Source organism: Styela clava, chromosome 9 (genome assembly GCF_964204865.1).
Source record: "Styela clava chromosome 9, kaStyClav1.hap1.2, whole genome shotgun sequence".
Taxonomy (NCBI): Eukaryota; Metazoa; Chordata; class Ascidiacea; order Stolidobranchia; family Styelidae; genus Styela; species Styela clava.
Genome location: NC_135258.1, coordinates 1546449 through 1618537, shown reverse-complemented (window position 1 = coordinate 1618537; position 72089 = coordinate 1546449). Strand labels below are relative to the sequence as shown.

General features: G+C 37.5%; 3 protein-coding genes across 3 annotated transcripts in view; 1 reads left to right on the top strand and 2 right to left on the bottom strand.

Moving 5' to 3' along the window:
* LOC120339686 (uncharacterized) overlaps positions 1–28504 on the bottom strand; it is a 35045-nt gene extending 6541 nt beyond the window's left edge. Inside the window, exons 1-24 of the mRNA XM_039407862.2 lie at positions 28268–28504; positions 26618–26789; positions 25493–25689; positions 24488–24594; positions 21454–21680; positions 20945–21099; positions 19821–19912; positions 17715–17921; positions 15266–16805; positions 13710–13847; positions 12797–12888; positions 11938–12143; positions 11571–11716; positions 11015–11083; positions 10237–10350; positions 9772–9896; positions 8685–8821; positions 8107–8259; positions 6978–7153; positions 5924–5983; positions 4663–4806; positions 3349–3455; positions 2195–2299; positions 1112–1328 (exon numbers count right to left, since the gene is read on the bottom strand). Of these exons, the coding sequence (XP_039263796.2) occupies positions 1112–1328; positions 2195–2299; positions 3349–3455; positions 4663–4806; positions 5924–5983; positions 6978–7153; positions 8107–8259; positions 8685–8821; positions 9772–9896; positions 10237–10350; positions 11015–11083; positions 11571–11716; positions 11938–12143; positions 12797–12888; positions 13710–13847; positions 15266–16805; positions 17715–17921; positions 19821–19912; positions 20945–21099; positions 21454–21680; positions 24488–24594; positions 25493–25689; positions 26618–26789; positions 28268–28406 (4825 nt within the window). The 5' untranslated portion in view covers positions 28407–28504. The remainder of the gene's footprint in view (positions 1–1111; positions 1329–2194; positions 2300–3348; positions 3456–4662; positions 4807–5923; positions 5984–6977; positions 7154–8106; positions 8260–8684; positions 8822–9771; positions 9897–10236; positions 10351–11014; positions 11084–11570; positions 11717–11937; positions 12144–12796; positions 12889–13709; positions 13848–15265; positions 16806–17714; positions 17922–19820; positions 19913–20944; positions 21100–21453; positions 21681–24487; positions 24595–25492; positions 25690–26617; positions 26790–28267) is intronic.
* A 616-nt stretch (positions 28505–29120) lies between these two features.
* Positions 29121–37746, bottom strand: LOC120339879 (testis-expressed protein 264 homolog). The gene is made up of 4 exons (XM_039408110.2): positions 37583–37746; positions 36802–36982; positions 36279–36509; positions 29121–32449 (listed from the first exon to the last, which is right to left on the bottom strand). The coding sequence occupies exons 1-4, from the start codon at positions 37657–37659 to the stop codon at positions 32330–32332; spliced, it is 609 nt and encodes a 202-aa protein (XP_039264044.2). The 5' UTR covers positions 37660–37746; the 3' UTR covers positions 29121–32329.
* Positions 37747–45729: 7983 nt separating this feature from the next.
* LOC120339566 (WD repeat-containing protein 37-like) lies at positions 45730–71436 on the top strand. Its single transcript, XM_039407722.2, has 9 exons — positions 45730–46102; positions 47049–47242; positions 60567–60701; positions 65573–65673; positions 66048–66247; positions 67154–67355; positions 67932–68082; positions 68743–68892; positions 69846–71436. Exons 1-9 carry the CDS (start codon positions 45898–45900, stop codon positions 70050–70052), a joined length of 1545 nt encoding a protein of 514 aa, XP_039263656.2. The 5' UTR covers positions 45730–45897; the 3' UTR covers positions 70053–71436.
* The last annotated feature ends 653 nt before the right edge of the window (positions 71437–72089 follow it).

Genomic DNA, 72089 nt, shown 5'->3' with positions numbered 1-72089 from the left:
GAGATTCTGAAATTTCTAACTGCCAAGTTAGACCAGAACAGCAGGGATAACATTGATTTTCAAGTGTCTTGAGGTTCTAAAATGCATTTCCATTCAAAATGCTAAGTATAACACAGAATTTTTTTAATTTTTCTACATGTCAAATGGGGGGGTCCCGACCCTCAAACGCCCTGGAATAATTTTCGAATGTTTGTTTTTTTTGTCATAAATGTGAAGGTTGAAGAAAATTGAGCTGATATTTTCAAACAGTGGCCTCCAAGCACTTGAAAAGGGGCCAACGTGTTGGGCACAAATTCCTTGACAATGTAAATTCCCCGTTCTTCCTAGTTACTTATCGATTTTAATCGGTAAGTATCTTGATAGGTATTTGTCTGTATGTCTGTCTGTTAGATGTACGCGATATCTCACGAAAGCGAGATTGAATCTGCTCCAGATTTTGCATGTGCATTCATCTCATCTCGGACCAGAAGCCTATTGATTTTGGGCGAATTATGTCGTATAATTAGCGAGTTATCAATCAAATATTGATATAGTGATCTAGATTTCTGTAAAGCGAGAGAATTTTGAGACCCGCCGAGTGTGTGTGTGCAATGCGCAGTGCGCAAGTTACAAGAGCGGATGAATCGAAACTGCAGTTGCTGTTTTGGGGGATCCCCTAACTATCGATCGATAAGTCTTCGGTTTCCAACCGATATTCTCGTTTCATTGCTTGATAAGGTTATTTCACAGGGTGTTTTCATTTTGTTGAGCATGAATTGTTTGAACATAATAGGATTTGGAATATATATCAATCAAAATAACATTCTAAATACCACTGGAGTGATAAATAGGGGCCATGAGTTGTAGAAGTCTCCGGAAGGGGGCCATAAGCCCTAAAAGGTTGGGAACCACTGCTCTAAATTATGACACAAATATGAATACCTCTTTGGGATCATCAAAATTCTTGTTAAATATGCTAAGAAGAATAAATTAAATTTCAATGCTAGCAGAAAAAGTTGAAGCACTTTGGCAGAATTATCTCCTATCATTTATGTAAAGATTATTCCGAGCCGTTACACTCCATTGATTCTTTAATATCGTACACAATTATCAGAATATTTATACAAATCACCTCTTTCATCAAGATCTAACGCTCCCTCGTCACTAGAGGCACTAATGGGTCGAAGCCTTTTCCTAGGATCCGCAGTATTGAGAGTGCAAGTTTCCAGAAGCATATTGAGTCTGTCCTGAAGATATTTGCCACCTTTCAAAAATAGGACTTGGACACGTCTTGGTCCAGTAAGAGGTGTAGTTGGACGTCTGCCTGGTAATGTTTGGCCTTTCAGTCTCTGAATCATGAGAAATATAGAATGTCAAAATGTCATATTAACCGATATATAGGGTGTCATATCGTCTTGAAATTTTTTAAATTGCAAAGGGAATTCATAACAAAATATAAATTGTAAAGTCGATTTATGGACACCCTGTATATATATTTTACGCTGGTCATTTAGTTCAGCATAAGAGAGACACTGGATTATATTGGGAGCATGTTGTGTTGGGAGCTATGTTGACAGTATGAAGTCCATGCATCTGAAAAGAAATATCTGTCAAACTAATATTTTACCCGACATGAGTTGGAAATCAGATGAGAGGCCAAAGCTTGCCATATTATTAAGCCGTCTTATCGGCTTTTCTCTGCCCCAGAATAAATATGTAAATCTTATCCTATATCAGAAATACCCTCAGAAATGAATGAGAAACACAATATTTTGAGACATTTATATGAGGGATACTCTGGATGCTGAAATCAATGATAAACACATCAGCCAATATCTTGTTGTGTGACCTCTCCACTTCCATATTTGTTCGTAGTTGAGTGATTGCAACTTTGTTCAGACCAGTGGATCTGAAACCGCCGCCCTCGGGTCAATTACGAGGTAACGATTCAATATGGCCTGTCGAATTTGAGTGAGGTAGTTTAACACCAGATGCCGCCAATTGTTAAGTCATTATCACAGTTTGAGCATGTGTATATTTGTCACAATTCGATTATACTGGTATCCTAAATATACGTACTGGTATCGACCGCTTGCCAGTGGCGCTCCCTTCTTCCAGCCCACAAATATCCTTCTGCTTCTATTTTTGGCCCCTCGTCAATCAATTTTGGGAACAACTGGTTTAGACTAAACTTTCAAACAAATGTAGATTTTACCTTTTTGACAACTCTAACAACTTGTCCATCTTCATCTAAGAATTCTTCGACGTATTCTTCTTCATAACTTCTCTCAAGAAGTTGCTTCTCTCTCCTTTTCTTTTCCTGTGAGAATTGAAATATTATTTCAGAATTAAAAGGACTTTTCAAATAGGTGATTGTACCTGAGAAAGGCTCTAAACAAGCAGGCACAATTTTATATTTTTTGTGTATTGTTATATATATCTTATAATTCACAAGCATAGCTTATTGAAATGGGTGTGTGAGCCTAATGGTCAAAGTATCGGGCTTACCTATGTTAGCACCACAGGGTAAATATCAACTTGGCCATCATATCGCCCAGGGTACGATTGATTAGGTGGGGACAGGGGGATTATGAGTTGGAACCCCTCTTTTGAAACGTAAAAAAAAAAATTCCGCATCATACATAGCCATTTTCCATAGCTTGAATCGCTTTTTGGACCCTGAAGACTGTTAAAAATCATGTTTTTCGACGTCTGGAACCGCTAGCTGTTGTGGTCTTGTAAATATCTAATACTCCATAGTTATATGACATCCTGTATTTTTTTTTCAAACTTTGTTGTTCCTTTTTGTAATTGAGTCTAATTAAGTGAATGTTTAGGTAATTTTTCGTGGTCATTGTGGCATTAGCAGCTTAAAGGCATTCTTTTTGTTGTCCCTTTTATATATATGATTGTGTCGAATTTAGTGACTATTTATTATTGAGTTGTTCGGTTGCTATATTTGCTGCTTCAATGCAGCTACAAGGTGTCGCTGACTGGATGACTCTTTGAGTCTTTCGCGATCCCTCGTCTATTGCAACAAGCCGATATCCGTCTTCGTAATTTGTTATATGCCTTTTGTTTATTTTTGCATATCGTATATTGCTTTTGCATGACGAAAATAAAATCTGAATCTAACTATCCCCCTTGGTCCGAATTACAAAACCGAAAATATTATATATAGTCCTTCCAAAACATTGTAGCCTGTGAAAATGATGTATACTCAGCCGAGCCCCAGTGCCGCTTAACTCAGTGATTGACTCGACTTAGGGACTTGAGATTTGACCTGAGACTCGAATTACTTGTGACTGGAATTGACTCACACAAAGTCACAGTGGTGTGCATTACTTCATGAAAATATGTAACACATACCTTCTTCTGTTTGTGTTTTTCCAAGTCGAAAACTTCTTTACTTATTTTTCCATCCTTGATTCGGCGGCCATCTTTAGTTAGTCTGATTACTTCACCGTCCTTATCATCTGTGGAAAATAGTTTATAATTTGTTAAAGTTTATTGCAGTATGACGAAATTACGGACGACTAGGAATGGATAGGATTTACATTTTATCTCGAGGAAGAAGAACCGATAAAACAGCTTAATCGAATTGTAAACCACGGCCCCTTTTTCGATTACTAATTCGTGTTGGGTATGAGATTAGATATTTGTTTTCAGATGCATGGTTTGGGCGCTTCAGAAGTATGTGTACCAAAATGAAGGTAACTAATTTTGTTCACCTACTTTACATCAAGTTGTGTAAAGGGAATGAAACCTATGGGCAGGGGGTATTTTTACTTGGCTAACACAGACAGTCCCCGAACTCGCCATAGAACAACATTGAGGAAAATCGGAATAAAATTATGGCCTAACCCTAATCTGGTACACATTCTACGGGAGTAGCTGGACTTGATAGACGATTGGCAGGTTTTAGTACAAAGCAATACTATGCATGAGGTAAAAACGGTCAAACAAAATGTAGAGTGAACCAGACCAAAAAAAAAAGAATTTATTTATTATTTACGGTTGAATTCAATTTAATGTCTGATATTATGGCCTGAAATAATGTATCCATACATAGAGTAAGATAGTGGATGATTGCCACCAGGTAAACTCATGTTAATAATAAATGAAGCAACACTGGTTGTGCTTCATTTATTATCAACATGGAGTAAGATCTTATTTATCCCCGTAGTGTAGTCTGTCAGTTTATTATTTTATTACCAAAATGAAAATACACTTGATGCGAACAAAAGCTTGAAAAAAAAACATGAAAATGGCATTTCACGGTGAAGGATGACGCGAAAAAAACAAAGTTGTGGAGCAGCGACACCTGTGATAAAAGTAAGTACGACGATGTTTTAAATGTAGTAATTCAATGAGAATGCTAAATCATATTGTGAACCCTGACCTCTCGTATAGTTACCAGCCCATGCCAGGCATGAGAGCTGTTAACCAGATAATTGTTTATCAGTACGCTCCCCAGCTTTTTATTTCAGGGGAGGTGTTTCAAAATTTAGGGGGTGGAGATATTTTGTTATTAGTGATAAAACAATTTGTAACTTATAAAAATGTGTTATGTATTCAACTGATCATCTCCACTGGCATATGAGCCAATTTCTGGCTATTCAAATATAGGAAATCACTGGTTTCAGATGGTACATCGGATGATGAAAAGAATGTAATCCTTACATATTTGTCTGGCTATCATTCTATCTGCCTCAGCGCTATCAATGGAGTCGTATTCGGATTCCTGATCCAGTTCATCGTCATCGTAAATTTTCTCTTTCTTCTTCTTGGATTTTGGAACCCGGATCTTCTTTCTTTCAACAGTTCCTGGAAAATAGTTAAATCTGAATTATAAATAGGAAGATGGAGACATAATAAGAGAGAGAGTTTGTTTTTTGTCGAGCCGGAAAACACAATCCACATTTATATAAAAATAAAAGAATGAACAAAACATTTAGAATCATAAAGACAGAGTCAAAAACATGGCCCATGGTCTATCATATGCATGCACTACTTTATGTATTGTGCACATAACCCGGATATCCTTTCTTCCAACAGTTCCTGAGAGCATTTTGAATCAAAATTAATGATATAAAACGTGATAAAATATGTTGGTAATAAGAAGGGCATCTTGATTGAAATAGACTTTCAATGTTTGGTGATAAGAAAATTCAAACAATCATATCGTTTTTTATAAACTACTCAGGCAAAGGGTCGCAAGAAAATGAAAGCAAATTGCAAATATATACATATTCATGTCTTTGCCCGGAATGGACAGGATAATGACGAAATGATCATTTGGTCTACTTGTCAGTGGCAACCTTGCAATAGATGTATGAAAAAAACTCATGAACTCAAAGTTACCACAACACAACGCTTTTACGCAAGAACAGGATATCCTCGACAAGGTGCTGCAAGGCAAACCCGCCAAGGTTTTTTAAAATTAGGAATTTTCCCTTTTATATTATTTTGATGCAATGCTGTTCTGGCAGTTTCACCTAGACTTTCATGACTGAACCGAAATGAATGTTTGGTTTGCAATGTCTTACCCAGTAGACCAAATGGTTAATTACCCCTTTCATAAAAGACTGTAGTCATATCGTTATCAATGTTTCTTTGTTAAACATGGCAATCATACTTTAAGATGCTACGACAAGTATTGTTATCATGGTCCTATGAGCTGAATGACTAGGCTCATTGACTAAATGTAGTCAAAAGTAAGGAATTAAGGTAAACGTCTGAATTATCCCTAAAAATTGCTGAATTACCCCTCTAGGGGTATTTACCCCCAATTTGGGAACCACTTGTCTAAATGAAAAATTCTGGTTGTTTCGAAACCAGTAATAATTTAAATAACCGCGAATGCATATTTAGAATCCTGTTTATTCAGATTTCTTTCATGAAATAAAATGGCTATGATTTGCAATGTCAATCAACAACTCACCATCCTCATTGAAAACGTCTTCATAAATTGATTCAACTTCACTATCAGAAGAAAGATCACCTGTGAATAATACCGAGGATATTACAAAAGACACAACAAAATCGCAGCATGAAAGACACTTAGGACAGCTCCGATTCAAAATTATGAGTCTAATAAATACAATCCTAACTCTTAATTGAAAAAAACTTCGACTCCAAATCAAGGTTGAAGAAAATTCAGCTCCAACACTCGCTTCTTACTCAGAGAAAATCAAATTCTGTACTGAATTACCATTATACTGAAAACAGGGACAAGACATACAAATTGCAATAAATTATAAATAGGCCATATTTCAGGGTGAAGGAGACACGAAAAACCAGTACTGGTTATCAAGCAGCAGTACTCATAAATAAGTTTAACATGAATTTATAAAGAAAAAGAAGTCGAACTAAGTATATGTTAATATGCAATTCAAGAGTCCTGCTGCACACTAACACAAATATATTTCTGTAACGTTTCGTCTGACCAAAATCAGACTTCCTCAGACAAGCAAGTCTGAGGAAGTCTGATTTTGGTCAGACGAAACGTTACAGAAATATATTTGTGTTAGTGTGCAGCAGGACTCTTGAATTGCATATTATCGTATTTTATTCCTGCTACAGCATCCTTGCATTACATGCATACGGATCCACTAGCGCAAAGGCATAGAGAAAGGATTGGGAGTTAGTCTCGCGCAACCTCTACTGATCGTTAAGTATATGTTGATTAAAAAAAACACAAAATACCCTGAGGTGATCTGCTATAACTAGCAGTCAACCGCTTTAACTAAGGAAAAACTGACTCTGAACACCACAGACAATGAGACTTCATTTTCCAGAAATCTACCCATCTAAAGTGGATTTCATCAAAACGACAAGTTCTATCATAACCGTGTGTGTCGCTGCTCATGAACCAATCCTGGTTCTCCGCGACTTCCCTTCCCCAGTGGAAATGGGTGTTTAATTTTGTATTTTGTTAATTTTTTATGTTATTCTTACTGGATGGAAAAAATAAACTTGACTATTACTATGACTACCTCTCCCTTTTTTCTTAGTTTTATCCTTCTTCACTCTTCTTCCAGTGACTTCATCAAATTCTGACTCTGAGGAGGGAATATCATCGGAACTCCCCGCTCCGGTATCCCCCCTCCTTCCTTTGTCTTTCTTTTTCTTTTCATGCTTCCTTCTATCTTTCTTTTTCCAAGGATCATTACTGAATATGGAAAAAAACTATTTAGTGAAATAGATTAGGCACATATAAAAAGTACCCCCCGAAGTAAGTGAACCAAGAGGGCCGACACTGGAACGTAGTATGTGTACCAGGTTAGGGTTGGGCAATAATTTCAGGTACAAATAATACGAGACTCATTTGGCTAGTCCCTGAACTCGTAATAGAACTAAAACAAGTTGGAAAAATTTTGACGTAACCCTAGCCTGGTACACATACTACGTTACGGTGTCCGTCATTTTGGTTCACATACTTTGGGGTTACCCATTGATACAAGATACGCATTTTGTGTGATCATCTATCTGATGCATTCTAAAAATGACACTCCCTTAGCGTGTGTACCAGATTACGGTTAGGCCATAATTTTATTCCGATTTTCCTTATTAAGGTTCTATTACAAGTTCTAGAATGTTTGTGTTAGCCATGTGAATATACCCCCTGCCCATAGGTTTCAGTCCCTTCACACAACTTGATGTAAAATAGGCGAACAAAATTAGTTACCTCCATATTGGTACACACACTTCTGCAGCGCTCTAAGAACTAGCATGAAAAGAATGTTTCATTTGGAAAAGACAATCATAGACAAAAAGCAATTGTAAACAAAATGAAGTTGTGTAAAGGGACTGAAACATATGGCCATGGGTGATATTGGCTTGGCTAACACAAATAGTCCTTGAACTAGTAATGAAACTAAAATGAGGAAAATCGGAATAAAATTATGGCCTAACCTTAACCTGGTACACACACTACGGGAGTACCGTTTTTGGAGTGTGGTCATCGCAATTGAGAAGTAAGGTAAATCAAAAACACAGAATTAAAATTTTTCATTCAAATCTAGGGCATTGTAAAGCTGTTGTCCTTTCCGAAGGAGAACAAAAAATGTGAATTATGACTGCAAATTTCAGATAAATCAAACTAAAAAATATTTATCAACTCACGGATCATCGTATCCAATGTCTCTGAAGTCATCTGAATCTTTTCGGTCATGTCCTCTCCTCGCTCCTCGTCCATATTTTACAGCCGTTTTTCCATCCCCCCAATCACTCTCAGAAGACGTTGACACTGGTTCTCCACGCTCACGAGCTTTTCTCCTGAAATTTAAGAAAATATATATTTTGAAAAGCTGTTGCACACCGTCATTCCGTAAAAGTCTCCAGACAAACAGTGTAAGTGATTGGATAAAATAATGAATAAATTCCATAGGATAGAATAGGATTTTAATATTTATCCGAGGGGAGAAGAAAAGCCGATAACAAAGCTTGCGAACCACGGCGTCTCGTTTGGGTACCAGGAGGTCACCTGTTCATCCTGGAGAGAGATAAGCTGATGAAAAGTTCAATCATTTGGAAAACTGAGGCCTCTCAGTGTTAGATATGGGATTAGTTAGCCAGTTAGAATGAGGATAAATTCACATAGTTATTCTATTGGGAATCGTATTTGCAAACATGCACATTGCACAGGTAAATAGCTGCAAACATGGGCAACCTCTTGTTCAGACAAAAAAAGTCGAACTTACCGTTCTTTCTTCCTCTCTTTTTTCTCCTGATATCTCTCATATTCATCTCTCATTCTTTGCCTTTCTTCTTTTCTCTCGATTTTTTCTCTCCTGCGTCTCTCGTATTCTTTACGCTTCTCTTTAGTCATTCCCCGTAGCTATGAAATAGACAATAGGGACATGGAATTATTATGTATATTTTGGAAAAGGGGAAAGCTGATAAGACAGCTTAACAGTTCTGGGTTGAATTCATAATCAAGTCAAGGCAATCACTCAGTAAAGTCTCAACAATCCACTTAATTTGATGATACTTTTTAAGTAACTTTTCTCAGAGATGTGTCTCCTTTAAGTCTGAGTGAGTGCCCGTAACTTTGCTCAGAGACGAGTCTCCTTTACGTCTGAGTGAGTGCAAATAACTTTGCTCAGAGATGACTCTTGTATATTTCTCAGTGAGTGCGCATAACTTTGCTCAGAGATGAGTCTCCTTTACTTCTGAGTGAGTGCCCGTAACTTTGCTCAGAGATTTGTCCCCTTTACTTCTGAGTGAGTGCCCGTAACTTTGCTCAGAGATGAGTCTCCTTTACTTCTGAGTGAGTGCCCGTAACTTTGCTCAGAGATGAGTCTTGTATATTTCTGAGTGAGTGCGCATAACTTTGCTCATAGATGAGTCTTGTTTATGTCTGAGTGAGTGCGCATAACTTTGCTCAGAGATGAGTCTCCTTCACTTCTGAGTGAGTGGTCGTAACTTTGCTCGGTGATGAGTCTCCTTCACTTCTGAGTGAGTGCCTGTAACTTTGCTCAGAGATGAGTCTCCTTTACTTCTGAGTGTGAGCCCATAACTTTGATCAGAGATGAGTCAGTCTCCTTAGCTTCTGAGTAAGTGCTTAACTTTGGTCAGAGATGAGTCTCCTTTACTTCTGATTGAGTGCCCGTAACTTTGCTAAGAGGTGAGTCCTCTTTACTTGTGATTGAGTGCCCGTACCTTTGTTCAAAGATGAATCTCATTCACTTCTGAGTGAGTGCTTAACTTTGCTCAGAGATGAGCATGAGCCTGCTTTACTTCTGAGTAAGTGACGTTGCTTCGAACAAATAAATATAAATCTCCCACCTTGTTACTCGAAGCCTCGGAACTGAGGTCGCTCGATGATGTGCTTGGTGGTCTAGGCGGACGGCGTTTCTTCTTTTTGTGGCCTCGACTTCGATTGCTATCATCGCTGTCAGTTTCAGAAGAGTCTGAAAAACATGAAGCAGTTCTTAAAATATTATATTCAATGATGGCATTAGAGCTGTAAAGTGCTCTGTTAAGCTGGGTGCCCAGTTCGGCGGTACAGAAGTGTGTGTACCAATATGGAGGGAACTAATTTTGTTCGCCTACTTTACATCAAGTTGTGTAAAGGAATTGAAACCTGTGGGCAGGGGGCTAACACAGACAGTCCCCGAACTTGTAATAGAAGTAAAATAACCTGGTACACATAATACTCGAGTATCCCCAGTTCTGTTAGTGGATTATTGCAGCAAATTTCGGCTAAGCGCATTTATTAACTATGCATTTAACTGAGTTTACAGCACTGACCAGAATAATACTTCTTTCTTCTGTCCTTCTTTCTGTCTTTCCGTTTCGAATGTTTCTCGTCTCCAGCAGAACTTTCTTCTGTGCTGGTCGAGTAACGACGCCGATGTCGGCGATCTTTAAAAAAAAATGAATAAATTGAATAGAAAGTTTAACAAATAAAATGAATACTATGTTATTTATTTCTAGATTTTAAAAAATTTTTACACCTTGATTATAAACAAGGTTCTGGACCAGATGTTATACAACACGGACCACTTCTTTCATCTGAATTTTCCAAGTTGAATTCCGTACGCTATAAACCATACTTTGGGTTTTATTTGCTCTGCTGATTCTATTATCAGCTTTATTTATTTTGTTCAGCAATTATTTTAACGTCTGCTATGCTAATTATGGAATAGAAATAAACTTCTACCTATTAAACCTATTCGAGCTTGTCGAAAGCTTTTTCAGTGGGCCACAGGTTCCTAAAGTGCTCCACGCAGCGCTCAGGACTCTGTCAGAGAAACCTACGAGTCTCCGCAAATTATTCATTTACTTATTAAAATACTGAAATTTTTTTAAATACAAAACAGCAAATACATCTGAGTCATCAAATAGGGTCATTTTAGTTTACTCAGGAACATTAATCAGAAGGTAACAACATGTTTTTTTTCTCATAAATTTATCGCGGGAGCTCTGTAAATTGTAGTCTCACAGGCTCCATAACACCAAAATGTTGAGAACCCCTGCAGTAGACAAACACTTGTTTAATCAAAACTCAATCAAGATTTCCTCCCACCTTTTTTATCTTTTCTTCTCCTTCTGTCTCGTCTGCTGTCATCGCTACTTGAATCTGAATCGTCTGAATCTGAAAAAAAATTTAGAAAACTACTAAACCTCAATGATGAATATGAATGATCTTGTAAAACCAGTGATTCCCAACCAGAGTTTTAAAATTGAAGTTTGGTTGTTTTCAATAAATTCGGAGTCATATTTTCAAATTACGTCGTTCGCTTTCTGTTACGTAGTTGTCTACTTCTATTGCTACGTAAAAATAAAGATAGACACTACCTGCTGCCATTTCAGGATCTGCAATTCATTTATCTGCTGCTAAATCGAGTTTAGCAAACATGTGTGATTTTTCCAGCATTACAAAGAAAATCAGGCAAAGATGAGGAAGTAGAGATGATTTTTGCCTTTATTCTGAAGTATTTTTTAGCAGAATTTTTTTTTATGCGAGTGCGCCGAGAGTTTTTTACCCTGATAATTTGGTGCCGTCCAAACAAAAAGTTTGGGAACCACTGATATAGTGGATAAAAACAAATTAAAATATCATACAAGTAAAGCAAACTTACATTTTTTATGTCGTCTATGTCTCCTGTGTCTTCTTCTTGAATCATCCGAATCATCACTGTAAGAGCTTGTATCAGAATCGGAATATTTACCTCGGCGTCGATGTCGATCTTTCTTTCTTCTGCTTCGATGGCGGGAACGTGAAGAACTGAATCAATAAGAAACTAGTTGTGTGACATTATACTTGACATGTGGTATAACGTGTTACGTTAAAATTCTTTAACCTCGAGTTAAACCAAAAAAAGAGTAGTGTACCCTAATAGTTGGTTCTACGAAGAGAATTTTGTCTCAGAATATTAGGATTTTTTTGTGAAATTTGACAAAGAGTAAGCAAGCATTGAAGTAGAACCACCATTCCTTCATACCCACCTTGATCCTGTACTGTAAGATCTTCTTCTATGTCTTCTATGCCTTCGACGTCTCGATCTATCAGATTCCGAACCAGAACTGTCATCATCACCATGGCGACGATGACGTCTGTGTCTCCTATGACGACGGCTACGGTCTGATTCACTCCCAGAGTCCTCACTGCCATCACGATGTTTGTGTTTTCGTCGGCGACGGCGTCTACTTCTCTGAAAACAAAAATAGTTTGCATTTATTCACTGTAGTAGGAACTGCAGTAAAAGTACCAAGGTATTTCCTTAACAGTATTGCCTTGATACGCTACAAATACTTTATCCCAGTACTATTGGACGTTGTTGGTTTTAGAGAGCTGGCGATCACTTGCAGCCAGGGTCAAAGTCTTTGCATTTGGACAAATGGCTGGCTGATGATTCTCATTCCGACAATTTGCTCCCAAGCTTTTCCTTTTTAAGGGAGAGTTTCAAATTTCGAGGTGGGAGATATTCTGCTATTAGTGGTAAAACTATTTGTAACTTATAAAATTGCGTTATGTGTTAGACTGATTATCTGCAGTAGTATATAACACGACTTCTTGGATATTCAAATACAAATATAAGTTAGGAACTAAAGTGTGGTGTCACACCTTAAAACCAGGGAGGGTATTTGAAATTTTAGGTGGGGGATGTTCGCCCCCTATAGGGGTGTGTGAAGAAATAACTGCGTCCCGACATAGTCTCGTAACTGTATGAGAGGCTGTAGTTTGCCATATGATTAAGCCTTCTTATCGGCTTTCCTCTCATTCTGGATAAATATAAAATTCCTATTCTATAAGTAGACAGTCACATCAGTTTTCCTTTTCCAGAAAAAAGTATGAAAATCTTACATCAGAATCAGAGGAATAGTCTGACCCTCCAGATCCAGATCGATGCCGACGTCTTCTGCGTCTCCTTCGATGTCTGCTGTCATCGCTATCACCTAGATAAAAATAAGAGTAAAAGCTTCAAAATAAGGCGGGGACCAATGAAAGTAATGGGTTGAGTTTATGGACGAGTCAAACTTTTCTGCTGCTCGAGGCGAGTTTCTGATAATGATGCCCCTTATACCTAACTTCAAAATAATTCGGGAATAAACAAATTATAGATGTTGTTATACATGAGAATGAATAAATCAAAGGTATTTGTATTTTTATTATTTAAATCAGAATAAGAAACACTCTCACCCCTATAACGTGCTGCCCAGCGATGCTCTTATGGCCCCCCTTTAGACACGCTCCTGAAAGTAGGGGAGCAATAACCTTGTGAATAGGGATTTGTGCAACTATGTTGGCATAACAAAGTAAAAATCCGGGTTTCTGTGCCTAACTAAAGTATCTCGCCACTTATATTTGAGGTACTGCAACATTTAAAAGACCTATCATTGCCATAATCCTCCGCAAAAAGAAATTTAAAAGTTTTATGCAGTGAATAACTGGAACAAGTGGTTGAGAACCGACTTGTATTAGGATGCGGAAGTACGGCATGGAATGTCAAACAAATTAAAAATCAGTGACATTTGAAACATGGTTTTTAAAAATAATTTAAAGTACGCCTCTTTAAACTGGGAGTCCGCAAACTGGGAAGCGAAAAGGCTCAACGGAAGTCATGTTAAAACTTTTTACAACATCAACTCATGTAAAAACAAAATATTGATCAAATTTGGAAAATTTCAAACCTGTATTGCGATCCACCATCACCAAAATAGAAAAAACGTAGTAGCTTGTTACGAAACAGAGCTCTCGTTCATTTAAAGAATCTCACCTGATGATCCACCAGAATCATCTTCTCTTCTTTTTCTCCTGCGTCTCCTGCTTCTTCTTCTCGATCTATCGCTGTCATCTGTCTCGCTTCCACTACGATCTGAAGATCCGTGACGTCTATGTCTTCGTCTGCGGGATTCTGATGAGACAAGAATAAAATTATTAGAAAAGATTTCGACTAGATTTTGATATTTAAATTTTCAAAATTTATTTTGTAGTGAGAATTTTTTTGGAAAATCAATATTCAATAAGTTTTAATAAAAAGTTTAAATTGCCAAAACTTACTATCTGTTCAAAAAATGGATGTAAATATTTCATGATTTTGATAAATTTGATAATACCTTAACTATTTTTAAATTAATTTTTACAAAAAATTTTCACAATGACCACACACTTTGCTTTGGTTCACAAATTCCTGGAGGGAATTTTTTGGATAGACTTTTTATAGGGGAAATTTTTCATACACTACCAAAATTTGTTAGTAACACACGCATAGGATTAGTTTTCAACAAATGCCGCCGCTTGCTGATCCTACCGCAGATGCGCCGCCACTGACAAAGTTTACAATTTTTTGAAGCAAAATTAAATTTGTATCTAACGAATGAAAAAAGGTTTAATTCGGTATAAATCATTTAGAAGCAAAATTCAGATTTCAACCAGAAATAAGGGAAAATACTTCAGTTTCATGTTCTTATTAGACTTGGAATTTAAAACCAAACACAGACTGCACTGCGGGAAGAGCAGAGGCGGCGCATTTGCGATTTTAAAACTGGTATTCTATCAAGCCTGTACTCCCACCTTTTTCTTCTCTGACTACACTATTCCATTCGATTAACTCTCCATTATTTTTACTCAAAGATTTGACTAAATAGCTTTCCTTTTATAAAAAAAAATCAAAAGTCAAAGATGATAGTGCAGGATATGTTTTGGTGATTCATAAGTCAAACTGTCTGATGTGATAACATTATAAATACTTGTGAAAGTAATAAATTCAAAAATTGTACCAATTTTAACGTCTGGTCAGGTCTCAATTATTCATATTCTTGTTATAACATCTCTTCTATTTATAATATAAACAAAGTTAAAAATTTGATGCCAAATTTACCGGATTGGTTTCGGAATTAATTTTTAGTTTTGGAACTAAAGTGGAATTTTTTATTCGATCTTACTGTGCAATTGATGAATATTAACTTTATTTTAAAATTCCCCCAAGAATCATCATTAAGCATGGCTTAGCAGCATCAGTGAATTTGAATGGAATTAGTCATGATTCCATGGAGGCAAAAATTGGTAATGCATCGTAATAAAGAAGACCATTTAATAACAAGAATTCGGAGTTGACTTTCCAAAATTTAAAAAATCCTCTTATAAAGTTTTTTTTTGTTATTTCAGATGCCTAAACTTGCGTAGTAAATTTAAAAAAAAAAATTTTTGATATTTTCGTGTGGAAAATATTCCTTGAATTCTTTCCTCCATCTACTCTGACCCCTAACCTCAATCTAACCTTTGACCTCTGGATCAGCGGCAGTAGCATTTGTCTTATCCACAACAACTCACTGCGGTCACGATCATCGCTATAGTCGCTGTAATCATCATCCGATGAATGTCGATGTCTATGCTTCTTTTTACGACGGTGTCGACTTTTACGACGAGAACGACTGTCCCCACTTTCACTCCCCGATGGCGTTCGACTTGAATAATCTGAGTGAGCGCTCCCGCTACGTCTGCGATGACGAGATCGGTGTTTTTTGTGTTTTCTTCGACGTCCGCCCTCCTCGTCGCTGCCACTATCACCTTCGCTACCTGATGAACCATGACGTCCACGGTGTCGGTGGCGATGTTTCTTTTTTCCATGTCTACGAAGCCCCCCGCGTGAGTCGCCACTATCATACGAGCTTCCACCTGACCCATAATCAGAACCATCCTTTCTTCGTCTGTGCCGACTTCTACGCCTTCGTGATCTTGACCCTGATCTTGACCTTGAACCTGACCCTGAGTAGTCATCATCATCACCGTGGTGACGATGTCGACGACCTTTGCCTCTATGTCTTGACCTAGAATGCGACCTTGATCCTGACCTTGAATCAGATCCTGAATCACCATGACGACCACCCCGGCGTCTCCTACCACCACCACGACGTCTCCTACCACCACCACCGCTATCTGAACGACTTCCACTCCTAGAATCGTGTCTGTGGCCTCGACGTTTTCCATGTTTTTTTCTCCCTTTGCGATCACCGTCCTCCCCGGAGTAATCCGATCCAGATCCGCTTTCATCTCCTTTACGGCCACGTCGATTCTTCTTTTTTTTCTTGCCGTGACCTCCTTGAGAGTCATCACTAAATTCCTCGTCATCACCCCCTCCCCCTTTCTTTTTTCGGCCTTTTTTCTTCCCCCCACGTCGTCCCCCGTCACTTCCAGATTCATCATCATCGTCGTCATATTTGCCTTTCCCTTTTTTTCCTTTCTTTTTTCTCCCCCCACGACCCCCACCATCACTTTCGCTGCCTGAATCGTAATCCCCACCCCCTTTTTTCTTTCCTTTGCGTCCTTTTTTCTTCCCGTGTCCACCTCTGCTGTCATCAGTGTCATCTTCTGAATCACCGCCACGACCTTTGCCCTTTTTGCCTTTGCGACGTCGTCCATGTCCGTGATCTGATCCGCTGTCGTCGAAATCGCCGTCTCCGTGGTGACCACCTTTTTTCTTTCCTTTGCCTTTCCCCTTTGCTTGGGAATCCCCAGAGTACGCACTATCATCATCATCATGGCCCTTTTTGCGGCCCTTTTTACGTCCCCCTACTCCAGTTTCGTCGTCGCTTCCACTATCCCAATCTCCACCCCCTTTTTTCTTGTTTTTTCCCCTCCCACCTGGCCCTTCTTCGTCGCTCTCACTTTCCCACCCTGTTGCTCCTTTTTTTCTTATTCTCCTTGTTGCTCCTTCCTCCTCATCACTCTCACTCCCACTCTTACCATCTCTCCTCCTTCTCCTTTCTTTCTCTTCTTTCTCATCAAAAGCAAGCCCACTGTCTGCATGAGATTCTTCATCTTCACTGCCGAGTCGTCCTCGACGTTGTTTACGACGACGTTCTATCGCTTTCTGAAAATAAAAATTTGTTTAAATTTTGGACTGTCAGACTGAAGCAGCTAGTGAGTCCGGCAGAGGACCGGAAATTGTGGATTTGCGAGAGTCATGCGATCTAAAAAGAAGGGTCGTAGCCAGAAATTTTTAAAAGGGGAGGGGGGTTCTAAAATTTGTATTTGCCGAGTTATGCCATAACAGCAAGCAGGCTCGTCCGGTTTCTGGAAATCGTGTGTTTTCATGGTTCTTAAGGGTCTAAAAAACGATTCAATCTACAAAAAATCTTACGTATGATACAGAAAGATGCTTTTTTTATATTTCAAAAGAGAAGGCTTGGACAACGTGGTTATTGAGAGTCATGCGGGTGTGAAAAGCGTTTCAAGGTAAGAAAAACCGGCGGAAAAAAGTGATTGGAAACATCTAGCGCTCATCAACAGACTAAACCTAAATAAGACACAGAAAAATGCTTTTCTACATTTCAAATGGTGAGGAGGGGAATTACGAGATTTTGAAATATAAAAAATGAAAACCGATATCTATTTCTATTTTATAAACGTTTTTATTTTAAAACTGATAAGCATAGATTATTCAAAAATGACCAATCATTTTGAAACGTGTTCGAGAGATTTCTTGCTGTTGAGTGGGTCAAAAAATTCGCGTCATCACCTAGGTAGACTAGGCCTTATTTTAAGGGGAATGGCCTATATTAAAAATATTTTTAAAATTCAGGCTAGGGCTTATTTATGGGGTCACACGGCACATGTATACTTGTACAGAGCAAGAGTTGGAAAATAAATGATGCTCCTGAAGTATGTGCACCAAGATGGCACACAATCTGAAACCTAACCTGGTGCACATACTATGTTCAGGTTGTGCGCCATCTTGGTGCACATACTTTGGGAGTACAGTACCAAATAATTTACTCACTTGTACTTTTTCCTCATCAAAAACATCAATTGGTTCGCCAAACTCATCGACAAGAACGTTTCCTTCTTCGTCTAGCGCTAGCTCGTCGAGGCCGACATCATTGGGATCCCAGTCCGTGTCTAGTTGGTCTTGGTCAATACCTGCTGCGGCAAGTTTCTCTTGCAAACGTCGTTTCGCTGACTCTGAGCCACCTTCGCGAAGTTTCATCTGTCAGAAAATATGATTTAATGTGGAATACAGATTGTTTTGACAAGTGGGTAGGTTTGCAAGTTCTAGTCCAATACGGGGTTGAGTATGTACGAGAGGATTGCTCCCGGAGTTTCATCTGTCAGAAAAAATGTTGCGTCAATGTCTTGTGTCATTCTGTATTTGCCAAAACGTAGTGTACCACTATAATTTGATAGTTTCATAGAGCTTTCTCATTTCAATGGCCGCATATAACTTACAACTGCTCAATCAATCAATCAAATCGTTTTTTATTTGCTCTCTAGGCAAACGGGCACAACAAAAATAAAGCAAAATTGAAAATAGGTTAGGGTTTACATATTTATCCCGGGGGAGAGGAAAGCCGATAATACCGCTCAATCATATGGCGAACCACGGCCTCTCGTCCGGTTACCAGTCCAGGTCGGGTATTGGATTAGTTAGCCAGTTATTTGCTTTCGGAAGCATGGAATTGATGGTGGAGGAAGCCGTAACCGACCAGCGGTTACGTGAACCCCCCTACGGCAGCAAGGAGCCCAGCAATCCTCTTGCACATGATCATCCCCGCATGGTATTCGAACCTGCGATCTCATGAAGGGTAATCAGAGATGCGGTGGCGAGCGAATTCCTTATGCTAAGCACAATGCGCCACACCGCCGAGCAAATATACACATAATCATGCCTTTGCCCAGAATGGACAGGATAACCACGAAATGACCATTCGTCTACTTGTTAGCGATTACCTTTCAATTAATTAAAAGGTGCTCCCGAAGTATGCGAACCAAGATGGCGGACATCAGAACGTAACATGGGTAACAGGTTAGGGTTAGGCGATAATTTGTTTCCAAATTTCCTTATTTTAGTCCTATTATCAGTTCGAAGACTAGCCAAGAGCCTCCCGTAGTATTTATACCTAAAATTATGGCCTAACCCTAACCTAGTACACATATTACATTCCGATGTCCGCCATCTTGGTTCGCATACTTCGGGAGCCCCAATTAAAATTTATGAATCAAAGTTACCACAACACAATCAAAAGTTTTTATGTGAGATAAGACTACTTTAAGTAATCGCCTGTTGCTCTTCACTTTTCAGTGAGTTCAGCAGTTTGTAAATTTGCTCAGAGATGAGTGCCCTCGCCTAGCAATGGGCAGACTTTATTTGTCAGTCAGTATTTAAGATGAAAGTGGGTTGCAAACTTCATACATGCCCCACTCCGGGAGTAAGCAATTGGGCAAGCAAAGTGCCATATCTATCTAAATGGAGCCCAGCGCAAAGTTTGAAAATGTGCCCTTCTTGATAATCGGTTGACAATTTATAATGGCTGTTATTGCATTGAGATACTTGTACGTTATTATTTGAGAAAAAATTTGAGTTTCAATAATTTTCAATTTAATTTTATTTGATTGAACTATTTGTTCAATAAAACTTTTCAACATTTTTTCGCCCCAGTACAAATGCCGCGCCATGGCCATGGATGCCACACACTGCCGCTGGGTGATAGTCTGACAGTGAGAATCTTATAAGTTCTGACCAGTGGACCGAATTTGAACCCAAATTAAATGACTGGAATTATCCATGTTGGTAAATTTGGAGCCTCTTCATTATTATAATTCAACAATTCCAACCATGTCATCAAACACATCCTCTGCAACGTATTGGTACTTTACAATCTAAAACATAACACAATCCAATACGTTTAGTTTTTTGGGGGGGCGAATAGGGGGCGACGAGTGCAAAAAAGCGCTGGAAGGAGGCCACGAGACATAAAAGGTTGAGAACCATGCTCTAACTGACACACAAACTAGTCGCGCCAATTAAAAAGAGTGGAAATTATCAGCCATAGAAATTATTCAAATTTGTAAATATGAAGCCTCTTCATTCACAATTCAATAACCCTACCATGTCATCGAATACATCCTCTGCAACATATTGGTACTTTACAATCTTTCTTCCACTTGCGGTTCGGACAAATGTCTTGATTCGTCTTTCACCTGGAGAGAAAAGAAAAAGCATTTCAGTGCATGCTGGACTTAAGTATGATGAAATCACACACTAAAATCCTTGAGCCCACACCTTAATGTATTGGGTGAGCTAAGACCCCTAAAAGGGCCACATGACAGTTGAAGGGGGGCCGCCATGACAAGAACATGATTAATTTTACTTTTCACTTCACAAGAAAACATGTTTTTCCTAGTTTCATTGCTTAACAGAGTGTTTTCACTTTGTTGAGAATGAATTGTTTGAACATAATGGAATTTGGAATACACCATTTAAAATAACACTATAAATACAACTGGAACGATAAAAGGGGGGGGGGGCATGAGTGCTAAATGCTTCTAGAATGAAGCCATGATCCACAAAAGGTTGGTAACCACTGCCATAGTCTCCTATTAACTGCTTGTTTGAAACTTTTTTCTGTGCAACATTGCAAGAAAAAGCTTTAAAACAGATTTTAAACAATTTATTGTCTGTGTGGAATCAAAATCTCTTCTCCCTCCCACCAACACAAGTCTGAGTTTTAAATGGGGTAGAAAAATATTGATTTATCAGAACCATTGTGATGACACAATAGCATTTCATTATGTTAATTATGACAAGACAAAGACATTTAAATTCTGTTTGTTTGTTTACAATGTAACAAACACCAAACAAACAATGTAAAACACGAAACAAGACGCCAATACGTCACAGGAGAGCAGGACGGATTTATGGCTGGGGGTGGGTATTTTCTGATACCTGATTGATTTCAGAGTCAAATTTTTTTTTCGAATCGAATCTTGAATACTTGAAAGATATGCAATTGTATGTGATTTTTTTTACGGGTATGTGCGCTCCAGATACATAAATAAAGTCAAAACACATAATTGATCAGTTCACCGAGCGTTCACCCACAATAAACAACCTGTTTCATCAATACCTCACGACCTTCGGCGGACAAAAACAACAAGATGGAGGCAGTGAAAAACCGTCAAAAACCACTAGAAACCTTGCCACCTTGTTTCAGTCAAACCCAGCATACTTACGTTTTCCATCAGCGCCAATTCTCCACATCAACTTCTCTTGGAAGATCTTTCTTTGTTCTCCTCGTAGTACTGACAGTTTCTGCATCTCTTCGATACGAGCTCGCTCGATCATTTGACGGACGAACCAATAACTGTGACGGAATCCACCACCAATTCTGCAAAAGAAAGTGACTGAAATGAAAAAATTGCTCTCAAAATGTAATCTTCATTACGAAAGGCGAAATCCACCACTGATTCTAAAAAATACAACAAATCAGAGAAGAGAACAAATAGCAGTGGAAAGTAATCAGTGTTGAGTAGCAGTCAACCCCCGAGAAGCTTCATTTAGGTGGAATATAGGAAGGAGTAGCAAACAGTCATGATTTGTTGTAATATCAACCCAAACTTAAATTGGCCCAGTGATTTTCCTACACCCCCTCAAAAATACAAATTAGTAGAAGTAGACACTCGCACAAAACATAGTTTGAAGGACTAAAAAAAGAATGTGTGAAAAAAATTGGTTTACCCACCTTATATACTTTGTAGTTTCACATTTCGAATGTTCAAGATGTAGAGCGCATCGCCAGCACGGTGCCGGCGTGTCATCTGGCTTATTCACTGCAGAAGGACGTTTCAGAGGAATTGTGTTCAGTCGTAACGGACTCCCTTTTCTTGGCGCTGTCGTGGGCGGAGTCGCGGAAACCGGTGGAGCAGAAACAAAGCCTCTATATTCGACTCTCTTCTCTCCGCGAGAAGCCTGAAAATTACAATAAAGAGAATAAATTTCTGAAAAAAAAAATTGCATTCAACTTGTATCCCTGCCAATGAATGAGTCTCTGAAATTTCTAATTACCAAGTTAAAGCGCAACAGCTAGTGAGTCTGGCGGGAGACTACAAAACGTGGGTTTTAAGGAGCATGAATGTTTCAAACTTGCTATGTAAGATACAAAAAAATGCTTTTTTTTATTTCAACAGGCAAGTGGAGCCCAATCTTTTCGAGACACCAGTGTTTGAACAGTTTTGTGACACCCCCCACAATTTTCTCCACATTTTATTTTATTTTTTCAATTTAACCGCATCAAATCAAGTCATTGGTTTTAAGTAAACCTAAAGTAGGTATTATGAATTGTGCAATAACCTCATTGATATGTAACAATAGAAATATTTGTGACATAACAACAATAATGAGGGCCTGCGGTAACCTCAACAGTTTAAGATTTCATTAATTATTTCTCACAATGTAGCATCAGTACGAATCTTTATTCGATCACAATGCTAGTTATTGTTTTTAATATAAATCATGATAAGACAATGCAAAAAATATGTTTTTGTCGCGTCACAATACATACCAATTAAGTTTGCTTCTTGTGAGACTTCCCGCCCTTTTATCGACCTCATAATACACACACAGGTCATGCTATTGTTATATAACAATAGGAAGGGAGATTTAAAAATATACAGCCAATTTAAATGGTATTTATTGAGGAAATATGATACTAGCAATGGATTGGGATAGGATTTAATATAAATTATTTGGAAGGAGGGCAATTGATAAGACTTTATAATCATGAGGCAATCTAAAGTCACTCATTTAAACGTGGAACTGATTTTTAGGGAGAAGAAGAGTGATAAGGTGGCGTAATCACACAGAAAAAAGCAACTTTTCATCAATGTCACAAGTCCAAGTTGGGTTCTGAAAATATCTCTCTCTTGTAATATTTCACTCTTACTGAAGCTTGACCAAAATGTAGCTAAATTGAATAGTCTTAGAAGTTATAGAGAGATTACAATGATTAACAATTTCTATACACAGTATGAACTGATAATCGGATGAGAGTCCTATGGTCTGCTTAGCTTAGTCTATGTTCATCTCTGGTTTAACACTTTTATCACCAAACATTGAAAACCATTGCTATGCAAAGGGGCAAGTATTTTTGGGGATGTGATTGAGATGGTATTTTGGGAATCAAAGCTTTAAGCACGCCAAAGCACTGTCAATTTTTGAAGTGGACAAAACCTCTTGTCATACAGTAATTTTTACTTATATTTCCAGCAGGGTTAAGCCAGTATGTCTGCCAGCTTTCCATTTTTTTTTGGGGGGGGGGGGGGGGAGTGGGAGGCTGTTCTACATTTCGGAAGTGGTAAATATTTGATATAAGCGTTAAGTCTATTTGTATCTTATAAAATATGTCATGTGTTTCACTGACCAACTACACAGGCATATAAGCCATTTTCTGAATATTTAAACACAATTATAATAAAGTTAGAAACTAAAGTGGTGTCACACCTCGAAGTTTTTGGGGCTCCCGAAGTATGCGAACCAAGATGGCGGACATCGGAATGTAATATGTGTACTAGGTTAGGGTTAGGCCATATTTTAGGTATGAATACTACGGGAGGCTCTTGGCTAGTCTTCGAACTGATAATAGGACTAAAATAAGGAAAATTGGAAAAAAATTATCGTCTAACCCTAACCTGTTACCCATGTTACGTTCCGATGTCCGCCATCTTGGTTCGCATACTTCGGGAGCACCGAATTTTTTTTTTAATTTTAAGGGGAGTGCGTGTAGGAAAATCACCGGGCAAAGCTAAATTTGGGTTCATATTAAAACAAGGCATGACTGTTTGCTACAGTTTTCTCTATTCCACGTAAACAAATAAATGTTAAACAGCTTTAGTTCTCTGCGTTCAATATAAATTTATTATATTTAATAAACTAATTATATTTATTTTCTATAAAAAGGTTTTTTCTTATCATTATGAACTGCTTATCAAAGAAAGCCTGACTTCGGGCAAAACTAAAATGTATTATACCTATACCCACCCTGTATTATATTAAAGATAAGTTTGTTCACCACTTGTCTTATCCTAATCTGAGATGAACAAATAAGGTTGAGACAATTAAGTATAGCACCATCAATTTACATGTAATATTAATATGAATTAATATATAATTGAGGGTTGCCAGAATTCAGGGTCCCCTAAACCGCAATCATAGATAAGTAGACACACAATCCAAACTAGATTGCTACTCTCGTGCTACAGTCTATTACACTTATTACATTGTTATAAACCACCTAATTTGGCCAAGAAAAGTCCAGTGGTACAACAACGTGACAGATAAATAGTTAGGCACTTCCAATAATGGTACAGAGCTGTTTGTTGTACCGGCCCTGTTCGGAGTGAACAATAAGAATGGCCCGTTCACATTGAGATCTTTCTAATGTTAACCATTGATGAGGAGAGACCGCGGTACAATTTGCAAAACAATCAAACCGTCTCGTCGGATTTCCTCACCTTAAGTTAAACATTAGAAATTTTGGCGCTGCAGAAGTATGTGTACCAATATGGAGGTAACTAATTTTGTTCGCCTACTTTACATCAAATTGTGTAAAGGGACTGATGCCTATGGACAGGGGGTATATTCACTTGGCTAATACAGACAGTCCCCGAACTAGTAATAGAACTAAAATAAGGAAAATCGGAATAAAATCTTGGTCTAACCTGGTACACATACTTCGTACTAAAATTTTATCCTACCGAACATGTGAATTTAGTACTCACCCAAACGCTTGCATGAATCGCTGGAAACCTTTCCACGTCATCTATAGAACTCTTCACATAGTAGGGCGGTAAAGCTGTCTTGCGGCCTGACGGTGTTATGGCTGTTCCTGAGAAAAAAAAAGAAAATTCAACATAAGGGTAAGCCCTAAGACTTTAATCGCGATTTTGTACTTAATTAAATGGTAATAAAATGTGAGTACAAATTCATTTTCTGTTATGAATTTTTCGTTTTAATGATAATCAGTATCTCTACATAGAATCTCTCCTTTTAAAAGGTGAAAAAAGCATTTTTGTATCATACATAGAATTTTTGTAGCTTGAACTGCTTTTTAGGACCTTATGACTCTAAATCAGTGCTCTTCAACCTTTTTGTTATTGTGGAACCCCTGATATAAGTTTTCGATTTTTATGGAACCCCAATTAACAAAATTTAAAAAAAAACGAAATATTCGTAATTCAAATATTTCTACTCCAACAACTACTTTTTGCATTTCGTTTGCAATCTTCTTGAAATCTCATACTCATGTCTACACTATTCAAACAACTTCGCAACGACGCATCAACATGCTGAAGCAAGAAATGATTTTGCCTAAAAAAAAACGCGGAACCCCTAAGGAACCCTATAAACTGACAGAACCTCACTGCATGTATTACGGAACCCCCCTGTCGAAGAGCACTGCTTTAAATCCACGTTTGGCAATCAGAAATTTCAACACCCCCCTTGAAAACTTTATGACCATGCCCCTGCCAGAGATAAATATGGAAATTCCATAGATAATTCGATGTGGAACAAGATGGCGGATACCGAAACATAGCATGTGTACCAGGTTAGGGTTAGGCCATAATTTCAGGTACTAATACTACAGGATTGGCTAGTCTCCGAACTCGTAACAGAACTAAAATAAAGAAAATTGGAATAAAATTATGGCCTAACCCTAACCTTGTACACATACTACGTTACGGTGTCTGCCATATTGGTTCACATACTTTGGGAGTACCTCTCACCTGTATTCGGTTCTGGTATGCCAGGAAGTCTTTTCGAAGCGGGAGTAGTGGCTGCTCGCATTCTTGAGTTAGATCGAGGAGATCCTTGGATTGCAAATTGGGGGGTTCGTCCCTGAGTCAACGTGGGGAGGACTAATTCAGAGCCTCCCCCTTTTATCAAGTCTGAAACGTCTGCTGCCATCTCCTGGCCCCATGAACTGAAATATAGCAAAAATTTTGCCTAAAAAGACGCTCGGGCGCTACTTTTATTCATTTCAAAACTATCTGTGGGCTTCATGAAATTCGTTTTTCACCTCGAAATTTTGTGAGATGACGTCATCAAAATTAAAAATTACGCTCCGTGATTATATAGGTACTGTAAAAGATTTGATACCGCTCCTTTCGTATCCATTTATTTTAACTTGGTTCTCTGTTTTTTTTTAAAGTTAATTGACCGTGAGTTGTGTAATCTATTGACTGTAATGCATTTGTTGTTTAGATTTCATTTGTAATCAGTAATCAGTAATTTATTTTATCACCAAGAAATACACACTGTACATACAGAACGAGATAAGAAAAGAGAGGAAAATAATGCATTTCAGGGTGAAAGGGGACGCGATAAACCAGCATTGGTTATCGAGCAACGACACCTATGAATAGTCTAACATTGGGTTATACAAGAACAAAAATCGAACTAAATATAGTACTAAAGTGAGGAGTCGGACGCCAAAATACTAACATTGACAGAAATATTTTTAAAAAGACCGGATATTTCCGGACTCACTAAGCAAACGACTCCGAACGCCGACTGGCAGATAACCATGACAACTACGGCACAAATACGGTAACGTCTAAGTGACTGGAGTCAAATAAAATAATTGCTGGGAATTAAAAGAATATGCAAGTATTTTGATAGAAAAACAGGAGACCACGAAGGTTGAAAGTCATTACAGAAACCAATACTGGATATCGGGCGGCAACGCCTATAATTTGCTAACAGTAATAGGAGATAGCATGAAAAAGTCGAAAAATAATTAAAAGATATGAGAAGAAATACAAGTCGAAGCGACCTGAATTTCCAGAAGGCATCCCATACCCACAGAAACAAAAAAACACCCATGGTATGAAAGTTCATTAGAAACTGACCTGAAAAGTCGTTCCGGTGTAGGTTGTGGAGGGACAGGTGTCGGTGATACTGTTTCTTCCGGTTCCGGGGTCGTGACCTCGACTATTTCTGTATTAATAAATGGCTGAAGGCTAGTTGTCTCTTGGTACTGAGTCCCGCCTTCGGTTCGTGACGAAGGAAGTATAGAGGCGCCTGGCAATAGAAATTGGAAACTTTTAATGAGTTTACAGCCCCGCACAAACTCAGTACTGGCCGCCACTAATACGTTGAAAACTATTTTTATGGGGGTAGTAATATATATATACACAATATACGACATTTCGCCCATCAACTTTGAACTTTGAGTGGCTAACATTTTTACAACATTTTATGCCTCTCTCCAAATAAGGCTTTGCTCAAGCTTCTACTGATAGATACTGAGCTGCTACTTATCGATGCCACTACCTTTTTATCTCAATCTTTCTCCCATTGGAAGTTTGTACAGGGCCTTGTTATGAGTAAAAGTTCTAAAGTCATGGAAGCTCCTTACAAAAAAGTGGCCTCTAGTCTTGTGAGCCTCGTAAGGAGTACCAATGCATTACCAAGTTATATGTGTCGACTACGGCCGTAGCCAGGGACAGATGTCGGTGATACAGTTTTTTCCGGTTCCGGGGTCGTGACCTTGTGACATTTTATGTATCATGCATAGCAATTTTTGATAGCTCAAAACGCTTTTAGACGCTGAAGACTTTTGCAAATTCAAGTTTTCCCCGCTAGTTGTTACAGTCTAACTTGGCAATTGCAAATATTCTGACATGCCCCTGGTGTCGACGATTATTTGCCATGTTTGTACCAAAGTGACTATAAAACAAATTTAGGATAGGATAGGATAGGATTTACATATTTATCCCGGGGGAGAGGAAAGCCGATAAGACGGCTTATCCATATGGCGAACCACGGCCTCTCGTCCGGTTAAATTTATAGTCACTTTGGTTTGTACGGGTCTTTCTGACGAAATTTTTGTTCAAATCAAGGCGAGACCACACGCACTCACTCGTAGGATTTTTCTCCGAGATAACTCACTCAGAAGTAAAGCCCAATTTTTGAGCAAAAGTATAGCGACCACGTGAGTTTCGAGTTGACAACTTTCGTAAGGCCTTGTTCCTATCAAAACTTCTAAGTGTATTCGAATCTTTTGTACGAAGCCCCGCCACCGCTCAAAATAAAAATAATTATCTAGTTTGGGCTAGGAAAAAAGATTGCACTCGAAATTTAAATCATTCCTACCTGGATAATTACTAATTAGTACTAATCTAAAGATTGGTAAGTATGTTGATAGGTATTTGTTCGTCTGTCTGTTAGACACTTTCGTATGTTACGCGATATCTCACGAAAGCGACGTTGAATATGCTCCAAATTTTGCATGTGCATTCATCATATCTCGGACCAGAAGAGATATTGATTTTGATGAATTATGTCGTATAATTAGAGAGTTATTAATTAATTAGTTTTTTTTTGCGGTTGGTCGGAATAAGTCTTCGGTCTCCGACTGATATTCTCGTTTGTTATTTCAAAACGTGATGGATGTTTTTCTTAAATCTCACATTTTTTTATTGGTGTCAGCGGCTTTGTACAAAATATCCGATTATTCACCAATCCTAGACAAAATTTATATTTCAAAATAACCTCACCTCTTGCGCTATCTTCACTAATTTCCTCAGGAACGGCTACTGTCTCTCCTTTGATATTCAACGGCCCTCCTACTCCAGTCCTAGGTGCAACCAAACCTCTATGGTGGAATGGTACCGGTCTCTTGCGTCGGGATAGCATATTCAGGTCCAATTAGCGTGAAAAATCCTTTCAAATTAATTTAATTTCCAAATAATCTGATCCGCTTTTAAAAACGCTTCTCTGAAGACGACTTTTCGCGCCAAATGACCCGTTAATTGTGTCGTTGTAATACTAATTGTTTCATCACAAAAAGATACCTGATACCACCCCCTCCGCGATTATTGTGTTGTCATAAACAAAGGAGGGTGTCTTAACATCGAAAAGGTACGCAATTGTCGTATAGCGTTTTTCCTCGGCCCTTAGAAGATCAGATATGTTATACAGTGACTTTATTACTCGTTCATACATGGCCGATCATGGGCTTTTGCATGCGGAATCGGTCGAAAAGGTCGCCGTACTCGCCTCAAAGATGTGAAGGCCTGAATACCCATCCTTGACATACCTTACTGGTAGCGGGTTCCGGCTAGCAAATGTGGCCCTGGCGGTCTAAAATCGTCACAAGCTACAAAAATTGCTTTTTTTTGTTACATTTCAGAATAGGAGAGGAGAGTGGGACACTCAAACCCCTATCTTTCTTGTAGAACTGGTCAGTTACGGCTCCCCACTCCCAAGAATATAAAACTATACCTAGCTGTGATTTCCACCAGGATAAGGAGTGACCTCCTCCATGTGATAAGGTTGTCTTAATATATCTTGCCCTCCCTCCCCCCCAAAAAAAATATTCTGCCAGGAATACACGAGAAAAAACAAAAATCACATTTTTTCAATTTCATTTGCAAGGCACGTAATTGAAACACACAGCACAAATGAATTAGTAAAGAAAGGTAATTCAAGAATCTGGCTCTGACATTGGCAAACTACCACCTGCAGGCCAAATCCGGCTCATTGGGTGATTCAATCTGGCCCGTCTGATGCTGCCAAAAATTTGTTGAGATTGCGATTAAATTTATTTTCAACACATGGCTCATTGTTTTCCACTTTTGCTTTTGTAACACTGTAAACATTGTTCATAAAGTGTATTTTTTACGCCACACTTACATGGCTCGCCAGTCCAGGTAAGAAAGCACATTCACAATGTCGTTCTATAACGATATGCATAGCTAACTGCACCACACTTGAATAACTTAATTGCATTATATGTATACACCAATGCAAAATGGGTGTCTCAAAAATGTCCCACACTTGTATGAATCCCACTTCGTACACTTACTTTAACCACATGCCAACTCTATAATATATTCAGGGTGTCCATAAAGTCCCTTTATATTTGTTATGAAGTCAGTTCTCAATAAATCTTAACCAGGTTTGTTGTTTTTAATCAGTAATTGTTTCCAAGTATTTTCACTTTGTTTAATATATCTGGGAGGACCGAAACAATATATGGTATCGATATATTCCCTTTGCAATTTTGAAAAATTTTATAACTTTATGGACACCCTATATATCCTTCCTTGAAACAAGACTTTTCTAAGAAACCCCAGCAAAAGCAAGAAAAAAATATAAGCAGTTATTATCAGAGAAAATCAATGGATCTATACCGGGTGTTAAAAAAGTTGCGCAAAATCAAAGTAAAATTTTTTGTCATGGCAATGTTAAAAAGCATCAGTCGTGAAATGTTTGAATGGCATTTCACTGTTACTTGATACTGTTAAAAGGTGCCAGTCGTTAAATGTTTTTAATAGCATTTCATCGTAACTTCTGTTAATTTTGCGTTGCTTTTTTAACGTCCCGTAGTGAATTAAATTCTTAATTAAAGCTGGTCAGGTGTTTACACACACACACCGAAATGAACTTAGCGGAAAATTGAGCATAATAGAATTTCTTCATGCATGCTTTACTCTGAATGCGGTCATAATTTTACGCTCGAGCAGAATATTTTTTAATTAGAATTCTGCCAGTTCAGGAATATTTTAAATCTTATCGGGTCACCTAGCTAATTTTCCTTGCAGTTTTAACAACACTGCCTATCTAATCCCATACCCGACATGGACTGGGAAACGGACGAGAGGCCGTGGTTCGCCACATGATTAAACCGTCTTATCAGCTTTCCTCTCCCCCAGGTAAAGATGAACATCATAACTTAGTTCAAAGTGATCCCCCTAACTTGATCGCACATCCCAGAAAATTAAAATTTTCAGTAATGAAAATAAAAAAACAAGAACCATTTCAAAATATTACAGCGGATTACAGACAGTGAAAAATAGGACATCATAAGTTCATGGTTGAGAGCCTGTTTTTTTTTTTTTTTTTGACGTGAATCTTTTTCATATTGAATATACATATTTTAACAGTATATTAATTCAGTGAAATAAAAAACAAAAAATTAGTTCAGTGGCAAAAAATAAATAATTGAACATGTCATGGGTAACATTTTATCGCCTCCTATGGTATCTTTGTACCACTAGTGGCAAGAACTTAGATAGCTTCGAACTTAGGCGTGCAGACATTACGACAAAGATCACGAAACTTCATTTTGACTGTGAAGGCACATTGTCATAGAGTATTTTCAGTGCGAGAGGGCTTCGTATTCAGAGGAATTTATAAGGGTGCTAAAGTAGAAATTCACAAAAATGTCTTAACTTGAACGATTTAAACTTTCTAAATACAACAATTAAAATGTGAAACCTCCTCAAAAAATAACAATTAAAGACAGTGAAAACAACAAACTATCAATTCAGAATTAATATGTTCAGTGATAAACATATCAGAGAACAAGAGAGCTATGCTCAAATATATGGACACGTAGAGTCACATAATTTTGATGACGTCATAGCGAAAAAAAAAGTAATAGCCTTCTGGAGAAAATATTTATCTTTAACCACTGAAAATTTCAAAGCAATTGGTCCAGTATTCGAAGAGAAAAGCGACTTTTTAAAAACGTGTCAAAGAACAACAACAACAACATAATATTGAAACGATCGTTATGTCCACTCGTGTCCAATAACAGGTCATGGCTTCAGTTTTACCATTTTTTTTAACTACCAGTGGAAACAGAGTTTTGGTATAATGAGTGACGAGCCAGCTATCATGTTACTTTCATTCTAGTACTAACAACAATCAACAACACCAAAATAACCAAAGATCCATTTTGTGTCCTAAAGTAAACCTCCTCAGAAAAGTATCAGAAATATCACTTAAAAATTGCAAACCATTATAAATGTATGACTCAATAGATGGGCGCACCAGAATTATTTGTACCATTATGGAGGTAACTAATTTTGTTCGCCTACTTTACATCAAGTTGTTTCAAGGGGCTAAAACCTATGGGCAGGGGGTATATTCACTTGGCTAACACAGACACAATGAGGAAACTCGTAATAACATTATGGCCTAACCCTAACCTGGTACATATACTACGGGAGTACAAATAGATGTCGTCTAGAGCCTTTTTCATATGACGTTTATCCACTCCCTATAGGCATTCACTGATATCTAGGAGGATGATATTATTATTTTTAAAAGGCCCGGATTCTTACCGGTTCGACATTGTCTACCTAATTTATTACACACTGGGCGGTGGTCACAGGATTTGGACCCGAGATGAGTAATATAGACCTGGTTGACTGTGGTTCGAATCCGGATCTTTCAGCCATTCAACTTGGACCGCGTCTGCTTGTTTATTTTGGCAGCATAAATACCGTTTGATAGTTTCAGTTGATTTCAATACTATTTAAATACACAGCTATACAGTTTGCCAAATTGGCACTGATGTGCGACATTTGTGTCCATATTTGTAAGCCATTCATTAAGATTATTTGATTTAAAAATTAAATATTCTGTAATGATCAGACCCCAGTAATTTTGATGTTTCGTGAACGGCCCTTTGGTGAAACAGTTGAGTAGCCCTGATATAGACAGTCAAATCTAACGCTGTGTGACCGCTATCAGCAATGGTTTCACACCTTAAAAACAAGCGAAAGTTTCAATTTTGAACTAATAAAGTATGTTGCCACATTTTAACATTATCTCAGGTCTTTTACTTCATCTGTGTAAAATTCAACTTGCTTGCTCAATGGCGCCATATAGTGGATTGTATTTTCATCATAAATCTCAAGGAATGGACGAGCACAGAGTTTTTCTCTCTAAAAAGAAAATAACATTAATAAGATGGGGAAAGGGTGACAAGAGTCACAAGACAACTTTGGAGAGGGTGACAACTTTTCCGACACTCCAGCAAGGCCTGTGGTTGTAGTCATATTCTCCCCATAGTCTGAAGTCGGAATTTTTAATTTAAATTAAATATGACCAGTTTACGGTAGAATTCCCTGACAGACTTTTCATGTTTGATATCCCAAGAGAGACCAAAATGAATGAGAAGACTCAATTATGTGTCAACCCCAATTCTACAATGTCTTAGTATGGAAATAGTAAAACAAAATAAGGTAAAAGGTTAAAAGAAAATTAGTTTGGTGTCAATCTCTATTCACTACTACTAGGGCTGGGCATTTCCGAATACCTTGTGATTTCAGAATCGAATCGAATAATTTTTTCGAATCGAATCTCGAATACTTGAAAATATATAGTTGTAAGCGATTTTATTATAGTAATTGGTCCTCTCAACAAATGAATTACTGAAGACATAGAACAAATCACTCAGATAGATTACTGAGCGTTCACACAGAATAACAAACACGTTACATTAATAAGAAAATAGTCGTATGTTAGAATTTCGTTAAAAAAATACGACTCCAATGAAAAAAAAAATGAGGAATTCACCTTGAAGATTAGCGGAAAGATAAAAACAAGATGGCGGCGATTCGAAATTTAGCTCTGAACCGATTCGAATAATTCACTATTCGATTCAATTCGATTATTCGATTCGAAATGCCCAGCCCTAACTATTACTAAAAAAACATAAATGAAAAAGATTTTCCAACAAATATTACCAAAGTTGATAAAACTGACTAATGTAGCCAAAACAGGGTCTTTTACCAATCCATGGGAGCAGTTAGTTTGAGTGTTAAATTCGATAGAGCACGGATGTGCAACAGGCGGCTAGCAGGCCGGCCCGACGTTTCACACTTGCAAAGGAAAGCGATATGTGTTTTTCATACAGAACGTTGCTACGTAATTGCGTAACGAAGTAATTAGGAAACGTTCAAAGTTGCATAACTCACACAGGTTTATAAGATCGGACAATACCAGTATGATTCCACGAGGCAGATAGCAAAAGAAAAATAATGAAATTACCCGAATAAAATGCAAAACAGTAAAAAATCTTTAAACAAATTGACGAACGAGACCTTCTGACGAAGCTAAAAGAAACCAACGCTGCCGCGATTCCCCGATTCGCTGGACACAAAATGAGGTCCGATATGCATCTTTGCACTCGGTGTCTCCACTTGGTTTATAGTCACTTTGCTGGCAGCTAGCTCCACTGCCGCGTAACAGCGATAACGAATCGTAAAGATGATTAATTAAGTCAGACGCTGCGCGAAAGTGTTAACGCATAGAATAGAATTATTGTAAGTAAACAAACCTATATTTAAAGTATCGTCAACAATAAAATACGATGATAATTGGTATGCAGGAACCTCTAACACTGCAACATCCAGCTCTATAAAAATAAAGCCGTCAAAAGCACTAGAAAAGAAAACAAAACAGGATTCAAGTACCGGTACTACACGAACTACAAGGTCACACACTCACAAGGCTGCAATCACAAAGAAGAAAACAACGAATGACAAAAAAGTTGTAAAACCTGAAAAAAGTACAAAAGCTGAAACAGCGGAAGATTCTGATGATGCAAAGCTTGCTTCAAATGTGAATGGGGCAGATGAAGTCCAACCTGATACTGGTGGAAAAGAAAAAGATTTGCAACATCCCCAAGAAGGTCCATTGAGGGATGATTTCAATCGCGATCGCTTAATATTTGGTATACTCGATGATGCTACTAGAAAAAGGTTAATTGCAAAAGATGAGATCTTCAAAGGGCATTTCAAATTGCAACGTCAATGGAATTGGCCAACAGGGATGTGGCCAAAATATCAAGTGGCAGTATTATGCCAATGGTGAAGGAGCAGTCTCTTTCTAGAAAGCATCGGTTTAATACCTTAAAATGTAAGCACTGTGGTAAAACTGCACATGATTTCAAAAATTGTCGTTATAAAAACTTTCATTGTTTTAACTGCGGCCACCGAGGTCATATTCAACAGGTTTGTCCAGAGAAAGAACGTGGAATGACAGACGCAATAATGATAAACCACAAAGTGCAAATGTTATGGAGAACGACAGCAGTGATAGTCCTAACTTGGGGAATTCGTCGTCTATAGAGGTTGGTAATTTAAGTATAAATAGCGTACTTATAAATGAAAATGGCCCAATTTGGCATTTTCCGGTTATCAGTGGGAAAACACTAAGAATGGAACTAGATACGGAATCGGCTGTGTCTATCATTTCTAAAAATGTTTACGATTCACATTTGTCTCATATCCGTTTGAATGATACAAAAATTTGCTTGAAGACTCATTCCGGGGAAAAGATACATCCATTGGGTGAAAATGAAATCTTTGGCTCGAAGTTATTTCTGGTAGCCAGGGTTAGACAAAGACATAGAAAATATGGTTAAAAATTGCAAGGACTGCCAAATGCAGCAAATTGAACCTTCGAAAGCTCCTCTACACCACTGGGAGTGGCCCCAAGCACCATGGATCTGAGTCCACGTAGATTTTGCCGAGTTATTTAAGGGGGCGATGTTTTTAATAATAGTAGATGAATATTCAAAATGGCCGGAAGTTATTAAAATGTCATCAACTAACACCAATAATACTATACGTGTCATAAGAAGTCTTTGTGCTAAATACGGTTCACAGGAATATCTTGTGAGCGACAATAAGCCTCAATTTTGTTCACATGAATTTGCACACTTTTTGAAAGCAAATGGTATAAAGCATAAGAAATCTGCACCTTATCATCCAGCATCTAACGGTGCTGCCGAACGATTTGTACAAACGTTCAAGCGCGCTATGCGCTCAGTTAATGATGCCAACAAATTCGACTTACATTTGGATGATTTTTTGCTGGGGTATCGAAATACTCATCATTGCACGACGGGCGAGGCAACGTCTGTATTATTCTGTAAACGACGTCGTCGTACTATTTTGGACTTGATCAAACGTAACATTCGTAATCGCGTTGAAGAAAAAGAATATACAGTGCGGATGAAAAGTAACAAAACTCTCCGATCATTTAGCGTTAGTGAAACAGTCCTCGTTAGAGATTACCGTGGAAACTCTAAATGGAAACGTGGCGAAATAACAAAAATAATAGGGCCCCTGACTTATCTTATGTTAGTTGGAAGAGACATATCGACCAGATTATTAAATCTGACTTGAAGATCAAGCAAGAACATAGATATGGAGAGCAACTGGTTGAATCTGAAGATGATCATTTTGAACATGACGAGCCTGCAAGCGTGGAACCGGATGCAACACACAGTGCAGTATCCAAAAGTCCAGTGCCGTCACCAAACATCGAATCACCGTCACCAAACTCTCTCATCGGTCGGACACCGGTAATCACAGAATCCGACACCAAAGTCGACTACAGACATTGAACGATGTTACCCACTTCGGCAGAGAAGGAGACCAGATAGATTTCAATTTTAATTTGTTTTTATTGTAAAACTCTGATTACTACATCATCAGTATTTATGATTGTCAGCGTTACATTTTGCTACTAACAATTCTTATTTTTAGGAGGGAGGTGATGTGGTGTATTTATTACGTCATAAATCGTATGACTACTCATGCGATTTACTTGACACGTTTTGTCCTTGGCCGGAGTTTCCGGCCAGTCGATGGTTTGAGTTGGTCTATAAAGTGTGTTCTACAACGTCCATACTTGTGTATTTCTTGCAACCAAAAGGGGATTAAGAATACAATACTATGCAAGAACTCGCAACCGGCATACCTGTATATACGTTTCCATCGCAGGGTAGGCTTTGGTTGCCCCAAAGTAAGCGGACATAGGAATTGCATATGGATGTGAAGTCTTCACGGAAAAGTCGACATTTGGAAAAATAATGAATTTGTAACCTCTCTCTTCTAATATACCCTCCACTTCCTCATTTACTTCCTCTTTAGCCCTTGACCCCTCAGCAAGAATTATACCAACTATATAACGACACTGATTTGGGTCGACCTGTAAATAAGAAGAATGAAAGTTAGGTAGAAAAACACGTTTTCCTTGGGAGTTGGAGTCAGTGCCAGTAGCGAGGATTTTTCAAAAAGGGGGGAATCTGAAATTTCTAATTGTCAAGTTGGACCATAACAGCTAGCAGGACTGGAGAACGTGGGGTCTTAAGAGTCTTGAAAGCTACTGCAAGTTACAAAAATTGTAATGTATGATACAGGAAACTGGTGAATAAAAAGAAAAAAAACAAATTTTACCCCCATCCATTTACCCCCTTCTTCCCTAAAAAAATAAAAACTACCTTCTTAGGGTCATCATAATAAATTCCCAGCAGTCTCTCATCAGGGCAGATATTCGCAGCCTCTGAGAAGTAGGAACCGCAAGCATTGTAATTTCCAACGCAATACTTATAAGCAACCTTCATCTCTGAGACTATCGACGGTCCGGTGAAGACACGGACTCGATAAAAATATCCAATATAGCTGAAAATAATATGTTAAACAGATTAAGATCAGGCAGGGCTGAAGTATTGTGATTGGAATCAAATTTTTAAACTCCCTTGGATCAGTACGGCACACTATCCAAATTCCAAGAATTTCCCTCCATTTGGTTCAATAAAACAAACACTCAATGTGTCTCACAACCGAGGGACGTCTGGCACCCCATCAGATGCTTCATTTCGTGCCATGCTTGTCTCAATAATAATCTAAATTAATCGCGGCCGTCACGTCATGACCAAGATTGCCGTTTGTTGCCAAAAACTCTCAAATGCCACGTTAAAAAAAATTTTCTTTTGGTAAATCGGATTATATTTTCCAGAGGAATTCAATTATGACGTTACTAGATTGCGCTTTCTTGTAGTATTTTGCGCAACTTCATTATACTGTATTTTTAACGATATTGAGGGACAACAATGTCTAGACGTCCCCCGAAGGAGGGGTGTCTGATCATCTGTAAAATAGGTCTCTCGGAAGCGGGACAATGTCACCCGATCTGTATAGTGTGCCGTTACTGTATAATGTCCAGATGTAATTTTGGTGAAAAAAACTACGATCATCGTTCAAATGAATACTTCAACTCACTTCAATAAATAAACAATCGTTGCTCCAATAGCAATCAGTGACAAAACAATGAGAATAATCAGGACAAGTCCTTCCATCTCAAACTCAGACCTGCAGATTGACCACAGCACCAGAGAAAACTTGTATGTTAAATATGGTACCTACTAAATATTGAAGACGTATTTTAGTACTTGGTTGTTCCGAATAAAAGTAAATGGTGACAGTATGATGGAAAAAATAAAGCAACAAAGGCAATAAATACAAAATACAGAAATAAGGCAATTTCGGGTCTCATGTAGTTTACTACGTAACATACTTCTAGTGGGCGTAGCATAACAATTTTTTTATGTGTCAATCCTAACCCCCCACCTGACTACACCATCTGAAAATTACGTCACATGACGTAATAGAGCACTCCATGCCATTTCGTGCGGTCGTACTTGTATTTGGCAAGCTCTATAAGTCTATGGCATGATTGTGATACCGTAGTGAAGTAATTTTTGGATGGCGTAGTCAGATGGGGGTTAGGATTAACATGTCAAAAAATTGTTATGCTACGCCCACTAGAAATTCGTTAGGTAGGAAACTACACGAGACCCACAATTTGAATGGCAATCTATGGCACAACGTCGCTTCCCCATGCTACACACCCCTCCCCCACTGTACACAAAACTAAGCCCAGAAGCCAGTTATAAGCACCATTAACTAATATTGTAATAATAGAAAACCAGTGATAGTACCACCATAAGCATAATCAAAAAAAAGGGCTGGTTAGATGCAGAGGCAGTGTGCAGAGTAGGATAGGATAGGATTTACATATTTATCCCGGGGGATTGGAAAGCCGATAAGACGGCTTATCCATATGGCGAACCACGGCCTCTCGTCCGGTTACCGGTACCGGTACCCTTCCAAGTCGGGTATGGGATTAGTTTATTTGTATTGTTTGTTTTCGGAAGCATGGACTTGGTGGTGGAGGAAGCCGTAACCGACCAGCGGTAACGTGAACCGACCAACGACAGCGAGGAGTCCAGCAATCCTCTCGCACATAACCATCCCTGCATGGGATTCGAACCTGCGAACCCACGCAGAGTAGTTAGAGGTGCGGTAGCGAGAGTATTCCTAACGCTTAGCCCGTTGAGCCACACCGCCGCGCCAAGAGTCTTTACAGCTTTATCAGCCACTTATCTAATGCTAGGAACCGATGTCCGTTTTAGGAATTTCGTTTAATGTATTTTACCTACCGTATTTCTCGCCTAATAACAAATTTCGTTAGTCGCTTCTTTAGCTGATTTTTATGAAAATAAAAGTCTGATTTGAATGATTAACACTTGCGACTTCCGCAACGTGCCCTTTGACACTTGTTTGCGCCTCGTGTGGCAGGGAATGGATAAATAAATATATTTTGATTGATGCCTTGAGGGGATTATTTATCATTTTTTAGTTATTATTTAATTATTGACTATGTGATTTAAGAGTCCTGCTGCTCACAAGCGCAAAGACATTGATGGAAGAACGAATGGGTAACCCCTCTCGCGTAACCACTACCGTATTAGTATTTATTTACGCCTCTACTGATAGTAGAATTCACAACGTCGCTGCTTTGTGAAAAAATGACGGACGTCGAAAGTGTTAAAAGATAGCACCGTGTGCGAAATAAGAAGCGGAATTCGAAATTCGAATTAAAAATATTACTTTATGCGCGGCATAAGAAGTGGAATTCCGAATTAAAAAACACTTTCGCCGTCCGTCATTCTCTCTCTCTCGCAGAGCAGCGCGACATCGTTAATTCTCTCGAACGCTAGGACGTCGATATCATACAAACCACCTACCTACCTGTTTGTCTACCTTTATTTCCTACCACCGGTCACATTACACTTCACGCACAATCTTTCTTCCGGCGCGAGCTGCCATCACGCACGGCGCTGTGGGGTTCGAACCCATTCTGACTGATTGCCATAACTTTACGCTTCCCCTGAGCCACCGCTACTGACGAGAAATCGCTGGATTAAATAAAACTATATTTGATTACCGGATTATTATCAGCCTCACACTTGGCCAGCACCGACGAGGCTAATTACTTCGAACGGGTGGCACTGGCATCGTACTAAGTACTAATACGATTGCCACCGCTCCCTGATTATCCTGCGCGGTTTCACATCCTCGAATCCCGTTCGCCAGTGGTTTGCAAACTTTTAGACTGATCAGACCGCCGTCGGGTGCGGACGTGAAATATCGACGGTGGAATAGCTTCTGGAGTAAGAAATATTTTTACGAAAACTTGGAAAGCCGGACGAATATAAACCCTACTGAGAAGATACATACAAACTTAAATCAAAACGATGCTGTTGGATATAGTACCGAAACGATAAGGATCAGTTCACATCAGATCATGCTGCCTGCGTGGAGTTTATCATGGAGAACGAAGCTGGGAATAACACGAACAGTCAAACGTCAAATGTAACGGATATTTGATGATGGATTCCATAAAAAAGACTAGCCTACTTACACAAACCACATGAATTTTGATTAAAACTAAAGTTGGAACGCCAGGGCGTGGAATGCTCTTGTCATATTTTACTTGGTTTGTTGTTGTTTACTTTTACGCTGTTTTTATTATTGTTGTTTATCGTCCGGTAGACTATTAGTTGAGTGCATTTGTAATCAAGTAAATTTTATCTCATATTGCGCACCGCTTGTTTGTTTGTTGTGTTCTACAATTCTCGCTAGTCCCTTGTACAGATATAGTATAAATTACACTCCATGTTGAAACTCCACATTCACAGTCAAGTATTTACGCCCGGATTATTTTTCGTGTCTCTCTCTTTTTTTAAAATTTACTTCAATGTGTTGTTTGCTGTGTGGGGTAAATGGGCACGTGCACCAGCACGTCTTAAATCTTTTTTAGATTTTGCCCACTTTACTGATTTTCCGTACATTTGTTTGTTTTGTCCTGTATTGTCTATTTGTTTTGTTGTAACGGAAAATCGAAATAAACACTTACACTTACTTACTAGTTCTCGCGGCGCCAAATTATCCAGGAAAAAAACTCGCGGCGTACTTACACGAAAAAAATGCTGCCTTCAAATTGAACGTAATTTTGCGACCGTTGATGTGTATCTTATGTATTTTAACGTTTGTAAACATGCAAATAAACTGCAGCTCACAAAATTGCAGCGAATGGCGTCTATCTCTCTTGTTACGTAACAATAGAGACGGACACACTGTAACAGAAAGTAAAGGACGGGAATGGATCATATATTCAAGTAAGAAACAATAAAACATTCACAATAAACATAATATGTAATTCAATCATATTTTAGTTATGTTTGATGAAACTTTGTTTATCTTTGTGGCGCACTTAGCCACTCGCTGGCGCGCACTTTTTGGGAACCGCTGCGGTGAGCGTTAATTATGTGATAAAACATTCATAATAAACATAATATGTAATTCAATCATATTTTAGTTATGTTTGATGAAACTTTGTTTATCTTTGTGGCGCACTTAGCCACTCGCTGCCGCGCACTCTTTGGGAACCGCTGCGGTGAGCGTTAATTATGTGAAATAGGAGTGTTGCGATCCTGATCACCGTAGGATGGTTTACGAGACCGCTGGTCGGTTACCGTTTCCCCGAGCATTAAGTACATGCATGTGAAACAAATAACTGGATAGCTGATCTCATACATCAGGGGTCGGGAAACCATGGCTCGCGTGCCATATATGGCTCTTTTGGTGATGACATATGGCTACCAGAAAAATCTAGTGTTCTAAGACTAAGCTTACTATTGTTACAAGATTTCAAACTCTCCTATAGCCAAATTTGGCGGAAAATTTGCCAATATGTTTGAGAACGCGCCCCCAGCACATGTCTATGTTATATAAGTCTAAGAGAATTACCAGACTGGCATTGTGACAAAACTAGGGGGTTCTAGAACCTATTTTGTGACATTACAAAGCGATCAGAGTCGCGGAGCAATATAATAAATCTTTTCGTACGTTTGTATGTACTAGTTACAGTATTTGTCATATTCAGATCGGACTAGCAAAACTAGTTTTAAAAATATTACGCGGAGATGCCGAAACAAATGAAGGGTGATGAGTATCGTAGATTTCAACTTGTGCTGCATGTGAGCAGCCGTTAAAGGCCCGCAGCGAAGTTATAGTAAATGTATATATACATCGTATGTGTTGACTTTTGAGTCAAAATTTCAGGCCTGATTAAGTAAAAAAATGCTATATGGCTCGCACGGAAATGTAGTTGAAAATATGTACTTGGCTCTCTTGACCAAAAAGGTTGCCAATCCCTGTCATACATGTTGCCCGAAAGAAGGCCGCTCATATACTATCGTATGCATTAATTTTCTGGCCACTGTTTAATTTAACCGTCTTACTTGTCGAGAATATTTTTGCACCCTTGTGTAATTACGACGAAAAAATCTGTCATATGTTCACGGTCACGAAAGTTGGCGTAGGGCGAACTCACCGGACCCATCGTCTTTCTGTGGAATAAATGAAAAATGTAAATGATAAGTGAAGTAATTGTAACACGTAAGTTGTTTTAGATTATATTAGTTGCGTTCGATACATGGGTCAGATTCAAAATTTGGTTGGAAATTCAGAAAAACTTCCAGTCACTTCAAAAATAGTAACTTTATACATAACAGTGACCGCTAGCCAAATCCTAGCTTAGAGTGAAAACACCTGGTAAAAAATAGTAACTTCCTATCACCTTGCAATCTCCAACTTGAACGAGTTTCCCATCCACGATCTTGGAAACGCAGGCTCCAGCTGTCAAAATGAAATGTGATATTTTCAAATTCAATATAACGTATATTTGTTGCTATACTCGTTAAATGCGGTGTATTTAGCAAATGATTCCTAAAGCTCTTATATTTTAGAATTCTTACCAGAAGACGGATAAATTTATCTCGTAATTTTTATTTTTTATTTTTTTTTATTGGATTTTAATAAAATAAAATAAATATTGTAATAAACAATATTAAACGATATCAACAAATGCACAAAGGTAATTTATCATAATAAACAATATTGCAAAAAATTATGTACAATCAGTAAGTAATTGTCTAATATTGTATATCCTTTTCGTTTTTTTAAACAATTTAAACGTTTTTTTTAAACAATTTAAACATTTTTTAAACAATTTAAACGTTTTTTAAACAATATTGCAGTATCATACAATACAAATAAATAATAGAAATGTGAAATAGTAACAATATTCACATGCATTTAATAACACAGTTATTATATATTTTAAATGCCAAGAATTACCCATTTTACCCAATGCCCATTACCCACTCGTAATTTTATCCGAAACAAATCTTATCCGGAACTTTTAGCTATGCAAGTGAGCCATAGATGGGAGAGATGAACAAAATAATTTTGACAGAGTCCATGTTTGCCTCTAGGAAGATTTGATGACGCAACTAAATGCTTGGATAGAAAATAAATCTCTGTAAAAATATTTCAAGGTTATTGTAGGTTTAGTAACACTATAATTAGCTGTATTAATTGGCATTTTCATGGTAGGTTTCGTGGAAAAAATGCAGTGATATTAAGTAATATTTAACTAGATACGACATAATTTCATGAACCACTCAAATTTTTAAAAGAAGCTCGGAGATTTAGGATTCTGAATTACAAGTGAATTTGAATGACCCTGCTTGACGTATGATCCAGCTATTTGGACTGAACAAACCACAAATATCAAACATACATCGTCATTCTGGCGACTAAGAGTCACTCTGAAAATCTGTCACTCGAATATTTTCACATATCACCTGCGAGATTTCCTGCCCCTCTTTAATTCATAATTCAATTCTTTCGTGTGATACAAGATTTAAAACGATGGCGTTTTCCGTGTTTTATTGCCGTTGCTTTTTTAGGAAACACCCCTTTTCACATAACAACCCTTTACGTCATTTCCTTTTGCTACATTGAAACTTATTCTGGTTGGGTATCAGAAAAGGTAACCGAGTCATTCATTGTGATCGTGCAGAAAACTGTGATTCCTCGAGACACATTTCGTATATGCTCCAAAACACACGTGGCGCTGTTGCACCTCTGCAATGCGGCATTGGATTTCTCCCAAAGGGCGGCTAAAATCTCTTGTCTTTCAGTCCGGCCTGTGGAGTGTGGACCTTTCTGACTGCGTTTCGTGTTAGAATAGTATAGAATTTAGATACTTATTATGGCGGTTCAATCATATGGCGAACCACAGCTCTCGTCCGGTTACAAGTCCATGGCTGTATGTAAATAGTTGGCCAGATATTTGTTTTCAGATACAAGGTCTTAATATTCAGATATTCGTTTTCATCGTTCGTTTATTATATTATTAGTATCAATAGGATATATGATTACTGATCCTTCGCTAGTGGATAAATATTTTATTTTTATCACTGAGGATAGGAAAACGTGGAGTTTGACTTCTGGAGGATGGTTTTGCCTGCCCTCCAGAATTCTCCTTTTTTAATTTTGGTTTGTTATGGAGTTTTCGAAACAAACTATTTATCGTATGTGTAGGAAGTAGGATTTACATATTTATCCCGGGGGAGAGGAAAGCCGATAAGACGGCTTATCCATATGGCGAACCACGGCCTCTCGTCCGGTTACCATTCCAAGTCGGGTATGGGATTAGTTTTTTACTGTATTGTTTTTTTGTTTTTTTTTCGGAAGCATGGACTTGGTGGTGGAGGAAGCCGTAACCGACCAGCGGTTACGTGAACCACCCAACGACGGCGAGGAGTCCAGCAATCCTCTCGCACATAACCATCCCTGCATGGGATTCGAACCTGCGAACCCACGCAGAGTAATTAGAGGTGCGGTGGCGAGCGTATTCCTAACGCTTAGCCCGTTGAGCCACACCGCCGCGCCGTGTGTGGGGATATTTAGCGAAGAGCAGATTTGTCTTCTGTCAGTTTGTGTCTCTGGTAATAATTGGAGAAAGAATTTTAAATAGACCAGCTCATAGTATAATCTAGCCCAATCATTTCAGGTTTTCATGGTTTTCGACTATTCTCTTCACTTTATATTGGCGAACTGTGCCCGATCAAAGTACGGTACACAATATTCAGACAGTTTTCAATTATGGAATTTTGGTTTATTTTGTTAATATCCTAGCCCAGGGGTGGGCAACTTCTCTAGTCGGCGGGCCAGATGTGGAAAATTGAAGTCCTCGGCGGACCGGATTATTACAAGAAATACTTTGGTATCCAATCTTGGCAACTTTCAGGAAGGATCCGTCGAACCACATTACAGAGTGTGGTTGGATACAGTCAGCGGGCTGGTCAAAGTCTCGCCGTATTTTGCCCACTCCTGTCTCAGCGCATCGGGTTATAATAATAAGTACAAGTTTATTTTGACTCCATAATCAGCAATAGACGATAAAATAATTGATAAAAACAAAATAAATAAAACTGATTATAGAATCGGGAAAGCAAATGAAACCACAAGTGAGGTGTTTGGTACGATGGCAGATGTGTCAGATTTCTCCGTGCTCGTCGTGACCAAAGTTGAAGTTTTTTTTCTTGTTGTAAACTTTCGAACTTCCAGTTCCGGATTATTATTATTCGAGGAATCCAATGGTGACATTTTTAGATTGGGATAGGATAGGATTTACATATTTATCCCGGGGGAGAGGAAAGTGATGAGACGGCTTATCCATATGGCGAACCACGGCCTCTCGTCCGGTTACCATTCCAAGTCGGGTATGGGATTAGTTGTATTGTTTGTTTTCGGAAGCATGGACTTGGTGGTGGAGGAAGCCATAACCGACCAGCGGTTACGTAAACCACCAAACGACGGCGAGGAGTCCAGCAATCCTCTCGCACATAACCATCCCTGCATGGGATTCGAACCTGCGAACCTACGCAGAGTGATTAGAGGTGCAGTGGCGAGCGTATTCCTAACGCTTAGCCCGTTGAGCCGCACCGCCGCGCCGCGGATTGGGCTTTCTTTTAGTTTCTTGCACAAAGCTGGTTTGCCGATATTGAGGCCCAGACTGTCTCATAAAGGAGGGGTTCGCACTGTCTGTTATAATTGATGTCTTTCAATACAGGGGCATACTTGGAATCGAAGAACTGTGCAGTACTGAGATCAGAGAATATTCATTTCGAATACACTAATTAACCATTTTTCTATTACCTATATATTCAGATGTGCAGTATTTCATAGTATTAACTGTATAATGTATTGCATTTGAGTTATTGCCATAATTATGATGCCATAATCATATTCAATGTCATCACAATCATATTCAAAAAGTATTTGAAGACCTCAATATTATTTGAAAAGTATTATTTCCAAAAATTGAAAATATAAAAATGGAGGCGTCACAAAAACGAGACGATAAAAAATCAAGATTGTCACGGAAACAAAACGGACCGAAAGAGAGAGAGTCGTCTACAAATTTGTTAAAAGATTCCACCCTTGCGCCGTCAGGACATCCTGGAATTATGAAAGATCTCTCGTTCAAGCGGGATAAAAGTAATCGCGGATTGTCAAGCGACACAGATCTGACTGGTGAAGGTGATACTTGGTATTTATTTGATTCCATTCAGTTTTCATCCTGCATTATCTTGGACTAGCAAGACACAAAGCTAACCAAACATAATTAGGATAAAGAAAAAACAGATATGAATATTAATGGTGGTGCAGCCACGATATATTCCCCTTTTTAGCGTAGATTAGGACAGGAATGGGCAAAATGTGCCCCACATTCGGCCAGCCAGAGCATTTTACTTGGGCAACCCATTTTTGATGAGAATTAAGAAATTTTTCACAACTGCTCACAAAATTTAAACTTTTTAGAAACTATGAATTTTTATTTAAATAATGTTGTTATTTTTTTTCATCTTCATCTTAACGCTGTAACTGCCATTCAACTCTGATGTCACAGTCAGTTTCTCAATTCAATCCTTTACAAAAAAGATTTTGCCTACCCTTAAGTTATGTTGAATTAGGTTAGATTATTGCCTGATATTTTGCTCTATATTTTTTTCTAACAATTTTATTCTGAGATATTTATATCAAGCTACTGAACTGAAGATCTGACCCCCCCCCCCCCCCCCCCCCCCAGTTGCGGCAATGATTTTCAAACTATTTAAGCCGCGATTCCTTTTTAGAATTAAGGTGAGAGAATGTATTTAAAAAAAAAACGATGACGTGGATGGGAGGTAAATAGTAAATTGAAGATATAAAATAAAGCAAAATTTGTTGTAATTATTTTAGTGCAGTTGTTTATGGATGACGAGATGTTTAATTCAAGATTTTGTCGTAGATAAAGCGCATCATAAATTGCCAAATAAGGTGATTCATTCATTATTATTTAGAGTCGAAAAGCTATATTATACCTGAAAAAAAAACGGAAATTTATCGAAGGCTACTTGCTGCAAGCAAATGTGTGAAAAGCTCATAAAAAATATATCTTGCTCTTATCCTATGAATTTAAATTTTAACATTTTTCCACTTCCAGAGTCACTTCCTCCACACGTCAAAGACAGACTCCACCAATTATTTGCTGAAATTGAGGGGGAATTCACGCAACTTTACAACGAAAACTTAGAACTCAGGAAAAACAACATGGCTTTAAACGAGAGATTACAATCAGTGACGTCAGATAAGCACACAGAATCTGTAGATGGGTCACAAAACGGAGCTGATAATAAAGTAAGATTTTGTTAATTTTTTGTCGGGATTATCATAATCTATACTAAATGTCGTAATTCTGTCAGTTTTTGTTTTGGTTATGAACTATGATTTAGGTACGGTAAATGTATTTTTTGTGTTTGTAGTGCAGGTTGGCGGAATAATCTTAACCTAATGTAAGTGTGGTAATTCTGTCAGTTAAGTAAATTAAAGTGAGAATTGTTATTAGGAAACTGGTTGGCAGAATAATTGTAATTTGATCAGAAGGGTAATAATTCTGTCAGTTTGATTCAATTTTGTTGGGAGAATATTTTCAACTTGATTTTACCAAGATAATTCTGTCAGTGAAGTTAGGTTACGACTGAAGTAGAAGTCATGTCAATAATTAGTTTGGTTTTGGCAATCCCCTTTCGCAAGTTCAAGTTTTTGTTCATACTTGATCAGTTGTTGGTTTTTGTTAACACCCATCGTTTTTCTGTTCTTGAAGACCCAGGAACACAGCGTCTTTGATCGGCTTTTCCCATAGGTGGTTAGGTGTGTTGGTTTGGCTGGACAGATGAATCAGTGACGTAGCCAGGGGAAACGTAAAAAAAATCGGGGCTCCCGAAGTATGTGAACCAAGATGGCGGACATCGGAATGTAATATGTGTACTAGGTTAGGGTTAGGCCATAATTTTAGGTATAAATACTACGGGAGGCTCTTGGCTAGTCTTCTAACTGATAATAGGACTAAAATAAGGAAAATTGGAAAAAAATTATCGCCTAACCCAGGGTTGTCCAAAACGAATCGAATATTCGAATATATTCGAATATCATAGTATTCGAATACCTTTTCGGCTGATTTTCGAATAATTCCGAATAGTAGCCACTTTTCGCCGTAAACGTGGTGTTTCGTTTTACGGGAATCTTCAAACGACTTTTTACGCTGTCTCACGCATTGTAATGACGATGAAATAGAATCGGCACTTTGATTGTTTATATTCTGTGCGATCGCACGTCGCATAGTGTTGCGACACATTTGCACGTTTGCGTGGGTGGACATTGCCGACATTCTTCGTCTACGAGGCTTTTAATTTACAAATTTATTTCCATCACGTCGAAAAATTGACAATTACCGCTTTTCTGGGCCCAATTTTTTGGCCTGATTATTTTTTTGGGGGCGTCTAATTGAGAAAGTATGTTTATTTTATTTCTATGTGGCCTGCTTATTAGTCTTCTCAAGCATGATTTGTGTAACCTTATATTTGGGTCTTAGGGTCTGCCAATCATGATATTTAATCGCAGGCCGGTTATCGTTACTTTAAAGAGAAACATGGCCACCGAGTGAAAGTGATTTGTGACCCTTTCGTTTTGCCGATTCAGCAGAACACGACAGGGACAGGAAAACACAGCTGTGAAATAACCCGTGGACGTACAGTGTAGTACTTATCACATTCCAAAATTATTTTAACATTCGGGTTAATAGGTTGTCCAAAATGATTGCCGCCTTACAACCTAAATTTACCGCTCAATTGTTAAAAATAGTTAATTCTGTGAGTATGATTCTACCAAAGGACACATTTTTCTACCAGTCTTATTGGAGGCCTATATGGAAAAAAAACTTTTTTGACTGCTAAAAATAGACATCGTCCTATTTGCCATGTGGACTTATTAGCCGGGAAATACGGTATTTATAGCCGTCATTGTTACGATATCCAATAAATTGGCACAAGTTGGAAAAACAAGTTGATTTATTAGAAAATAATTTCTGGCAAATAATTTTGATAACGATAGTTAAAAGTATCGATCCTTTACCAGGATGATTTTTTGTTGCGCAAAATAATCCAATCCTTGACTGGTACCAGCATTTAAAATGTCATGTCGTATTAATTTAATTCCGTTCAACGTAACTCATTGTTGTATGGACAATCTGTGGACATAAAATGTGTGGTAAACTGACCGATATTATTAAATATTGATTCCTATTTTCATATTGAGAAAATAATGAAAGTATTAATACCAAATACCACGGGTATTTGTGGACATGAAATACGTGGTAAACTGCCCAATTATATTTAATTTTGGATTCGTATTTACAAAATAATAAAACTATTATAATTCTAAAATGCAACGGCGATCTGTGGCCTTAAAATGTGTGGTAAACTGCCCGATTTACCAACATTTGAGTTATGATTATAGAACTAAATTAACACGCTAAGGCATTTTAAATAGTGGTATCAGTCATGGATTCGAATATTTTACGCAGCACAAAATCATCCTAGTAAAAAGTCCATACTTTTAAATACAAATCAATGGCAACCATTATCCAAATTAGTTCCCAAAAAGCGGGATAAAGTATAAATTCTTTCTCCGACCTGTGACAATATTTTCGTGAGTGCGAAAATAAGAATCAAAAACTAATTATATTCGGCACAATATCACGGCAATCTGTGGACATAAATTGTGTGGCAAACTCTCGATTAATATTAATTTTTGATTCCTATTTTTGTATTTACAAAATACAACGGCGATCTGTGGACTTAGAAAAGTCGGAAAAATAACTCATACTTTATCCCGCTTTTTGGCAAATAATTTGGATAATGGTTGATATTTAAAAGTATGGGCGTTTTACTAGGATGATTTTGTGTTGCGCAAATATTCAAATCCATCACCGATACCACTATTGCCGTATTAATTTAATTCTGTTAACATGACTCAAGGTATATAAAATATATACTGCAATAATCTGCAAATATGAAATGCCTGGTAATATAACTAACTTGTAGATAGCAGTTATTCCATTGCTTATTGTATGGAAATTCCTACATACATTTAGATAAGCTTCAATTAGTGAATTTTATTTTCGAAGTATTCGAAATTTCATATTCGAAAAAAATAATTTCGAATGTATTCGAAATAGTGAACTATTCGGTATTGGCCATCCCTGGCCTAACCCTAACCTGTTACCCATGTTACGTCCCGATTCCAGCGTTCGATCGGACCCGCTAGCTGTTTCAATCCAACTTGGCGAAAAAAAAAATTCAGAACCCCCCGTTTAAAAATTTCTAGTTACGCCCCTGAGATGAATAGATGTAGAACGTCATGCGACCCGGCTCCGCATTCAGGCCAGATATCCCTTATTTTTGGATCAATGCGTGCCATGTAGGGGTGTGTTTGGCGACTCCACCCATAGTGTAAATTAGAGTGCGTGCACCTTGTAAATTTGGGCAGGGAACTTTCAGTTTTGCTGATTGTGGTGGACAGCCTCCCAGGACCAAGTTTTGTTCTTAGTGGTGATTTGGTCAGTCAGAGTGGAATTCCCATGAAATGTTGTGGAATAAAATATTATACATCAATCCATTATCTTAGCTTAAAGCCAAGGTGATTGGGATAATTGCTTGAACCCCCAGATTTGGGGATTTTCATTTTTGCAACCCGATTAGGAGATTTTAATCCCCTGCTGCAATTATTAAAGTAAAATAATCCCTAAATCCAGGGATAATACATAATTTTAGATAAGCGTCTTACATTTTAAGGTTTTAATAATATAAACGAAATGGGGTAATGGATAGGACTTAAAGAAATTGGTTGTTATATTATTTATTATAGATATATATTGTGTTATATTCGTTATATTGCTATACTGTAGAAACTTTTGAAAGGCTCTAAATATGAAGAATCCAACTTACGGAAATTGTTTTGGTAAAAATATTGCTTCGACTAATGTAAGATTTTTTACATACGAAACTGAAAACCTAAAAAACGTGTGTAGTGATATTTGTTTAAATTAGATTAATTTAATGCAGTGCTCAATATTACAATATTCAGATTAAGAGCATTAGACTGATTGCAATTCCACTGCCGGTTAGGGTGACAATGCTTTCCAGCAATTTTAGTATTTTTGACACAACATACTGTGACATGCGATACAAAACAAGGCGTTAAAATGCAATTGGCGGCATTATGATGCAGCATGTGGTATCATAGCACAAATTGTGGCATGATTCATAATTCCCAAACATGACGCAATGTTGCCATTTTTGAAGCACATTACCATTATAAATTTATGCTTGCTTTTCAATGATGATAATGTCTGGAGCCGGTAATCTCACCCCACTTAAGTCTATAACAACAGACTGTCACGTTACCGAGTTAATTTATTGCAAAAATGACCTAATAAAAAGGGCTTTTTGGAAGGCTCTTTTCAAATTGAATTATTGTTAATAAGATTATAACAGTAGACTATCGTGTCACCGAGAAATTTCGATTTGTGATTATTATTAACAGTGGTTCCGAGCCTTCTTAGTGTAGCCATCACACTTCTGATTACCCCTCGTGGGTTCGCAGTTTCAAATCCTGTGGAAGAAAATAATGTGCGAGATTGTTCTTGGACTTTTTGTCGTCACAGTAGGGTTCACACAATTATGGGTCGGTTACTGTTTATGCTTGTGGATTAATTAACTGGTTATTCATTCCCTGATGGGAGGCCGTGGTTCACCATATAATTAAGCCGTATTAATAAAACTATCTCTATCGGTATGAACATGAAAGACTGTTGATAGTTAGTTTCTTAGTTGAGATTTACTGTAAGTTAACTGTGATTGGGAATTATTGTTGTATGAAAAATGCGTATTTCAGGAATTGAAATTTCTGTTTTTATATAGTAAATCTGCATCTTTTAAAGAAATGTAGTATTTTATCTATAAACAGCAATTTTTCGTAGCTTGAGACGCTTTTTAGATTGTATAACTATTGAAAACCCTGACCTGACCCGCTTGTTAATTAAAATTTTCTGGACCCCTGTTTTAAAAATTTCTGGGGGCTCCCGAAGTATGCGAACCAAGATGGCGGATATCGGAATGTAACATGTGTACTAGGTTAGGGTTAGGCCATAATTTTAGGTATAAATACTACAGGAGGCTCTTGGCTAGTCTTCGAACTGATAATAGGACTAAAATAAGGAAAATTGGAAAAAAATTATCGCCTAACCCTAACCTGTTACCCATGTTACGTTCCGATGTCCGCCATCTTGGTTCGCATACTTCGGGAGCACCAATTACTGACTATGCCCCTGGATCTAACATACAATAGGCACAATTTGTTGAGTAAGGTCAGAAAAGACAGTTCAAATTAAATAGTAGTTTTATAAGTATTAGTGGCTGCTATTATCAAGTTCTGTTCACAGTGTTATTGGTGACGATATAAAAAAGCTCCTAAATAAAAAATCTCTCACTGAGCATTGCTCAGGTATAAATAAAAAATCTTTTTTTGCATTGATTATTTTCAACAACAAAAATTTTCCTCCCCGGGGGGATTTATTAACGTTAGTTAAATTTGTCATCTCACATGGGATTACGTGGCATTTTAACACTCTATGATCAGGTCTAAATCTGTTATTCTGTCTCTGAGGGATTAGTTGACATTTGATGCATTGTACTGCTGAAGCCAATAAAGATTTTTTGAAGTTTTTGTTTGAGTTTTCAATCAAGTAGTGTGAAAGGCGTCATCCATTAGGGATCTCTGAAATGGATTGAATATTTAGATACATTTAGAATTGAATAAATTCTCTTTGAAAATGGAATGGATGGAGTCACAAGGCTTAGTGGTTAAAGCTTTAGACTTAACTATGTCGGCATCCGATGTCTCACAACTCGGGTTCAAACCCCATGCCCAGGGTGTAATGAATTTGAGCAAGCAGGGCCGAAAATGAGACTGCGTTTTTCTGTATCATACATTTTTCATGCAATGTTATTTGATAATATTCCTTTATCGCTCTGACCCTCTGAGTTGCTTCAAAAATTTATTACCTAATTCAAACATTTTTGTGGGCTCTATGAGGTTCCTTCTTACCTGAAAAGTTTATGTGATGACGTCATCAAAATTAAAAAATGCATCATGTCGTGGTTCTGTGACTGCGTTTCAGCGATCTCGTGGTCAGACTACCGTAATTATGGTTGTTTTGAGCTGGGGAAATATATGGACGATAAATCTTAAGTTTTTAAAGATTGGTCTTTGCTTGTCTGGAGCCTTTTTCACAGTTAGAGGTGAGAACACCACATAGAAAGCGTCACATGTATGTCTGACTGTTAGTATTAATGTGCTGTGGGATAAGAACTAATTGCTTCAACCTCTGATTTAAATTTAGACGCATAATTATAGGCTCAGGTTGTTATCTTAGCTTAGAGATAATTATATACGTTTATACATGAGGAATGGCCTGTGATATTGTTTTAGAAATTATGCTTGTTTTCAGCATTGGAAATAGACTGTTGATATTATTCAAGACCAAACATGACCTGTGTATGAGTCATGAGATTATAACTCTGTTTATGCTTGCTGAATAGATGGCCTGTAATATTAATTACATGTACATGACACGAACATGTGTGTTTAAGCATGGAAAAGAATCAGCTGTGAATGTTATACAGTGTTCAGTCATTAGCTGTATAGGAAATAATTATCTTTATTTTTCTTCCTTCGTTTTTAGCATGGAAAATGATAGATTTCCATGGCCCAGACATACCCTGTATATGAAATAATATAACTCTGTTAATATATAAATGCTTATGGAATAGATAGCCTGTGACGACATGTGCATGATATGATTATGTGTGCTTATTATTAATAAGCATGGGAAAATGTTGACTATGAATCTTATTGCTTGGCCCAATCATATGCTGTGCGCTTATATCACTTCTATCAGTACCTAGGGATTTGATGTAAACTACAGGCTTGCTAGCTAGCGAATCTGCTTACAATGTAAGAATTAGCACTTTTGGAAAGCTGCTGAAAGTATGTAATTCAATAAAATACTTTCAAGAACAGTCATTATAGCAGTAAGCCATTATGAATTTATAAAAACGAAATAATTTTTGTTTTATCATAGCTGAGGGTATTTAGTTGTATTACAGTAAAGAAGATATGAATGGTTTATCCTAGAAATAGCACAATATGTTCATACCCTGACACCATGTTTTCTATCCAAATAGGAATTCTATACCAGAGAGGAATTTGGCTTTGTATTTGCTGTAGCATTACTAATATTCTTTAGTTAGAACTCTAATACCTACTTTTTTATGCACTCATTGAAGTACTTGAACCGAACAAAGGCAGGCATAACAATATCTAAGGATCTCAAGAAGATCCGATAGGATTTACATATTTATCTCGGGGGGGGGGGGGGGAAAGTCCTTATGACGGCTTATCCATATGGCGAACCACGGCCTTTGTCTGGTTGCCATTCCATGTCTGGTATGGGATTAGTTAGCGAGGTATTTGTTTTCGAAAGCATGGACTTGATTGAATAAGGTAAGTGAATACAGTTTTTTATGAATAGGAAAGAAGGAATAAAGAATTCCAAAATGAAGGATTTAAAAAAAAATGCTTTGGTACCACTTTCCTAATAGTTTGGTGGCCACCAGGTCATTATATCGCAGTGACATAAAACTGTCATTTTATTTCTTTGTTTGGGACGCGATTCTGCTGAAGACACATTTAATATTGTTTATCTGCGAGTTAATTGTGTTTTCACAATGACCTCATTGTTTGCTTAATAATTGCATGAATCACTCTTGCTTATTTTGTATTATGATGTAATACCTTTTGAAATTTGATACTATGATAAAGATTGGTCATGTGTGGACCATAACTAGTCTGTGTGTGCTGATATTAGTGTTCCTAGGAAAGTTAAAATTTAACTGTCATGATTTACCCCGGATAACCCCCTTTTTTGTAGAAAAAAAACTTTCAAGCAGCCAACTTATTTCAGGGTAAGGTCAATATTGACTGTTATATCAAAATTCTGTTTACAAAAAGTTCACATAAATATGGACTATTTGTACATTGAATAAGGTGACAACATTTCAGCGATCCTATGGTCAGTATACCGTGACTGTAAAAAACTTGATACTGCTTCGTTTTCCCCTTCGTGTCTATATATTTGAGCATAATTCACTTGCTGGATTTTATCATTGCTTGTAAAAACTCAACTAGTAATATTTGACCCCAAATTTTGCTGTTTTACTTTAATAAAAGGGGAACACTCTTTTATTTCGCTATGCTTTTCCACCAATCTTTTTTGTGAACCTAATGTTCTAACGCTTCATCACAGGGGGGGGGGGGGGGGGGGGCGAGGTTCTTGGACCAGAAGCCAAAAATTTTGCCCGCCAAGAGTGGCAGGCCATGGTGTCGTAAAAAGTAACATTATATTATGAACACAATAAGCGTCTTGCCAAAACTGAATTTGATCGCAATCTCAATAAATTCCTTGAACTATTTTTTAGCAAAAACATCAAAATTTTGTTTTAATTTGGTTGTGGCAGCATCAGGCAAGCCAGATTGAATTACCCAACGTATTTAGCCCGCAGGTCGTACTTTGCCCATTTCAGCCTTACCATACTGGTACTGATTCTTGACTTAAGAATGTATTCACAATAGGAGATGATTTAGTTTTATCATTGTTTGTATAAACTTGACTCGTTAATATAAAACACTCAATCCACTCCAATATGCTTTGTATTCATTTAATTACTTCATGTAGGTCTCACGTAAAATGATAAGCTTTCAAATGACACTTCAGATGGTCGTTGGATATTGCATTGTTTTATGTGTGACGATACCAGATAAAAAGGATTCTTTTTAAATTTACCAAAACAAGAAGATTCCAGTATTTTCTGGGCTAGTAACTTATCATATCAGTGACTTCTTGCATTGATCCTTGTGTAGATTGAAAAAGTATCAGTTAACCCTTTTTTTCCGCTGTATACAATCGACTTTATGTACCATTTTATAATATGCAATGACCAGTTAACCAAACGTACAAGGAACACCCCCAATATCTCTTTAAAAAGCTTATTTTCGCGTCTTCCTACTAAAACGCGCCCAAATGACGTAGGCGAAACCGTTCGACCCTACGCGTGTAAGAAGAGAGAAATTTCAAAAAATTTTGAGAGAACGTTTCACACTCTTATCGCTTCGATGAACACGTGTTACAAAGAAACGAAATTCCAAGCGCTCTTCTGAAAGAGGGTTACGTCACCTTTGCAGAAAAACCAGACTCAGCTTCGCAAGCGAAGCGAAACGCGAAATAATCAATGATATGTGAGAGCATGTCCACGATAGTTGTCTGGAATCTTTGTTTGTTTATTATGTGCGCGAAATTGTTTCCCGCTCGTTCAAATGACTTATTTTTGAAGTAATGACAAATACTTTCGTGTATCTCTAAGCTTTGAAATGCCTACACAAATAAAATTCACTTAGTAGTAAAATAAAAAATTTACAAAAAAACAAAATGTTGACAGATCAAGCACGGATCATAGTTGGATTCTCAAAATGATTTAGTTAGTGCGGAATACTTCACAAAACATGAACATAAACGTAAAATAGTCCGAAAATAACTATTATGACCAAGGATGGTAATACGAATATATATGTTATACGGAACAAAAGAGTTAATAAAAATTCAAATCTCGCATGGAAACTAATAAAAATTAAATTTAAAAAAATATAAAGCAAATCGTTGTTTATCTCAACGTTCCTGTATTTCAAAATTGGACTGTTTGAAATTAGATTGACTTCTCCCCTTGTTGTACACAACCTCATCAGTAATCAGTAATTTATTTTTCCACATTGTGAATACACAGCACAAAAAAAAGTAAGGGGCTCCCAAAGTATGCGAACCAAGATGGCCGACATCGGAATGTAATATGTGTACTAGGTTAGGGTTAGGCCATAATTTTAGGTATAAATACTACGGGAGGCTCTTGGCTAATCTTCGAACTGATAATAGGACTAAAATAAGGAAAATTGGAAAAAAATTATCGCCTAACCCTAACCTGTTACCCATGTTACGTTCCGATGTCCGCCATCTTGGTTCGCATACTTCGGGAGCACCAAAAGTAATATGGTAACTCAGGTAAAGGGAGGCGTGACATAAGTCTTAACAATAATAGATAAAATATTAAGGGGCTCCCGAAGTATGCGAACCAAGATGGCGGACATCGGAACGTAACATGGGTAACAGGTTAGGGTTAGGCCATAATTTTTTTCCAATTTTCCTTATTTTAGTCCTATTATCAGTTCGAAGACTAGCCAAGAGCCTCCCGTAGTATTTATACCTAAAATTATGGCCTAACCCTAACCTAGTACACATATTACATTCCGATGTCCGCTATCTTGTTTGGCATACTCCGGGAGCCCCAATATTAATATATAAATCAAACAATAATTGTTAAAGGAAGTTAACGTCAAAGTAAGTCGAGGCGACCCGGATACCCATAGGATGCATGATCCAAGGAAAAACGAATAACAACTGAATTGAATAAACTTGACTATCGTAATTATAAAGCACTCAAATCCACTTCAATACGCTTTGTATTCAGTTAATTACGTCAGGTAGGTCTGACGTAAAGTGAAGAGTATTCAGACGCCACTTCAGATGAGTAATTTGTTATCGGATTATTCAAAAAATTGTAATTTTGAAATTTCAAAACAGGACAATTCCAGCTCTTTAAAAATATAACAGCTTCACACGTATCAAATGTAAGGAATTCTTTAGTATAAATAAGTCAGTCAGAGACAACGTTGTTACAGAAAAACAATTACTGTGGGGTAGTGGTTGCCCGTCCTATTTTGAATATTTACATTTCATCTTACTATCTGGTATTTGTAGCTTATTGTTAGCTAGTTATTTGGGGCTCAAGACAAATTTCAAAAACGTGACTTCAAAAGTTTGAGAGCCACTGACTTAGAGTCATATTTTGCTTGAAAACTGGCCAAATCGTTATTAAATCATTTATCATATAAGCCAAGTACAGCATTGATTTTGCAATAACCAAAGTAGCGTATAATTCACCACTGTTGAGTCATAAAGTACTTCCTGGATTGTGACTAAAACTCATTATTACCACATAAAGATCACCTGACATGTGGTGAGATGAGTCTATTATTATCTGGAAATATATGTCGAGTCATGTCACGTATGGCAACCAAAAGTTGTTTAGCCTCGATCGCCCTCGCAAAATGGGATTATTAAAATATTCATAAAATAGGTTCAATTAAGGTTGTACAAAACATTTGAATATCTGCATTAATTGTAATTTATTTTCTTAAATTTAGAAATATTTTAGAAAAGTTTCATTTGGTAAATTGAAAAATATTTAATTTTTAGCAATTGAAGTCCCCAAGTACGGCCAAAAATGCGTCCATTTCATTTTGTGAAACTGTAAAATAAAAAACAGTCGACTCATTGCTTTTATCAACTTCCTGAATTTCCTTATTCAAGCTCTAAGCTAGCAATCCTAAGTTGTTTGTTCTCGATCGCCCTCACAAAACGGGATACGGTATTGTATCGATTGTATTCAATATTTTGGATTCTTGATTTTAGGATGTCTTGTCTTCTTCCCCCATATCCCGCCCCCCCAAAAAAGATGCAAAGATATATATTTATTCAAGCGGCCTTTTCTTGTTGCCCTTCCGACCTGATTTGATTATAGATAATCGGTATTTGCTGACATGTATATCTGTGCTATTGAATATTTTATAATATGGGCGCGAAGAGGACCAATGAATCATTTCACTAAGTTTATGTTGAGAAAAAATCGCTTTTCTTCTTGCAACAAAATCGACATTTCAACAAAAATTTGCTGAACATTTATTCCATAGAAACATTTTTTATGACTTATCGTAAAACTACAATATGTTGTGGGGGCCTCACTGTTTAGTCATAAAGTATTTCCTCAGTTGCAACGAAAACTCATTATTACCACACAAATATGTGGTGCGATGAGTCAATTATTGTTTTGTCATTATCTTGAAAATGAATCGAGTCACCTAGCTATTCGTTCACTCGTTAAAATACTGACTTTGGCTAATTTTATAACTGTCCAAAGAAGCAATTACGGCACTAAAAAAATTTAACAATGGTAGCGGTGAAATGTAGCAACAATGCAGTATTTCGAATATAACATTATCTATAAGTTCCAATAGATAATTTTCATTTTCATAAATTTTTGCGGGGCTCTAAAAATAGTGGTCAACCAGGTACTTCCGAAGTATGTGAACCAGTTTAGGGTTATGTTGTTATTTTATTCTGATATTCCTTATTTTAGTTCTCTTACGAGTTCGGGGACTGTCTGTGTTAGCCAAGTGAATATACCCCCTGCCCATAGGTTTCAGTCCCTTTACACAACTTGATGTGAAATTAGTTACCTCCATATTGGTACACATACTTCTGGAGCTCTGTCAACCTTTCCATGGGTTCAATAATACCAAAAGCTCAAGAACCCCTGGATATGGCCATTTTATTTCAAGCTCCAAATTATAATTTATATTTCACACACCTTGAGAGTAAAGTGCCAGCGTGTGACCTCAAATATAAGGTCAAAAATAAAGTCTTAAAATTGCAAAAGGGAATTCATCGATGCCATATGTTGTTTTGACCCTCACAGATGTATTAAATGAAGTAAAAATACTTACAATTGCTGAATCAAAAACAACAAAATTGGTAAGATATATTGAGAACTAACTTTGTAACAAAATTGAAATTATGAAGAGACTTTATGAATACCCTGTATATGGACATTTAGCCAGTGCAATTCGTGACCTTGTTTTTGTGCATATAAGATCATGTCACGTCTGAGTGTCTGGCATCGAACGTTCTACTCATCACATTCTCCTTGCTGGCATTAACGACTGAACTCTTGAATATTTCATTACTTTGACAATTTAAGTGTAATATGCATCCAAGAAAATAGGCCCAAAATAAATGGGCGTGTTGAAGGTGTGTTTATTTTCGCTTAAATGGAGCAGGCATAGGAAAATAGGTTTGAAATTGAATGAGTGTGTTTAAGGAACGGTTATTTGACTTTAACTAGCATAAAATGAGCAGCTGGCAGACATTGGAGCTTACGCAGGCAATGCCATTCTAGAAACATTCTTCACAAGGCAATGTAGCTCATAGATGTTAGTCAGGGATGACCAAAACCGAATATATCATTATTTCGAATACATTCTGAGAAAACATTTTTGAATATAGGATATCGACACAAAATAAAGGTCATTGTTTTCTCTGTTGTCTGTCACCAGCTGAGATATTGTTCGTTTTGATTTGCTTGTCTCCTATTTTTCAAATAAAATTTTTCTGAATTATAAGCTTGCCAGTGTCTTTAATTAATGCAAGCGCGCCCCTAATTATGTCTTATGATCAAAGTCACCATTGCAATGCTGTTTGGGAAACCCTGGTGCAGAGTGAAGTAATTCAAAATGTATAAATACTATATATTTGTGACTGCTTGGTGATACCTTGCTCAGAGTGAACACATGTACACTTTATTATAAATATACTAACCCTGTTTTTTTCTGTTTCCAGGCCCTCTTGAAGTCCAAATCCGGTTTGACATCAAGTCAATTCTCTCAGAAATTAAAAACAACGTACCGAACCGGGACAAGTAAACTAGTTTCAAGCTTCAAGACTTCTGCAACAGCTACCTGTTCTGTCACGCAGGTCAGTAATTGAAATATAGAGATGGCTGGGCCATGAGGCCGTGATAGGCTCCAGTAGAGCTTTCTAGGAGGTCCATGGAGCAATTATCTCCGGGCCATGATAGGATGAGGTATGCTCTTAAACTGGGCCCTTGGTTCCTATAGGGGTCACAGGACAATGCCCTGGGATTAAAAGCAAAGCTAGGTGTGTTTACCGAAATTGGGGTTGGGTCGCAGAGTGTTGACTCTTTGGAAAAGGCTGTCGCTAGGAATTTTTCGGAGGGGTTTTGAGAATTCTAACAACTATCAGGTATGGCTGGGCATTTCGAATCGAATAGTAAATTATTCAAATCGGTTCAGAGCTAAATTTTGAATCCCCGCCATCTTGTTTTTATCTTTCCGCTTATGGTCGAGGTGAATTCCCCAATTTCTTTTTTCATTGGAGTCATATTTTTTCAACGAAATTCTAACTATTCTCTGTAGTGAGTTATTGATTAAACGTGTTTGTTATTGTGTGTGAACGCTCAGTTGTCTATCTGAGTGATGTATTCTATGTCTTCAGTAATTCATTTGTTAAGAAGACCAATTACTATAATAAAGTCGCTTACAATTATATATTTTCGAGTATTCGAGATTCGATTCGAAAAAAATTATTCGATTCGATTCTGAAATCACAAGGTATTTGAAATAACCAGCCTTACTAGCGAGTTTTGCCAGAGTATGGAGGACCCAAAATGTGTGTCGAGCTATGAAAAATTGCTCTTTTTTTAAGTTTTAAAGTTTTTACTTTGGAAAGGGGAAACATAAATTTTGGATACCACTAGAATGAAATAGATGACTTTGGATTTGTGGAAAATTTACACATTTCTGCATCATGTCACGAAGAACTCTTGGTTGACAAAAATTTTCACTCTAATTCCATTTCAAAATTAGAAAACCAAATTTGGCCTCAAAATCTTTGCCGTATGCGTTTCCTTTAATAATAATTCGCAATGCTTAGAATAGCACCCAATTAAACCGTCTGACATGCAACATATACAATTATTGATCGAATATTTCCAAATCTATAAATCAAATTTAAATGACTTACAATCCCTGGAAAAGCTATAATTCATGAAATTAATTGCTAACGTTGGCATAATAGTCTAAATTTGTTATATTGATTAATGATTATTTCGGGAAATTTTATGCATGAAGTGTCGGTACTAGGCTATTTATATATTTATGTTAAAGTATTATATTTATGTTATTGGACCTGTTTAGTGGCCATAACGATCGTTTCAAAATTTTGTTGTTATTGTTATTTGTCTCCGTCTCCATTTTTAAAAAATCGCTTTTCTCTTCGAATACTGGACCAATTGCTTTGATATTTTCAGTGGTTAAAGATAAAATTTTTCTCAATAAGGCTATTACTTTTTTTTCTCGCTATGACGTCATCAAAATTATTGCCACTGGGTGGCGCCACGTGTCCATATATTTGAGCATAGCTCTCTTGTTCTGTTAAAATATTAAATTTCCATGATTTTATGTTAAATAAATCCATGAGAATCTCTTTGAAACTCGAACTAATTAACATCCCCAGATTTCAAATATTGATTACCGGTAATTTTGGGAATATCAGCATAAAATTACTTGTGATACAATTGTACAATCCCTACCTTAGCTGGCTAAAAAAATTTTCTCGAAATAATCTTTCGATAGAGATGCAAGAAGATATCAGTTAGCATGTTACTTGAAAAAGGTTGATTTAGTATTGTCAGGGAAAAAGAAGACGGTGCTCCCGAAGTATGCGAACCAAGATGGCGGACATCGGAACGTAACATGGGTAACAGGTTAGGGTTAGGCGTTATTTTTTTTTTCAATTTTTCTTATTTTAGTCCTATTATCAGTTCGAAGACTAGCCAAGAGCCTCCCGTTGTATTTATACCTAAAATTATGGCCTAACCCTAACCTAGTACACATAGTACATTCCGATGTCCGCCATCTTGGTTCGCATACTTCGGGAGCCCCAAGAAGACAGTGGCTCCCAACCTTTTTAAAGTGATCCAAATTAATATTTTAAAAAAAAAATTTGTAAAATTTCACAACCCAACGATAATATGCTCGAATACTGTACTAAACCGAATGTTTATAGCCGCGGAATTGAATAACGAATACAAAACAATTTAATATAACATTTATTCCAACATGACTTTCAAACTCGCACAAATGAGATGGTTTGCCATCAGCGAGGTATTGAAATCATTGCGTTGCTTTACCCAAAAAAGATGCTGTCAAGTTATTGGATAGGATAGGATTTACATATTTATCCCGTGGGAGAGGAAAGCCGATAAGACGGCTTATCCATATGGCGAACCACGGCCTCTCGACCGGTTACCTTTCCAAGTCGGGTATGGGATTAGTTTTACTGTATTGTTTGTTTTCTGAAGCATGGACTTGGTGGTGGAGGAAGCCGTAACCGACCAGCGGTTACATGAACCACCCAACGACGGCGAGGAGTCCAGCAATCCTCTCGCACATAACCATCCCTGCATGGGATTCGAACCTGCGAACCCACGCAGAGTAATTAGAGGTGCGGTGGCGAGCGTATTTCTAACGCTTAGCCCGTTGAGCCACACCGCCGCGCTATTGAGCTGTGATATTTCCCAATTTTCCACATATACCGGTACACTTACTAGCGAGCAACACTTCTTGTCACACATGTCGTTTGTATTTATAGCTGCTTTACAATGATAATATTATTAGGCCCAATTCCTATGTCCCTATATTTTAGAGAATTGTATAAAATTTTAGAATGTATTCAAAATTTTTAAATTTAAATTCCAGATTTTCAAATATTTATTCGGTTATGGCCATCCTCACTTATTCCGTTTATACATTCAATTTAAAAACGTAAATGTTGAATTTCAAATTATTTCTTTGTGTAATTTCAGAGAAGCAAGAGACACGATTCGTATTCCTCTGAACTTTCGCCCTTTTAATTAAATTCTAATTCCAGACTGATTTAATCAATCAAAACTTAATCAATACTTAGTTACTGAAACTGCTATAATGTGAATTAGAATTGGATTTACCAATGTTGGCATCGCAGTTTAAAGATCTGACTGCATTCCAAGAATGAATATTGTTTTTCTGTACATTACACATGCAATTTAATCCCTGATTAAAATTTAGGGTACTCCCGTAGTATGTGAACCAAGATGGCGGACACCGGAACGTGGTATGTGTACTAGGTTAAGGTTAGGACATAATTTTAGGTACAAATACTATGGGAGTCAATTGGCTAGTCTTAGAACTCGTAATAGAATTGAAATAAAAAAAATATTGGAATAAAATTATGGCCCAACCCTATCCTGGTACACATACTACGTTCCGGTGTCCCGCATCTCGGTGTACATATTACAGGAGCGCCAAATTTAGTATATCTATGCTAAGATTAAAACAATGAAAATTGATAGTTAAACCAAATCTTAAAAAAGTAAAAGTAACTGTCCGAAAATAACATCTCTGAAATAAGGGTTCAAGACAGTGTCACAATACATTCAAGTACTATTTGTAATTGCAAAAATTTCTTTTGCTTCTGAAGGAGTATAAATGACTCTGCTTTAGGCAAATGACATAAAAATTGATCATTTTTCACTGTGTAATCGAATCCTAATCCTTGATTTAATCAATCTAATCAATACTTACAGTAGTTACTGACACTTTTGTGATCAGAAGTCATGCAGTTATGGAATGGTTTATTATGGATCAATGCCGGCAAGCAAAAATGGGAATAGGATAGGATTTACTTATTTATCCAGGGAGGAGAGGAAAGCCGATAGGATGGTTCCATCATATGGCAAACCACGACCTTTCGTCCGATTGACAGTCCATGTCGGGTATGGGATTCAGCCAGTTATTAGTTTACGACGGCATGAACTTGATGCTGATGGAAGTCATAACTGACCAGCGATTACTTGGGAAATTAATTTAAAATGCAAATTAAATATTCCTAAATTAAAAGATTCACTTTACTGAAAAATACCTAATTTTCAATAAAACATTCAGTTCAATTCAACCCCTGTGGCATTCCCATTTGTCAGATTTTTGGCCGAAAAACCCCATTATTTCCATTAACACATTGTCGCCACTATATTTCCAGACGCAGATCAATACCTTGCCAATATGACATTATAAAAACATGTCAGTATTTCACGATTGATAAAAGGGGGTGTGTCACTTGGCTACACGCCCATTATTGGATTTGACTCTTTATACCACTGGTTTCTATTTTTTTCTTAGAGCAGAACCCGCAACTAGACATTTCATATGCTTGTGGAAACCCTGTTCAATAGTTTAATTGCTTTTTTTGTTTGAATTGTATAAACTATGAATACAAGAGAGCTATGCTCAAATATATGGACACGTAGAGTCACATAATTTTGATGACGTCATAGCGAAAAAAAAAGTAATAGCCTTCTGGAGAAAATTTTTATTTTTAACCACTGAAAATTTCAAAGCAATTGGTCCAGTATTCGAAGAGAAAAGCGATTTTTTAAAAACGTGTCAAAGAACAAGAACAACAACAACATAATATTGAAACGATCGTTATGTCCACTACGTGTCCAATAAATATAAAAGCAAATTTAATACTGACAAATGTGAGCTTAGCAAGTTTAATAACAGGAAGTATATATTTGATATTTGATTGTATTTAAACAATATAACCTACATATAATAAAATAGTTTTATTTCGAAATGTAAATTTTTTGAATGCCTGACTGTACTGGTGGAACCACTGCTGCAACCACGGTTGAAAACATTGCCCCACATGTTAGTTTATTATGGCGTTCTTTGCATAAAAGATATAAAAAATGCCATATAAAACATAACATATAATCTTTTTCTTAGGAACTCCGAGGTCACAAAGATGGCGTTCTACACGTTGATGCCTCCCCTATTGTTCCTGCAACCGCTGGATCTGCTTCAGCCGACCAGACGGCAAAGTTATGGTAAGTTGGTCATAATGTTAAGAGTTTTTTTACGCTTCCACTTTGAAAAGGGTCCTAATTGGCAGCCACTGAGGACAGAAACGAGGCTTTTTTCACTCTGAAAAAAAACCTGAATAAGTTGATATTTTATATATCAAAAAATTGAAGTTAGGTGTGTTTTTATCGATATTGGAGGCAGTGTCGCATTTTATGGACTCAATGTCACAATTTTGAACTTTGGGAGACAGTTTCCTCAAAGTTCAAAACTCAAATCGTGACCGAACTCAAAGTTTTTGTCAACCGGGTGTGGAAGTCATTTTCAAGCAGTTTGTCAGTTTTAAATTTTTCAACTCCCTGGCGCTCCACAACATAACTAAATGCAACCACTTTTTCAGGAATCTCAACACAGGTCATTGTTACGGGACGTATCGTGGCCACACGGGGTCAGTAAACTGTATTCGTTTTCATCCCACGAAACAACTAGTCCTCACTGCATCTGGGGACGGTAGCGCCCACTTGTGGCCTTTTGAATCACCTATGACATCATCACTAATGACATCAGCGGATGAGGAAATGCAATCTGACAGAGATGAAGGTAAGTTTCGATTTTATTGAAATATAACTGATCCTCAAACTGGCTATATGTGCACATACAGCCAGTATACACATGCAACCAAGTTATGCCCAATATACATGCACAGCCAGGGATGTTGAAAATAATAGTAATAGAATAAATAATATTTTAAAACTGGATTTTCATTGACTTGATTCGATAAAATATGGGTATAAGGAAAATTGGGGCTCCCGAAGTATGCGAACCAAGATGGGGGACATCGGAATGTAATATGTGTACCAGGTTAGGGTTAGGCCATAATTTTAGGTATAAATACTACGGGAGGCTCTTGGCCAGTCTTCGAACTGATAATAGGACTAAAATAAGGAAAATTGGAAAAAAATTATCGCCTAACCCAAACCTGTTACCCATGTTACGTTCCGATGTCCGCCATCTTGGTTCGCATATTTCGGGAGCACCGGAAAATTTTTCATGAAGACGTCCATATTTTCACATTTCATCTGACGCTGATGCAGAGTTAAGGATATCTACAGGTGTTCTTGATCCACAGAGATATATGATAAGAAAAATTTAGAATAGGTTGGAATTTGTCATTTTGAGCAATAGACAAGAACGTAGCCAGGTTTTTTTTCGAGGGTAGGAATCCCACTCCCCCACATTCGAAATGTAAAAAAAAAAATTATGTATGATACATCTGTATGATACATAGCCATTTTCGTAACTTAAAACGCAAGATTCCTGAAAAGCCACATTCCGGTTAGTTGATCTAAATCGACAATCAGAAATTTTAGAACTTCCTCTTCAAAATTACTGGCAATGCCACTAGCAATAGATAAAAATTAAATTTAGAATTTGGTTAACTTTAGAAACCAAAAACAAAAAATTAAAACTTTCGTTTACTATTTCAAAGTCTTCTCTTTCTTGCAGAACCCTTAGATACTGTGGACACGTCGGCGTCACTTATGCGTAGTTTGTGTCACATGTCTGCAGTGGTTGCCTGTGATTGGTTGATGGACGGGCAACATTTTGTTACGGCTTCGTGGGATCGGACAGCGTGTCTTGTAGACTCTTCAACTACTCAAGTCGTGCAGACGTTGAGCGGACATGACCAGCAGTTAACTCATGTTAGGTAAGTGTATATAATAGTGTAAGTCAGCCGTTCTCAACTTTCCATGGGTTGTGGTAGCCCCCATTCCGGAGGTTTTCAGCACTCATGGCCCCCTTTTTATTATTCCAGTTGTATTTATAGTGTTATTTTGATTGGTGTGTTCCAAATCCCATTATGTTCAAACAATTCATGCTCAACAAAGTGAAAACACCCTGTGAAATAACCTTATCAAGCGATGAAGCTAGAATGAATGAGGAGCTTCTTGGTAAAAGGAAACATATGCAAACGAAATTGCATTGAAATCAATTTTGCGCCTGGTATCATTTATTTCCTGTTATAAAATCTTAATTTCCGTTCGTGTTTCTGTCTCTACCCAAACTGCACGGATCGGCCATTTGGCATCTTTTCATCAAACTCAAAACTACTCAGAGCCGCAACATATACTCTGTCAGTGGCTATTAAAACTCTATGAAAACCTCTTATGATGCAATAATTCAGTTTATGACAAAATGAAAATAAAAAGCCACATGTGCCCTATTTTTCAGATGTCCAAACGGATCTAATCTAAATCCACTCATTTTATTTATTTATTCTCAGTGCACATCCTCAACACAAATTGGTCGTAACTTCATCCCGAGACGCAACGTTCCGAGTCTGTGATTTCAGAGTGTCGACGTTACATTCTGTCATCGTGGGCCAAGGTCATTCTCACTCCGTGACCTCTGCTGTCTTCACCCAAGATGATAAGGTTGGTTGCATTTTTTTTTTATCAGCAAAGTTTTCCTCTGCACAGGTCTCTGTACAAGCGGCTACTATTTTAGGACCATCTAGAAAAAGTTACATTTTATGCACAATATTTACAGTGTTACAGAAGCAAAAGTGGAAAACAACAAGTCTCGTGCCAAACTAAATTTAATTGCAATCTCAACAAATTTCTTGAGCTATTTTTTAGCTAAAACATTAAAATTTGGTTTTAGTTTGGTTGTGGCAGCATCAGGCGGGCCATATTGAATCACCTTAACGGGCCAGATTTTTCTCGCGGGCTGTAGTTTGCCCATGTCAAAGTAAAACCGTTCAATATTAAATATCGTGCTCGAATCGTACATAGGGAAAAGCCTCATTACTGTGAATAATTGCACTTTAATCGGGGCTCCCGAAGTAAGCGAACCAAGATGGCGGACATCGGAATGTAATATGTGTACTAGGTTAGGGTTAGGCCATAATTTTAGGTATAAATACTACGGGAGGCTCTTGGCTAGTCTTCGAACTGATAATAGGACTAAAATAAGGAAAATTGGAAAAAAATTATCGCCTAACCCTAACCTGTCACCCATGTTACGTCCCGATGTCCGCCATCTTGGTTCGCATACTTCAGGAGCCCCCTTTAATCACCCTCAATATTTTTCAGATTGTTAGTGGGAGTGACGATCGTTGCGTAAAAGTCTGGGATCTCAAAAACATGCGATCGGCAATAGCAACGATGCGTTTCGATTCTCCTGTCAACAGGCTGAGTGTCAATCAGAGAGGAGTTATCGCCATACCTCATGATAATAGACAGGTAGGGAAAATTTTTTTTGGGGGGGGACGTCAAGAAAGGGGAAAATTTCTTGATTTTTCTGCCAACAGGCTGAGCGTTAATTAAAAAATCAAAAACGAGTTATTGCAATTTCTCAAGATTATAGACAGGTAGGGAAATTCATCATCTCCTCATTCTCCTTTTAACAAGCTGATAGTTAATCAGAAAGGAGTTATATTAAAGGAGAATTTTTTTTTATTTCCTCGAGGGGGAAAACTTGTTAATTCTCCTGTCAACAGGCGGATAGTTAATCATTAAACCCCTTTTTCACGGGCGGTATAGAGATGGGGAAACTTCTTGATTCTCCTGCCAACTGACTGAATGTTAACCAGAAATATGTCATCGCTATACCTCATGATAATATACAGATAGGAAAAAAAAACATTTTTTGGGGGGGAGCGTAGGAACAAGGGGAAAAACTTTTTATTCTCCTGCCAACAGGCTGAGTGTTATTCAAAAAGGAGTTATTGCAATTTTATTTTTTTTGGGAGGGCCGCAGAAAATTGGGGAAACTTCCGCAGAAATTTTTTTTTTTGGGGGGGTTTGGCTCGTTCAGTCCTCTATGAATGTCAGTGGCTGCTAAGAAATATCCAAGGCAAATGATGAAATGTTATATTTGTGCAGAGAAATTTATTTTCAATGAACTTTAATTAATCTTCTCTCTGATGCCATGGACTGTCTTGTTAGCGGATCTAAGGGGGTAGGAATAAAAAATTTAAAAAAAATTGTGGGTTTTAATTGGTCTGGGGGAAAGCAAAAATCAAATTACTATTTCGAGTGCATTCTGTAATAATATTTTCCAACGTAAAATATATTTTGAATTATTTAATCAGGTTCTTGCATCTATGTTAAATAGCTGGCTAACGTCTCATCAACTTTCCTCTCCATCGAGCTGAAAAGGGAATTCCTGTCCTTATTTGAATTTTTTTTTTCAGATCCGATTATTTGACATGTCTGGTGTGAGGCTAGCTCGGTTGCCACGGGATCGCTCGTATCACAGGCGAATGGTTTCTTCAACGGCTTGGGTGGATAGTGCACACTCTAGTGGACACAAAACGAAATTATTAACGGCAGGCTGGGACAAGGTCGTGTTAGGATGGGCGGTTAATATTCCTAATAGTTTAATTAACCATGTCAAATGATGAAAAATTGTATTTTCTGATATTTGTTTAGATTTTATATTATTTTATTGCCTTTTTCATTTTTTTTATTGAGGAGGGGGGGGCTATTCACCATCAGTGGTGATTTAATATTGATGGGGGGTAAAAATAGGGGGTCTCATGCATATACGGTTGATAAACTAAAAGTAGTCTTGTCTCAAGTATTGATGTGGAATCTGGGTTAAAAAAACTTTTGTGGTTGGGTACAGTTAATCAAACTAGCCTTGACTTGACCTTGAGACTAAAATTGACTTTGAGCTGACCTTGACCTCGGCCTTTTTGACCTTGAGAGTGAAATTAGCTTTGACTTGACTTTGTCTTTACTTTTTTGACCTCGAGAGTAAAATTAGCTTTGACTTGACCTTGAGTTTACTTATTTGACCTTGAGAGTAAAATTGACTTTTAACTGACCTTGGTTGATCTCAGCTAAGTTTTCTTAGATATTTTGATCATTTCAATTCCCTGTTTTTTTTTTCTTGAGGGGGGAGGCTTTGAAGATACAGTGGTTACATGAAATGGGCAGGGGGTGAAAACAGATTATGTTCAATTTTAGTATTTTGACCTTGAATCATTAAGCCATGACCTTGAAACCCAGAATGAGTTTATTTTTGTAATTAACTGTTTCGCTTTGCATAATAATATTTACCCATTTGTCATTGAAGACAGTAGTGGCAAAAAGTGTTGTGCATTTTAGAAGTCTAAAGTTGCTGCTGCTCTTTGAGTAGTGTGATGGTGGGGGGAGGGGGAGGAATTAAAAAATAATTCGAAAGCAATCAAAGTTAAGAAATTTTTAATTTTTTTAATTTGGGTTCGAGTTTTAAGTTAATTTCCAAACTGATTACGATGAATTATTTATGATTAAATATTTCGTGTATTTAATATCTTTTTAAAAAACTGAATTTTTTAGAATTTCCCAAATATTGCTGAGTTACTTATTGCTTTATTACATTGCCTATCTTTTTGCTTTGCGTTTGATTTTTATTTCCAATTTTTTCGAAATTTTTTCAGGAATGTATCAATTTTGTCTTCTGCCCCTTTTATGGGCTTTATACCAGGGGTGTGCAAACTGCGGCCCGCGGGCCAAATGCGGTCCGTGAGGAAATATTGTGCGGCCCGCGGAGAAGTTCCAGTTTTGAATGGTATGCCCACGAAACGAGTTATATGGTTTAGTTATTCTGGTACGTGCGAGCAATTTCAATTCACTTGCGTCGCAAAGCCTATAACAGTACCCGAGTGCCACTGTAATATTAGCAAAACTAGCTAGCAAAAATTTCAACTACTTTAACTACCAGAAATTATACCCCAAATAAAAGTACGGCTCGCGGTTTCACCCAATTGCTTGAATCTGGCCCTCCTGTAATAAAGGTTGCACACCCCTGCTTTATACGACTGCTTTATATTGAGATCTTTGGCCTAGTTCAGGGGTCCATGAAACTGGGGTTCGTGGACGTCAAGGAGTCCGGGGAAATAGTTCTAGGAGGTCGGTGGGGGACCAGTAAACATTTTTGAGGACAAAGTGAATTTACTCCTTCACCCAGTACAAATGAGCATTGATTGTAAACACTTTCTGGGGGATACAAAACCTTACCTACTCCTGGGTTATAGTCTCCTTTAAAAAGGAGGTCATTACTCTATTATTTGACTTCTCCAAATGGCCCCATGTTCTCAAATCATAGTTGATTGATGTATTGTCCATGACATCCTTACTGCTTATAGGGAGCTTCTCTACTATGTGTATTTTAGCTAGCTCTTCATTTAACATTTTACTGCTTTTTACTGGCAAGCAATGCACCACTATGATTCTCACTATATAGTTTTAGTCAGGAGCAATGTTCTCTCTAATTTTTTGTAGTATGTGTGCGCAGAAATTTTGGTGTGTGCGCACTTTTTGGGAAATGACTAATATTTGTGCAAAAACCAGTGAAGAAATTTTGGCGTTCCAACCGGGTAATAAGTGGGCCAACAACAAACTTTCTCAACCTGCCAACCGAGCACATTGTAACATTACATCGAAATACG

What these genes read in the sequence shown, in the direction of transcription:
- LOC120339879 (XM_039408110.2), bottom strand. Translation starts at nt 37,659, where the DNA reads ATGGAAGGACTTGTCCTGATTATTCTCATTGTTTTGTCACTGATTGCT. An exon ending in ATTATGATGACCCTAAGAAG is followed by an intron (nt 36,510 to 36,801) that starts GTAGTTTTTATT and finishes TCTTATTTACAG; the next exon opens with GTCGACCCAAATCAGTGTCG. An exon ending in CGATGGAAACGTATATACAG is followed by an intron (nt 32,450 to 36,278) that starts GTATGCCGGTTG and finishes TTTTCTTTTTAG; the next exon opens with AGAGAAAAACTCTGTGCTCG.
- LOC120339566 (XM_039407722.2), top strand. Translation starts at nt 45,898, where the DNA reads ATGGAGGCGTCACAAAAACGAGACGATAAAAAATCAAGATTGTCACGG. An exon ending in GCAATCTGACAGAGATGAAG is followed by an intron (nt 66,248 to 67,153) that starts GTAAGTTTCGAT and finishes TCTTTCTTGCAG; the next exon opens with AACCCTTAGATACTGTGGAC. An exon ending in TACCTCATGATAATAGACAG is followed by an intron (nt 68,893 to 69,845) that starts GTAGGGAAAATT and finishes TTTTTTTTTCAG; the next exon opens with ATCCGATTATTTGACATGTC.